The following is a 72,089-nucleotide window of genomic DNA, read 5'->3' as shown; positions in this document are numbered from 1 at the left end:
GATGCCTAAAAAACTAACCTACGGCTAGGATAAGGGCCTAGGGGTATGGCCAGCCCAACCTGCAGAGGTTGAGGCAAGCTCCCTGGGATGTGAGTTCATTGTGAGTGTCAGGCACTCGCTCAGGCTGGAGTTTGTGTCCATGAATTCTGTCAAATATAGGGGTAGCCTCATATTGCCCTGGAGGTTACTAAAGCCCTGGAGATTTTGAGCACCTCCAATTTGTAAGGTTTTATTCTGTGGGACAGGTGGAGTCCTCTTTAGGCTCAGGGGTCATATGGAGGGATTTGAGCCAAGGCTCTGGATATGGATTCCTGAAAACCCAACCTAGGTTTAGGATTAGGGCCTAGGTGCATGGCATGTCCAATCAGCTGTCTTTGGGAGGAGCTACGTGGGGGACTCAGTTGTAAATGGAGCACAGGCTGAGGGTCACAATGCAAGTTTGTGTTCAGTGAGTCCTCGGAAAGAAGGCACAGCCTAGGCCATGCTAATGTCTCCAACTCTCAGGGTATTACACAGCTCTAAATAGCTATAAATCCTTTTGGGAGGACTGAGGATTTCTGTTTTCTGGCTCAGGAATATCCCATATGGAGGGTTTTGATACCAGGCCACTGGGGACAGATGTCTGAAAACACATTCTAGGGTGAGAATGAGGGCCTAGGGCAGGGCAGGTTTGATCTTCTGGCTCTTGGGCTAACTACGTGGGTGGCAGAGTGGAGGTCGGGGCTCAGGATGAATGACAGAATGTGTATTAGTGTCCAAGACTGGCTTCTGTAAATGGAAGAGGCCTCAGAGACCATGCATGTTTCTCTAATAAAGGGGTTTTGTGCCACCTCCGTAGGGCACAGTTTCCTTCTGAAAGTCAGGGAGAGTCCTGTGGTAATAGCTCCTGAGTCCCCATTCCGGAAGTCTTGTGGGCCAGGACTCTGAAGAAAGAAGTCTGAAAACCTGAGTTAGGGTTAGAGTTAGGGCCCAGGGCACGGCAGGCCCAATCTGAAGATGCTGGGGCGAGCACCCCAGGATGTGAAGTTAGGGCGAGTGTCAGGCATTCGCTCAGACTACAATTTGTGACCACTAGGGTCACCATATGTTGAGGTGGCCTCCTGAGGACATGGAGGTCTCTGCCACTATGGGGGTTTTGTGCAGTTACAAATAGCAAGGATTCATTCTGGAGAAAAGTTGGAGTGCTGCTGTTTGGCTCTAGAGTATCCCATATGGAGGAATTCAAGAGCAGGCCTCTAGGCATGGATGCCTGAAAACTAAACCTAGGGTTAGGGTTAGGGTTAGGTCCTAGGGGCAAGGCACGTCCAATCTGCTGTCTCTGGTGCCAGCTATGTGGGTGTCTCTCTGGATGTAGGACTCAGGTTGAGGGACAGAATTGTATTAGTGTCCAGCACTAGCTTTTGTAAATGGGGGTGGCTTGGGGTCTCTTGCAGCTGCCTTATAATCTGGAGATTTGATGCAGCCCCATAGGGCATGTTTTCCTTCTGGAGGGCGGCAGAGTCCTGTGGTGTGACTCCAGTGTTTCCTATCTGGAGGGCTTGTGGACCAGGACTCTGAGGACAGACTTGTGAAATACCAAGCTAAGGCTAGGGTTAGGGCGTAGGGCATGGTAGGCCCAATCTGCAGATGCTGAGGCAAGCTCCCTGGGATGTAAATTCAGGCGTTCCTCAAGTCCTCCAGATAGAGAACTCAAGAACCACACCATATGATTCAGCCTGCCCTCCAGTAGGAAACTGCCCTATGGAGTTGCACAAAATCCCAAGATTACAGATACATGCATGGCCCCTGATGCCACCCCAGGTTGGTACACCACTGTGGACACTAATTCGCAGTCTGACACAACCTGGATCCCGTTTTCCAATCAGCCACTGGGAAAGCTGGTCCCAGAGCCAGCAGATGGAACCTGCCATGCCCCTAGGCCCTAAACCTAACCCTAAGTTGGTTTGTCATTATGGTTGTATTATGGCTCAGGGGTCATTCATATGCAGGGATTCGAGCCAAGTCTCTGGGTATGGGTTCCTGAAAACCAAATATCGGGTTAGGATTAGGGCCTAGGGGCATGGCATGCCCTATCAGCTGTCTCCGGGGCAGGCTACCTTGGGGACTGAGTTGTAAACGCAGCTCAGCCTGAGGTTCACAAATCAGCTTGTGTCCACTGAGTCCTCCAAAATTCGTGGTGGCCTAGGCCATGCAGATTTCTCTTACTCTGAGAATTTTACACAGCTCCAAACTGCAAGAATTCCTTTAGGAGGGCAGGAAAAGTCCTGTTTTCTGGTTCAGGGATCTCCCATATGGAAGGATTAGAAAATAGACCACAGGGGACAGATATCTGAAAACACAGCTAGGATTAGAATGGAGGACTAGGGGCAGGGTAGGTCTGATCTGCTGGCTCTTGGGCTAGATACATGGGTAGCAGAGTGGAGGCCCTGTCTCAGGATAAGTGACAGAATGTGTATTAGATTCCAGGGACGGCTTCTTAAATGGGGGTGACCTTAGAGGCCATGCATGTTTCTCCTAATCTGGAGGGTTTTGTACAGCGCCATAGGGCATGGTTTCCTTCTTGAGGGCAGGGAGAGTCCTGTGGTATGGCTCCTGAGTCCCCAGTCTGGAAGGCTTTTGAGCCAGTACTCTGGGGAAAGAAGTTTGTAAACCCAAAAGAGGGTTTGGGAAAGGTCCTAGGGCATGGCAGGCCAGATCTGCAGATGCTATGTTGAGCTCCTCATTATCTGAGTTTAGGGCAAATGTCAGGCATTCGCTCAGACTAAAATTTGTGACCACTAGGGCTACCAGAATTTGAGGTGTCCTCTTGTGGACATGGCGGTTTCTCCCATGTTGGGGGTTTTGCGCAATGCCGAAAAGCAAGGTTTCCTTCTGTAGGATGCATGGAGTCTTCTTGTATGGCTCTAAGGTACCGCATTTGAAGGGATTCATGAGCAGGGCTCTGGGGATGCATGCCTAAAAACACAACATACTGTTAGAGATCGGGCCTAGGGACATACCAGGTCCAATCTGCCAACTCCTGCTTGTGGAAAAAGACTCTGAGGACAGAAGTATGAAATCCCAAGCTAAGGCTAGGAATAGGGCCTAGGGCATGGCAGGCCCAATGTACAGACATTGAGGCAAGCTTTCCGAGAATTGAGGTTAAGGCGAGGGGCAGGAGGTCGCTCAGGCTGGAGTTTGTATCCACGTGATCCACCAAATGTGGGAGTGGCCTCGCAGGGCGATGGATTTTACTCCCGTTCTGGGGTTTTTGCACAGTTCCAAATAGTTTGGTATGTTCTGGGGGATAGGTGATGTTCTGTTTTATGGCTAATGGGTCCCCCATATGGAGGGATTGGAGAGCAGGGTTCTGAGTATGGATACCTGAAGACCCAACCTATGTTTAGGGTTAGGTCCTAGTGGTATGGCAAGCCTTAGATCCTGTCTCTGGGCCTAGCTACCCATGCAGCTGTATTGAAAATGGGGCTCAAGCTAAGGGTCACAATGGGTGTTTGTGTCCTGGGTGGCCTGTAAAATTGGGTGTGGCCTCAGCAGCAATGCAGCTTTCTTCCAACTCTGAGGGTTATGCAGAGCTGCAGAAAGCAAGAATACCTTCTGTGGGGCAACAGAAGTTCTGTTTTGTTTCTCAGCGTTCCCCCATGTAGTGGGATTTGAAAGGAGGGCTCTGGGTATGGATGCCTGCTAACCCTCCCTAGGTTTAGCATAAGGGCCTAGGGGCATGGCAGGTCCGATCTCCTGGCTCTGGGGTCAGATGTCTTGGTGGCTGCTTGGAGGACAGGAATCAGGTGTGTCACACTGCACAGTAGTATCCAGGGTGACATATGCATATGGGTGGCATTGTGGCGGTGCATATATCCCCTAATCTATACATCATGTGGATCTTGATAAATGTATAATCATTTAGGTCTGAGATCCATTTTGAGTTAATTTTCATGAAGGGTATATGGTCTCTGTCTTTTTTTTTTTTCCATGTGAATGTCTAGTTGCAGCATTATTGGTTGAAAAGACCTTCATTGATCTAGTGTACTGACTTTCTCCTTTGTCAAATTCAGTTGATGTACTTCTGTGGGTCTATCTATGGGCTCTCTACCCATTCTATTACTCTGTCTATTCTTTTACCCATAATGACACTATCTTGATTACATAGTTTTATAGTAAGTCTTGAAAAAGAGTTTGACCTGTGGTCTAACTTTGTTCTTCTTCTTCATTATTATGTTGGCTGTTCTTGAACTTCAGCCCTTTCAAGTAAATTTAGAATCATTTTGCTGATATCCATAAATTAATTTGATGAGATTTTGATAGGGATTGTAATCTATAGACCAATTTTGAGGAATTGACATCTTGACCATATTTAATCTTTTTATCCATGAATATGGAGTCTCTCTCAATTTCCTTTGTTCAGTGATACTTTCCATCAGTGTTTTGAATTGTTATTATATAGATAAAAAGCGTATTTTTCAAAATATATCTTTTTCCCTTTCTCCTGTGGGCCCAGCTGTCTTAGTCAAGGGCTGTTCTGGAACAGCAACCTGACCAGGGGCTTCCAGGACTGGGTACCATTGGCCAGGACTTTTCATTAACCAGGACATATACCTCCCTGGCATTTTGGGTACTCCAGGATCCCTTTGAGGGTACTGCCAGGACCCCTCTTCCAGTTCTAGAAACTACTAGAAAAAAGTCTGTCTTCAGAGTTCCCTACTGGTGTTATAGGGCAGTCCTCCCCCCCCCCGAGAAAACCCCTCTTTCAGTCCCAGGACCCCTCTTTCCTGTACCTTCTCCTCTCTGCTTTCAGGGGGTTTATCAGTCCCTTTAGAGAAGGCCACTCATTTTGGAAATAGAATCTCATCCTTGTGGCTGAGAAAAGTCCAGCCACCTTGAGTAGCAAACTTAACCTCTTGTAGCTTCAAGGCTGGTACCAGGTCTCCCAGCTGATACTCAACCAGCACTAAAAATGTGTGGAGATTCTCAAGGATCCTGTGATTGTATGGTGTATAAAATTGTATTTTATATTGAAATTTTCCACAACTTTGAGAGAATAATATATCATCAACAACTATCTGCTGATCATAGGTAATAAAGTTATTATCTTGCAAAAAAAAACCAGTATATTATGGAAATAACAACTATAACAAAACTCCAGGAAGCAGAAGATTCATCTATGACCTCCAGCTTCCTAAATGTGGACGGGTTCTCCACAAATCACAAAAACACCCTTATTTAATCTTTCCAGATGTAAAAAAAATATATATCATATTTTGTTAACTTCACACTTCACAGGTACTCTGTATTTTCCAGGTACTGGGTATTCAACAGCAAATTAACAAATCAGATCTTAGCTCTTTCCATTTTGAAGCTTTGAATTTGTGGCCCACACCTAAGAGGAAGGCAGTTCTTCTGGTTATCATTCATCTGCCTCCTCTTCATTCAGTTCTTCGTAAAATATATCTCTTTAGGCCCCCTGTGATCATCCTGCTGAATGGCACACTACTGTATCCCCATCATTTTCTTTTTTTTTTTAAAGATTTTTTTTTTTTTATTTGACAGAGAGAGATCACAAGTAGATGGAGAGGCAGGCAGAGAGAGAGAGAGAGAGAGCGAAGCAGGATCTCCGCCGAGCAGAGAACCCGATGCGGGACTCGATCCCAGGACCCTGAGATCATGACCTGAGCCGAAGGCAGCGGCTTAACCCACTGAGCCACCCAGGCGCCCCTCCCCATCATTTTCTATCACAAAACTGGCTGGTTTGCTTAAATAGTTTTTGAAATTAATTTATTCATTTTTTTAATTTTTCATGCTTTTCTACTACAGGATAATGAAATCCCATGGAGTAGACTATTGAAGCACCTCCAGCAAAGTGACCAATACCTTCTACATAGATTTGTCAATATCCATTCCTCTGTTGATCGACATCTAAGCTCCTTCCATTGTCTATTGTGGACATTGCTTCCATATGCATTCAGGTGCATGTGCCCCTTCAAATCACTATGTGTGTATCTTATCAGTAGTAGAATTCCTGTGCCATAGAGTAGCTCTATTTTCAACTTTTTGAGGAACTTCATACTGTTTCCCAGAGTGGCTTCACCAGCTTGCATTCCCACCAATAGTGTAGGAGGGTTCGCCTTTCTCCACATCCTCGCAAATGCCTGTTTTTCCCTGACTGGTTAATTTTAGCCAATCTGACTGGTGTGCTGTGGTATCTCACTGTGGATTTGATTTGGATTTCCCTGATGCTGAATGATGATGAGCACTTTTCCATGTGTCTGTTAGACATTTGTATGTCTGCTTTGCAGATATGTCTGCTCATGTCTTCCGCTCATTTCTTGCATCTGTTCTTTTAGGTGTTGAATTTTATAAGCTCTTTATAGATTTTGGACACTAGGCCTGTATCTGATATGTCACTTGCAAATATCTTCTCCGATTCTGTCAGTTGTCTTTTGGTTTTCTTGAATGTTTCCTTTGCTGTCTGAAAGCCTTTTATACTGATGATGTCCCAATAGCTCATTTCTGCCCTTGCCTTTGGAAATGTGTCTAGCAAGAAGTTGCTAGGGCCAAAGTCAAAGAGGTTGCTGCCTATGTTCTCCTGAAGGATTTTGATGGATTCGTTTCCCGTGTTGAGGTATTTCATCCATTTTGAATCTACTTTTGTTAATGGTGTAAGGAAATGGTCCCATTTCATGTGGCTGTCCAATTTTCCCAACACCATTTGTTGAAGAAACTTTTTTTCCAGTGAATACTCTTTCCTGATTTGTCAAAGATTAGTTTACCATAGAACTGAGGGTCCATTTTGAGCTCTTTATTCTGTTCCATTGACATATATCTCTGCTTTTGTGCCACTACCATACTGTCTTGAAGATTACAGCCTTGTAATAGAGCTTGAAGTCCAGAATCGTGATGCCACCAGCTTTGGTTTTCTTTTCCAACATTCTTTTCCCTATCTGGAGCCTTTTCTGGTTCCATACAAATTTTAGGATCATTTATTCCAGTTTTGTGATAACAGTTGATGGTATATTGATAGGGACTGCATTGATTGTGTATATTGCTCTAGGTGGCATAGACATTTTCACAATATATTTTCCTCCAATACGTGAGCATGGAATGTGTTTCCATTTCTTTGTGTCTTCCTCAATTTCTTTCATGAGTATTCTATAGTTTTCTGAATACAGATCCTTTGCCTCTTTGGTTAGGTTTATTCCTAGGTATCTTTTTTTTTTTAAATTTAGTTTTATTTTTTCAGTGTTCCAAGATTCATTGCTTATGCACGACACCCAGTGTCCCATGAAATACCTGCCCACCACGAGGCTCTCCCAAACCCCTACCCCCTTCCCTCCAAAACCCTCAGTTTGTTTCCCAGAGTCCAGTCTCTCATGGTTCGTCTCCCCCTCCAATTTCCCCCAACACCCTTCTCCTCTCCAACTCCCAATGTCCTCCGTGTTATTCCTTATTCTCCACAAGTGAGACCATATGATGATTGTTCATCACATATTATCATTATTAATTAGTAATTAATAATTGTTATGAGTTATTAATTGTTTATATAATTGTTTATTATTATATGATGATTTTTTGACCAGATTATCTTTTTTTTTAAATGTTGAGTTTGAGCAGTTCTTTATAGATCTTGGATATCAGCCCTTTCTCTGTAGTGTCCTTTATGAATATCTTCTCCCATTCTGTGGGTTGCCTCTTTGTTTTGTTGACTGTTTGGTGTGCAGTAAATTTTGATCTTGATGAAGTCCCAGAAGTTCATTTTTGCTTTGGTTTCCTTTGCCTTTGGTGACATGTCTTTTTTTTTTTTTTTTAAAGATTTTATTTATTTATTTGACATTCAGAGATCACAAGTAGGCAGAGAGGCAGGCTTTCCAAAGACATGGATGGAACTGGAGGGTATTATGCTAAGCAGAATGAGTCCTTCATTGAAAGACAATTGTCATACAATCTCACTGCCAAGGGGAATTTTAGAAAAAAGGCTGAAGGTCATACAGGAAGAGAGAAAAAAATGACACAAGATGAAACCAGAGAGGAAGACAAACCATAAAAGACTCCTAATCTCTAGAAACAAACTGAGGGTTGCTGGAGTGAAAGGGCGGGAAGGACTGGCTGCGTGATGGATGTTGGGGAGGATATATATAGTGGTGAGCACTGTGTGTTGTGTAAGACTGATGAATCACGTATTTGTACCCCTGAAACAAATAATATATGATATATTAATAATAAAAAAGAATAAATAAAGGCACCCATTAGGAGTGTCCCTAATATCAAGGGCTCTCCACTAAGGCATGCATCTAATACTTTCTTAGTAAATTTCTTTCTAGAAAAATAAAGAGAGTTTTGTACCAAAAGAATTTGGATATCTACTAAACACAGATTTGCCATTGACTTATAATAGTAACTATTCACTTTTTAAAAAAGAATGTTCAAAATATTGATTTTTTTAAACTAAGTCACACTTAACACCTTTCAAATTAAACTTCTCCTATGGAAAACTCATTTGAAATATAATATTCAGAACTTATATATGCCAGAGACTTTGGTTATTTAGTTATTTGGATACTGAAGATTGATAGACTGATGTACCAAGCATAGGTTGAAGTTACAAAACAAACACAAGATAAAGTATAGAAAAATAAGATTGGACAGACATCACAATCTTTCTTTCCACTTTCAGTAACTTTCAATTTTCCAAAAATGAAATTTTAAGAAATAAATCTATTTGCTTCTTTTCAACTCTTTATCACCCACCTGCTTCTTAACAAGATAAAAAAAAACATATTTTTTCCTTAAATATAACCACCATTACTTTTAAAATGTCATTAAATAAAAAAACCATGAGAGACTATGGACTCTGAAAAACAATCTGAGGGTTTTGAAGGGGTGGGGGTGGGAGGTTGGGGTAACCAGGTGGTGGATATTGGAGAGGGCACGGATTGCATGGAGCACTGGGTGTGGTGCAAAAACAATGAATACTGTTACACTGAAAATAAAATTAAAAAATTAAAAAAAATAGCTGTCTTCACTGAGTGTAAAATATTAAATTTATTCAACTGCTCCAAGAGTCTGCTGCATTTCTGTCCAGCAGCAGGATAACATTGATAATTCCTGTTAAACTTACATGCTGAGAAGGAGTTAAATGAAGATGAGAAGAGAGTTATGATAGAAGTAGAAGAGAAAATTGGCATTAGGATTTCCTAGAAAGTAAGTCATCAGTCATGTCAGTTAATCCATGCTATACCAGTCCCCAGCCAGAGGACAGTCAACCCTAGATGAAGGTAACAGGGGTAATGATTGTATAACATCAGGGTTATTAGACACAACATTGGGCAGAATGGTCCACTTCAGGATGTGGTCATAATGTACAAATAATGATAACCAATGATAACCAATGCCAAAATGAAGTATGACTACCATAAATATACCAGTGTTTGAAATTCACTATACAGGTAGAAAAAAATCTGAATAACAGTCCAGGAGATGGAAAATGATCCAAAAGCTGAAGGATGGCAGCTAAAGGATAAAGGTGGACATGTCAAAGGACAGAATGAGAATTCTGATTTCTTGCCACTTTTCATTAATTGTATTTGCTCACATTTATTTTGCCCCTCCTCTCTATGTAGGACATTGGCATGTGGATGAACAAAGAAATGAAATGTTGTCTAAAAGCACTTAAGATACATTGCATGCATTTAATTCACACTTTGGCAGAATAAATGAGGTGTTTTTGTATCTTTTGCCTCTTCCCTAAGCCTCACATCCTCTCCCAAACCCTTGCTTTTGGTTTTAGTTAGAATTTCGAAGACTGGTCAACTATATGGTTCTCTTCCTTTTCTCACACCCCTGCTCTTTATTCAAGATGTGGCTGAAAGAGTATTGAAATGCATACTCCTTCCAGAATTATGAACACTGGAATAGACATAGGAGCCATTGTTTGAGATGGTGGCTAGAATGATATTCTGCCAAGATCAAACATTAACATCCAATCCAAACTGCTGGTGGTCTTGCTGGATCCCTCATGACATATTCTGAATAGGACCAGTGGCTAGTGGAGTGACCTAGTTCAGATTAACAAAGAACTATTAAACAAAAAACATCTCTTATTCCAGTACTTCCCTATACCCTACTCTGTCCCTAACCCAAGATCAAAAAAAATTACCTCTAGAGATTCTTCCAATACTTGTATAGCTTTACCTGTTCAATTTACATCCTTGATCCACTTCAAGGTTATTTATTTTGTATATTTGTATGGTGTGATGTATCATTTTTTTTGTTTTTGCATATTGATATATTGATATCCAACTTTTCTAGCACTAACTGCTGAAAAGACTCTCCTACAATGCATTCACAACAAAAATCAGCTCTGTTCCATTGATCTCTATGTCTGTCTTTATATCAACACCACAATGGTTTAACTTATATAGCTTTAAGGAAGTTTTGAAATAAGGAAGGCTAAGTCCTTCAATTTTGTTCTACATCAAATTGTTTTGACACTTCTGGGTTCATTTCCATTTAAATGTTCAGGTCAGGTTAACAAATTTTAAATTATATTTCAAAGTTTAGAATAGTTGTGGGTTTCTGGAAAAATTACAAGGAGAAAACGGAGCATTCCCTTGTTCCTCAGACTCAGTTTTCCTGTTATTAACATCTAACATTATTATGGCATATTTGTCACAATTATGAGCCAAGATTGACATATTGTAAACGGAAGTTCATACTTCATTTGGATTTCTTCCAGATTTACCCTCAAGTATTTTTCCATTCTGGATTTCATCCAGGTACCACATTATGAACATTTAGTTGTCTGCTTAGGCATTTCTTGCTGTGGCAGTTTCTTAGCTTTCCCTTGCTGATGACCTTGACAATTTTGAGGACTATTCAGGAGTTTTGAGGAGTACTCAAGAATTTTGTAAATTTGTAAAATGCCCCTAAACTCTGATTTGTCTGACTTTTTTCTCTGGGGTATGGGTTTTGGGGAATAAGATCACTAGGGTGAAGTGCTGTTTTTGTCATGTGAGTAAAGATGCATACTATCAGCCAGATATGTCTGTCCATTTTAACCGTGATGACCTGGCCAAGGTACTATTTGTTAGATTTCTTTATTTTTATTTTAAACTTTCCCCTTCTCCCATCTTGTATCCTGTACTCTTTGGAAGGAAGTTACTATGGGTAGATTACATTTAAGGAATAGCATACAGGGACGTCTGGGTGGCTCAGTGGATTAAGATTCTGCCTTTAGCTCAGGTTATGATCTCAGGGTACTGGGGTCCAGCCCAGCATCAGGCTCTCTGCTCATCAGGGAGCCTGTTTCCCCTCTTTCTTCCTGTCTTTCTGCCTACTTGTGATCTCTTCCTCTGTCAAATAAATTTTAAAAATCTTAAAAAAAATAGATGTGGCATATAGGCATACCTCATTTTATTGCACTTTATAGAGCTTTGCAGGTACAGTATTTTTAACAAATTGGTTTTTGGGAACCCTGAGTTGAGCAAGTCTACTGGACACCATTTTTCCAACAGCATTTGCTCACTTCATATTTCTATGTCACATTTTGGGAATTCTCACCATATATAAAACTTTTTAATTATTATTTGTTTATGGTTATCTGTGATCAGTGATTATGATTTGCTGAAAGATCAGATGATGGTTAGCAGTTTTAGCAATAAAGTATTTTTAATTTTTTTGATAAATTATTTTTAGTTAAGGTATGTGCATTGTTTTTTAGGCATAATGTTATTACAAACTTGATGCAATGTAGTACAGTCTGAACATAAATACAGAACCTATTTTATGCATTGGAAACTGAAAAATTTTCGCTTGCTTTATTGCAGTGATCTAGAAACAAGGCAGAATATCTACGAGTTATGCCTGTATCAAGGTAAGTTATTTGGAACTTTTCTACATAGTAGATATTTCTGCTCCCTCCCTCATATATATTAATTTAGTGAATAATTTCTTTATATTAGTATGGATTCATGAATATTATCTTATATTTTGGAGTTATAATCCATTACCATTTTATTTTATTGCTCAAATTGCTGAAGTTTTGGCTTTTAGGAACTCTTCCAGTTTGTTTCTGAATCCCTTTGACATATGCCCATCATTGTGATTTTCATTTTTATTTTTGTTTTGAGCACTTCCTTACCATCTAGCACCATAAGTTTGTATAAGAAAGCATATAGGGGCACCTGGCTGGCTCAGTTGGTACAACATGAGACATTTATCTTGGGGTTGTGAGTTCAAACCCCACATTGTGTGTAAAGCCTACTTAAAAAATAAAGAATGGCTTTGATAAGGTAGAAAAATTAGTAATTAAAAAAAGCATGTGGTGAGATCTTGTATTTTGTATTTTGTTTTGTTTTGTTTTCTAGTCCAATATAACAATCTCTTTTTCTTTAGATTTTATGTAGGTATTTATGTATGTATGTATTTTAGAAATAGATATAGAGCATTTGTGAGTGGGGGGGCAGAGGGAGAGGGACAAGCAGACTCCAAGCTGAGGTCAGAGAATGATGTGGGACTCAGTCCCACAACTCTGCAGTCATGAGCGGTGCCAAAATCAAGAGTCAGACCCTGAACCAGCTAAGCCACCCAGGCACCCTGACAATCTCTGACTTGTGATTATAGTGTTTAGTTCACTCAGATTTAATGTAATTAGTGATAAATTTCAGTTTTCATCTGTGATTTTAGTATTTAATTTTTATGTCTCATCATTTTATGTCCCTATGATCATTCTTTAAATCCTCTTTCTTTTGCAAACAAGTATTTTTATAACACTTTAATTATTCTACTGTTTTTTACCAATATTATCAAGCTTTTCATAGTGGTTGCTTTAATTATAATATCCACATTTAACATCACAATCTACCTCTGGTTAATAGTGATTTAATTCTGGTAAAATCACTTAACTTCAAATCATATCAGCTTCATTGATCCAATCTGCTTCATATTATATATTCAGAATGTATCAACTTTTTGCTATGATTGCAATATACAATTTTCTTTTTACCCTAAGGTTTTGTTTTTTGTTTGTTTTCTTGGTAGTGAATGCTAGTAAAACATCTGTTTTTGCTTATCCGACAGTGTATTTTGCCATTTTTGAGGGATTGTTTTGCAGAAATAGAATCTCAATAGACAAATATTTTCTTTTAGCTCTTTGAACATATCATCCTATTGCCTTCTTGACCTTCCTTGTATCTGAAGGGGAATCGTGATAACATGTGCCCATGTGTGATGGGTTGTTTTACACTTTTAACTTAAGTCATATTTCCTTTGCCTTAGCACTTTGATTTGATACACAAAAGGAGTGCTCAAACACCTCAAATTTAGAAGGCTTCCAATCCCTTCCAATGGAGCAGTATGTGGGTTGAGAGATGCATTCAAAGTTGTAGTCTTTGAAAAGACTATGCTTTGAAAACTCCCTTGCCTTTTGCATTTTGCCAGATTTCTAGAGTCTGTTTCTGATGACAAAGGTCAGGATTTTCACTCCTTTTCTGTTTTTTGTTCTTTTTTTTTTTTAAATGTGTAAGTTCTCCCTCATAAACTTTTAGCCTGCTGATTGCCACAAAGCAGAATGCAAACTTAGGTTAACATATTTGCAGATTTTCTCTGTGATTCTAAACCAAGTTTTCCAGTTAAGGTGAGCAAGCTGCAGGTTTTCACTCTCCATCCAGAACTGTGGCTGACTCTCCCAGAAGAAGTGTATATTCTTTTTGAGGTAAAATTACAGTTCTTCCAGATTGATCTGGGTGTGTGTTAAGGGGAAATAGAAAAGGAAGAAGTTCTAGGCAAGAAAATCATTGTCTTCCACCATTCTCACTGGAGCTCTTGTCATTTTTTTAAGTAAACACTTCTTAATTTGTTATATGCTTGTAGTCAGTATCCAATGCCTTTAAATGGTTGCATTTTTCATTTCCTTAATCATTTTACCCTAAAGGCTACATAATAAAGATGTTTCCTACACTTATTTATATGTGTTTTCTACAGAAGGGAATCACCTAGCCTTCTGGAACCATTGTTGGAATTCCCATAATTATTAAATTACTGAGAGGGGTTCAGTGAAACTGCTGAGAAAAGCAAAGTGCTACATTGAGTCATAGGGAGAAGGGGAAGAGATTCAGGTGTTTAAACTCTAAGTGAAAATTGAATATGCTAGACACATGCTGAAGACATATTCTTATTCTCTAAAGACTCCTGCTTAACACTTACAGATTCATAGAAGGTTGTGGCTTCTCTATGATCCTGATTATATCTGAAGTTAAGCATGAATTTGTTTCTAATTATTAGTTGCAGATAAAATCATCACGTTTGAACATAGCTTGTGTATTTGCATAAATTGCTCAGATGTCTCACAAATGAGTGTTCACCCTGTTTGTTCTCCACAACCTCCTGGCATTTAATATGTGTGGCAGCCTGAGTTGTGCTTACAAGCCACCTTCCCTCTCTGGGAGCACTGCTGTGTTGGCTCTAAAGAGCACTGCATGGCCATCCATGCCTGTTCCTGTGCTGTTCCAGTGCTGTCCTCATTTTAGAGCTGAGGAGAGGGTGTGGCGTGGTGTAGGGAAATCACTGGAGATTTAGTCTTTAACCTCCCTGCCAGGCTTAACTCTGCTTAGCAGCTTGTCTACTTCAGTGTGCTCACTGAAAGGACACTAAAGGGCACTGTTTGAAAAAACACTTTTAAACCCAGCCATTTGGGCATAGTGAACTTAGGAATCATTTATAAAATATTGACAATATTAATGACCAACATATAATCATTGTAAATATAATATATGCCATCATAAAATAAACACAAAATAATTATAATATAATATAAAAATACTAAGCCTTATGAATCACAATGAATGTAACTTTTCTAAGTAATCAGTCAACCCAGGTTCTCATTTCTCTGTCTCCTGGCACAGCTAGATCTCTATGCATTGATAGGCACAAAGGAGCAATGCCTGGGTGCATGGACTATGTGCACAGGATGCCAATCCACTTACCTTAGCTGCCGGTATCTGCTGTAGGAGACAGTGCAAGGCTGCAAAGACACACTTGCAAAGGTGGCATGCCATCACTCATCCATGCCCTGCCCGCCTGTCCTCCCCACACTAGCTGTCTGCTTCCCACCCTACTCTGGGGACCTTGCCCACCCCCCTTCCCCTATGCAAGGTCAAGCAATCCTTCTCCCCATAACTGATCCCATGCCCCAACCCAATGGGCAGCCTGCTCCTCCTCAGGCCCACCTCTGCCATTGGTTCTGCTCAAAATATGGACTGGTGAAGTGGGCAGGGCCTATGCAGAACCTGCACAGCACACAGGCGCTGCCATTCCTGCAGCAGCACAGCCATGGGGACGCCCCTATAGGCAAGAGGGCTGGCTGTTAGCATCTGCTGGCCTCTTTGCCCTTTGTATTAGACTATCATCAAAGGACTTTATGAAATTGCCTGGGGAGGCAATAAAATTGAACTCCCTGCCAAGTGTGTTTTTCTCAGGTAAGCCCTCACTACTTGTTAATTTAAGGATTAAAAACAAATTGCCAGGGGTAAATTCTGGCCCCTGCCAGTAGCATTTTCTCTCTTCCTTCCTTTCATATGTTAAAGTCAGGCTGTGATTTCCCTGGACATGGATTAAAAACAGGCCTTCAGGGTGGGGACCACCTACAGGTGGAATGACTACAGAACACCCTGCAGACCCCTTACCCCCACCGACCTCCATGGACATGCCCCTGCCTCCTCCAGAGACTTGGGGTCTGGAGCCTGAGAGTGAGCAGTAAGCCAAGGAAGGATTTGCTTTTAACTTGGGTTGTAATGGCTGATTTGAATATACTTAAATCACACTCCTCTAGACCTGAGCAAATGAAACATTGTACTAATCAAGGACTAAAACTTGTTTTCAGAGTAAATGAGCACCTCACTAGGATATATTTTTTCACTTTATAGTATATCATCATGAGAGGATGATAAAATGTGGTTTAATTATGCTGGGATTTCCATTTTATTCTTAATCTATTCCAGGTTATTCTCAGATCCTAACCTGGGAAGCCAATGATGACCCCAAAGTTAATTGGGGGATAACACGACTTATGACTTTGGAAAGCCCTGAAGTAGGGACTTGAATCCTGGGGCTGCCAGCCAGCCATGCTTCCATTCCCCTCACCAAAATTATTCAGGTCCCAGTTCAGTGTCTTTTGCTTCAGCTTCTGGGCTGTGGCATTGCTGATTTCTTTTCTGTTACTGTTGTGTTGCTCTCTCTCATAACCTTTTGAAAACATTGAAAATAAGGAACATGATTAAGAAATAAATATGCAATCAAAAGAGACTATAAATAAAATGCTTCTTACTATTGCCTCGCAAGGGGATGATGTGTAAGGCCAAGCCAATAAAAAACAGATGCATAGAATTTTTAAAGAAAATAGTTGAAGTTTAAAATATTAAAAGTAGAAATGTACATATGCTTAAAATGCAATCATATATAAACAAAAGTATGCACAGATTTAACATATAATAAATATTATGCCATCATTCTGTAACCTGTAGAGGTAAGTTAATTAATGTTGTCATAACTTCCAAAGATTTTGAGACCACGGACGTGTACATGCCCCTTAATGAGAAGGAACAACTGTGCATGCAGTGCAATTTTTTGTGGAGGCTTTTAAATGCTCCTCTCGACCCTCAGTTGTGGGTGATGTGTGTCCTTACCTAACAGGGTGTCTCTGGGTAATTTCCCACTGACACATCTGGTGTGAGACTCTCCTTCTATCAATACACTGAAGATTAATTTCCAAGGAAATGGAGATCAGGCTCCAAGGAAGTTGCATCTTAACAGGTTTTGTATTTGAAGGTATCTTTACTCCAAGTCCTGGAATAGCTGCATTAAGTTATAAGATGGGCAAGGAAAGAAGATACAAATCTTTATACCCTTCTCTGGGCTGTGAGAAACAACAGTGAAGTCTCCGAGTTCTGCTCTGGAAGCCCATTAGGCAGTGAGCTTCTGTGACAGGCAAGGCCCCATGCTGAGCTTCCAGGACCATCCCCTCACTGAGACCAGGTGGGTTAGGGGCTGGAGACTTGGGCTGCTTCTCTTCTCAGTAGCGTTAATAGTGCTGACAGCAGCAAGAATAGTCAACCCCTGATATAAACAGCGGTGGCTTAGGCAACAAGACTTATATCATCGAAAACAAAACAAAACAAACAAACAAATAACAACAACAACAAAACCCAAAAACTGAATCTCAACATGAAAAAAGTTTTCACAGGGAAATGGAAATTTTGTATTGTGTACTCTGGTATGGTGGTGAGGGCCCAGCTAGAAAAGGGAGCCATGTGGGACCTAGGCAACAGGCATGGGTCCCAAAAGTCTTCACTGGGGAGGAGGAATATAAAGGTAGACAGCTGACCACCTGCTTTCTGAGGATGTATGGATCCTTACACAGACTGAGCCTTTTCTCTGTACCAAGCACTCTGGTGACTATGTCATGTGTATTACCCATTTAATGCAGTGTGCCTGGGGCAGCATTTTTATTAACTCCCATGGAAAAGAAGAGGCAACAGAGGCTTAGTCTAAGTTGGATCTTCAACTTAAGCAGTTGGATCCAACTTTAGCAGTTGGATCTTCAAACAACATGTAATATACAGATTTTGTACATTACAATGTACCAATGTAGAATGTACAGAGAAGAAGTGTACAATGTGCTCAGCTTGTGAAGACCATGGAGTGTAGAGGAGACTGCCCAGTCATTGTCCGACAGTAAGCTCTGGATTCAAGATGGGAGTGATCACCAAAATAAGGACAGGGGCCCTTTTATCATCCCTGAGGAGGGGTCTTTGCAACCCTGGGCCAAATCCTTCTGTGATTTTAATATAAAAAGGGCTTCTGCCTCATTCACTGTTCTCATAATCTTCATTTGGACTGAATCTCTGTAATAACATTTTTAATTTGTATCTGTCTAGTTTTTGTTCTTTTATTTATACAGTGAGGGATTCTCTAGTGTCTTCTATGCTTTTATTAGCCTATCTAGTATCTTTTGAATTATTGTTTTAAATACTAGCTCAGATATTTTAATTATATCCATAGTGATTCGATCCCTGGTAATGAATACTACCTCCAGGTCTTTCTTTTCAGGTGAATTTCTCCATCTCATAATTGTGTTAAGAAAAGAAAAGGAAGGGGTGCCTGGGTGGCTCAGTGGGTTAAGCCTCTGCCTTTGGCTCAGGTCATGATCTCAGGGTCTGGGGATCGAGCCCCACATCGGGCTTTTTATTTTTTAAGATTTTATTTTTTTGTCAGAGAGAGAGAGGGAGAGAGTGAGAGCACAGGCAGGCAGAATGGCAGGCAGAGGCAGAGGGAGAAGCAGGCTCCCTGATGAGCAAGGAGCCCGATGCAGGACTCGATCCCAGGATGCTGGGATCATGACCTGAGCCGAAGGCAGTTGCTTAACCAACTGAGCCACCCAGGCGTCCCCACATCGGGCTTTCTGCTCGGCAGGAAGCCTGCTTCCCCACCTCTCTCTGTCTGCCTCTCTCCCTACTTGTGATCTCTCTGCATCAAATAAGTAAATAAATCTTTTAAAAAAAGGAAAAAAGAAAATACAATGAAAGGGATAAAACTAAATAATATGAATTCAAAAAGAAATACAAATTATTTAAAAAAGAGATGAAAAATTAAAAAAAAACTAAAAAAATAAATAAAAATGAATGAATGAATGAATAAATAAATAAATTGCTGAGGGAGTTGAGGGAAATTGGAAGGGGAGGTGGATCATGAGAGACTATGGACTCTGAAAAACAACCTGAGCATTTTGGAGGGGCGGAGTGTGGGAGGTTGGGGGAGCCAGGTGGTGGGTATTAAGGATGGCATGTATTACATGGAGCACTGGGTATGGTGCAAAAACAATGAATTCTGTTATGCTGAAAAGAAATTTAAAAAAGCATACCCTCCCAAAAATATTTAAATAAAAATAAAATACAAAGAATGCTACCTAGTGTTTTCCCTAAAAGTTGAAGCTTTGCAGCCTCGATGATCAGTAAACTTGACAGGAGTGAGGTGTTTGTGATGGTCTTCTTGGGGAGGGGTCTTTTGCACTGATTCTCAGGTGTACTTCATCTGGTGCAAATGCACCTCTTTTAAGAAGAAACAGACCTCCATGTAATCAACCCTGGATTCCAGTATGTGGCCCTGTATTACTCCCTGAAGGCTTACAGCACAAATGGGTGGGATGAATATAGCTTCACCCTGCTCTCTACCCAGGAGCTGAAAATTTGCACTCCAACTCTTCAGTGAACTCTCACAGAAAAGCATTCCATCAGTCTTATCTCCTTGGTTTCTGTCAGAATTCTGTGATCACCCAGCCAGTGCCAAAGCATTTTTATCTCAGGCACGTGAATGAGTTCCAAATCCAATTTCTATGGATTTATGTGGCACAGAGTCATGCTGTACCTCCTGGGGGCTGGAGGCCTTTCCATGCTTCTGATTTTTTGTTTGCTTGCTTGTTTGTTTGTTTGCTTGTTTGTTTTATTTTTGTTGGACTCCTCCCAGGAATGTGGTCACCCAACTGTGCTGTGATTTGAAATTTAGGACTACATAGAGCAAAAAGCAGCCAGGACCTAGCCTCATGGTTCTCAGCCAGCTTTCCCCAATTGATACCGGAGGACTCTGAAACATTCAGACCCCAACTGTTCTTCTTGTGACCCACAGGATCCTCATGTTGCCACACCTGCTTAATGATTCCACCCTGCTTCACCACATGAACACCTTTAATCTGGGGATATCCCCTACAGTAGTAAATTCTTAAAAGTTTCAATTGTGGGGGCACCTGGGTGGCTCAGTGGGTTAAGCCGCTGCCTTCGGCTCAGGTCATGATCTCGGGGTCCTGGGATTGAGCCCCGCATCGGGCTCTCTGCTCAGCAGGGAGCCTGCTTCCCTCTTTCTCTCTCTCTGCCTGCCTCTCTGTCTACTTGTGATCTCTCTCTGTCAAATAAATAAATAAAAATCTAAAAAAAAAAGTTTCAATTGTGTACTTCTTTGCTGAAAGAACTTTGCAGTAGCCTCCTTAGCCCAGTTTCCTCCCCTCTGCTATATCCACAGCTGTATCACTCACACAACTTATTCCCACCCATGCCACTCAAACTCCAAAGCTACAGCATGCACACAGTGGGCCGGAGGTAGCTGTTGAAGTAGTTCAGGACCTTGTTCTGGGGCAGTTGCTGGCGCTGTTGTTTCATGAAGAGGAAGTATCCACACCATGATTGACTTATCATGTCCTTCTAAATAAAGGAATCTTTTCCCATCATTCGATGTTGTCTGAGCCCATGAAGCAATCCCTGGGAGTTTTCTCCAGATGGCAGGTCATGGGCTCAGAAATCTAAGTTTACTCATTACTCCCAGCCTACTGCAGTTAGTGGAGACTTGCTATGTTTGACCCTAGCTGTTCCAGTCCCTATAAACCACCCCTGGTCCTCCTCACCTCAGCATCTCTCTGGTTCTCCTCCCTCTCCAACATCCTCCCCCTTGTTGAGTTATTTTCTCAAATAAATAAATAAATCCTAAAAAAATTAAATAAAAGATTGAGCATAAAGGTGTATATTTAGGCTCGAAACCTGAATGGAAAAAACCTCCTTTGCGTATTTGTCATCTTTCCCTAGTGTTGATGGTGTCAGAGGTGCATGACAACCCAGGGATTGAGAAGGTCCATGTTGGAGGAACTCTAGATTCCAAAAAGACCATATGAAGGAGCTCCATCTCCATACTGATGATGCACTCAGCCCTCTCATGTGGGGAAATTTATGGTGATATGCTACCAAAGTTTGTGTAGTTATTTGGTAATTCAACATAACATAATATACCTACAACATCTTGAAATCAACAAATAAATTTCAATCATTATCAACCTAGAACCTATGAGAAAATGACCAAGAAGCACCCGGCTTCCTCAGCCAGTAGGGGTGTCGTACTTGATCTCAGGGTCATGAGTTTGAGCCCAACATGGAACATAGAGTTTCCATAGAGGGGAAATAAAGGACTTACACATGACGAAAATCGAATAGGCTTCAGCAATAGAGCTGGTCAATGGTGGGCTGGATCCTCTAGCCTGTTATTCAGCCACTGGGCCCTGAGAACTCAGATGGTGCCGGTGTTTTTCAGGCAACCAGTTTCTCCCTCTAGGAGCTCAGGGTCTAGAAGGGAAGATGGACAAACATGAACCAAAAAGGTGAATGAAAAGGGCATTTGCCCTATAAGAAAAGAGCAAGGGACTATAACTGGACTGTGAGCTCCACCAGGTGACGGGTGTGAGAAGGCTGTGCTGAAATGAAATTGAGAATTCCTATGGCAGGAAAAGAATGAGACAGCCTTGCACAAATCAGTATATTTAGCCTGACTGAGGGCACCATGGTGCATAGGATTGGAAACAGAGTATGATATTCCTGCAGTGGAGGTTAGAAATGAAGTCAGGGTGATGGAGGAAACTGAATAGAAGAGCAAGGAGGAAGGAGAGGAGGGCCAAGGCCTGAGGCAGGTGTACAGTATCAGTACTCCACTCCTAGTTCTGTGTTACCACATTACAACACACTCAGTGGCTTAACAAGCAGACACTGTCTCATAGTCTCAGAGGATCAGGAATCCATGAGTGCTCGGCTAGGGTTTTCTGCCAGAGCCTCTCTATACTTTAGGGCTGTTGACAACACCAAGGCAGGACCTGCTTCACTGAGAACCTGAGCTCAATTAGGGGTGTTGGCAGGATTCAGTCCACCTCAAAGGTGAGAGTCCTGTCTGTTGTTGGCCCTTATTGGTAGGTAACATGCACATGTCTGGGTCATGGTTCAACATAGGGGCTTGTACTCCTGAGTGAAAGATCTGAGAGAGAATACAGGTCAGAGTCAGCATGGGACTGGGCAATGAGCTTTTATACCTGAATCTCAGAAGGGGCTTGTGGGTCATGTAGCCATGTTCTGTGTAATGGTAGGAATCATTAAGTCCAGACCACACTCCAGTGGATAGAGTTACACAAAGATGTGTAAATAGGATATGGGATTTCAGGAAACAACTGAGAGGAGAAGGAGAAGACCTCCGCAGGGTTAGGGCCTTGCGCAGAATGGTAAGAAGGCTGAACCAGGCATAAACCCAGCTTTTTGAGTGTCCTCAAAGTAGGGACCCTGGATGCACGTAGCCATTCACGGGAAGTCTCTGGAAAAAAAGTTGTGTTAAAAGAAGTGGCTACAGACATGGAGATGGTATAAGGGTGAGTGTGAACACTGATATCCTAGATAGGAGGCATTCCAGCAAGTTCCTGTCTGAGGGGCAGCCCAGGTCATGGCAACACACTAAGTGGAACCCTGTCCATATCACACGTATTGGAAAGGAGGTAATGGCTCTCAGTAAAGGATATGCAGTCTCTAGAGGTAAGGGTGAATTCTGACCATCAGAGACCAAGGCTCCAATTCCTTCTTCCTTTTAAAATTAGAAAGCATACGATCTTAGGAAGCTATTATACACCCCTCTGTAGGTGAGACTGCCATCATCTGGGACTCCAGAATTTGAGAATGATGAACACATGTGTAGACACACACACACACACACACACACACACACACACACACACACACACCAGCCTGGAGGGTTTGTGGGCCAGGGCTGTGGGGACAGAAATCTGAAAACACAAACCTGGCTTAGGTTTCGGGCGGAGAAGATGGCAAACCGGATCTACAGAGCGTGAGTGGAGCTCCTCTAGATAGGAAATAAGGTCCAGTGTGATGCGGTAGCTCAGGCTTTTTTCTCTGGATTTTCTGTCAAGGATAGCCGTGGAATGTAGAGGTAGCCTCATGGACCATGGATGATTCTCCCTTTCTGGGGATGTGGCCCAGCTTCCAGTCTTTTGGGGTCATTCTGTGGGAAGGGAGGAGTCTAGTTTTCTGTTTCTAGTGTCCCTCCAAAATGAGGGATTCCAGCACAGAGGCATGGGTAGGGGCGAATGGAAAATCTCACCTTGGGTAAAGATTGGGCCCTAGGGGCATGGCAAGGCCACAATATGCGAGCACTTTGTCCAGCCTCTGAGAGGCCTTATTGGAAAGTGGGGTTCACACTGGGGGTCCCAATGCATGTTTGTGCCCAACGCAGCCCTCAAGCATGGACATAGCCTCATGGGCCTTGCAAGATTCTCCTACTGTGAACGTTTGTCTTTCACATCTATCAGGATCCCGACAGCAAGGTTTCTTGCCATGGGGAAGGAGGAGTTCTGTTCTGAGTGCATCAGGTTCCCCCAGGTGCAGGGCTTTGAGAAGGTCTAGGGACAGATGCCTGAAAACCCAGGTTGGGAAGAGATGACAGCCTAGGGCCATGGCGGTTCCGATCTGCTGGATATGAGACCAGCTTTCTGGGGGCCTGACAGGAGGTCTGGGCTCAGGCTGTGTCAAATAGAGCAATAGTACACAGGGCAGGCTAGGAAATTGGGGTGTGGTCAAGGGCCATGCCGTTTGGTCCTCATTTGGCATTTATGGGCAGCCCCAAAGGGCACTTTTCTCTTCTGGTGCGCAGGTAGAGTGCTACGTTGTGGCTCCAGAATTCCCAGTCTGGAGGGCTTGTTGGCCAGGACTGTGAGGACGGAAGTCTGAAAACACATGCTGGGGTGTGGTTTCGGGCCGAGAGAAAAGCAGGCCCACTCTTCAGAGGCTGTAATGAGATCTCCAGCATCTGAAGTCAGGGCGAGTATCAGATGTTGGCTCCATGATGGCCACTTCATGAACGGAGAGCCCCATGAGGCCATGGAGGTTTTAACACTCTGGGGGTTGTGAGCTGCTCCAAAGAGCAAGGTTTCCCTCTGTGGAAGGGCAAGTCCTGTTGGATGGCTCAAGGATGCCCCATAGAGAGAGATTTGAAAGCAGGGCTCTATGGGTGGATGCCTGGAAACCCCATCATGCATTCCCATTGGTTCCTCCGGATGAGGCAGGTTCGAACTTCTGGCTCTTGGGTGAGGTACCTCAGGAGGCTGAGTTAAAATGGACTCTCATGAGGATGGGTCATAATGTGGGATTGTGTCCATGGAGACCTTGAAATGTGGAGTTGGCTCAAGGGCCCTGAAGTATTCTCCTTCCCGGAGTGTTTGACACAGGTCCAAAAGCATGCTTCCCATGTGGAGACGAGCAGTGTTTTGTTTGGTCCTCAGGAAACACCCAAAGTCTGGTTTTCGAAACCAGACCTCTGCGGAGCGATGACTGGAAACCTAATCTAGGGTTCAGATGAGGGCACAAGGGCATATCCGGTTCAATCTTCTGTGTCTGGGGACATCTGTCTGCATGTGTGAGTGGAGGTAGTTGCTCAGGTTGTGTCCAAATGCACCTCTTGGTCCAGGGCGAACTACAGTATTGAGATGGCCTCTGGGATCTTGTAGGTTTCTAATATGCTGAAGGGTTGTGGCCAATGGATTGGGCACAGTTTCCTTCTAGAGGACAGTCACAGTCTGCGCTGTGGCTCCAGAGGCCCCCTCCTGGAATGTGTGTGGGCCAGGGCTATAGGGACAGAAGTCTGATAACACAAACTCAGGTTAGGTTTGCACCAAGGGTATGGCAGGCCGGATCTACAGAGCATGAGGGCACCTCCTCTGGATAGGAAATAAGGGCGATTGTGAGGCAGTAGCTCAGGCTTTTGTCTCTGGATTTTCTGTCAAGGATGACTGTAGAATGCAGGGATGTCCTCATGAGGCATGGACGATTCTCCCATTCTGGGAATTTGGCCTGGCTCCCAATCATTTGGGGTCATTCTGTGGGAAGAGAGGAGTCTTGTTTTCTGTCTCAGGTGTCCCTCCAAAAAGAGGGATTACAGAGTAGAGCCCTGGGTACAAGTTCTTGGAAAATCTGAATTTGGATAATTGGATAATTTGGATAAAGATTGGCCCCTAGCGCAATGGCCCTAGGGGGATATGTGAGCTCTTGGTCCAGCCTCTGAGAGGTCTTATTGGAAAATGGGGCTAATGCTGAGGGCTCCAATGCATGTTTGTGCCCAAGGCGGCTTCCAAGCATGTGAGTTGCCTCATGAGCCATGCAGGTTTCTCCTGATCTGGAGGGTTTGGGCAACTGTGATTGGCAGATTTTACTTCAGGATGTCACGCACATTCTGGGGTGTGGCTGCAGAGGTCCCATCCTAGAGGGCATGTGGGCCAGGATGTGGAGACAGAAATATCAACCTGCATGTGGAGACCATGAGTATCAACCTGCATGGTCCTCAACCACACCCCAATTTCATAAGCTGCCCTGTGCACTAATGGTCTGTCTGACAAAGCCTGAGCCCAGACCTCCCATCAGACACCCAGACAGCTGTTCGCATATCCAGCACATCAGACCTGCCCTATCCTTAGGCCATCATCTCTTCCCAACCTGGGGTTTCAGGCCTCTGAACCTAGACCTTTTCTCAAATCCCTGCACTGGGGGAACCTGATGTACAAAGCAGAACTCCTCCTTGCCCATGGCAAGAAAGCTTGCTTTTGGGATGGTGTGAAACCTTCAGAGTAGGAGAAACTCACATGACCCATAAGGCCACGCCCATGCTTGAGGGCAGCCTTGGGCACAAACAGGCATTGTGACCCTCAGTGTGAGCCCCATTTGCAAACAAGGCCTCTTGGGGGCTGGACAAAGAGCCCGCATATCTGGCTTGCCACGCCCCTGGGCCCCTATCCTAAACAAAGTTCGAGTTTTCCAGTTGCCCATACCCAGGGTTCTGCTCCAGAATCCCTCTTATTCAGGCACACCTGAGCCAGAAAACAGGACTGCTCCCTTCCCAGAATATGACCCCAAGCTCTTAGGAGCTGGACCAAATCCCCAGAGAAAGTGAATTGTCCATGGCCCATCAGGCCACCCCAACATTTCACAGCCATCCTTTACACAAAATCCATAGAAAAAGCCTTAGTGACCACCTCACACTCGCCCTTATTTAATATCCAAAGGAGCTCCCCTCCCAGTCTTTGGATCTGGCTTGCCATACCCTCGGCCTCAAACCTACGGAGAGTTTGTGTTTTCAGACTTCTGTCTCCACAGACCTAGCCCACACACACTCTGATCTGCGGCCTCTGGAGCCACACTGCAGGACTGTGCCTACGCTCTTCAGGAAACTGCCCATTCCATTGGCCACAACCTTACAGATGAGGAGAAACCCACATGGCCCCTGAGGCCATCCCAATAGTGTACACCGCCCTGGATAAAATGGCACATTCTGACACCACCTGAGCAACTACCTCCACTCAAGACATGCAGACAAATGTCCCCAGAGAGAGAAGATTGAACAGGCCATGCCCTGAGGCCCTAATCCGAAGCCAACTTTGGTTTCTAGGCATCACTCCTCAGAAGCCTGATTTCAAGTACCAGCATATGGGGGTTTCCTGAGGCACAAAACAGAACACCTCTCGAATCCACATGGGATGCTTGCTATTTGGAGCTGTGTCAAACCCTCGGGGTAGGAGAATTTTGCAGGGATCCTTAGCCACTGCCACATTCCAAGGTCTCCATGGACACAAACCCACATTATGACCCATCCTCATGAGAGTCCTTTTCAACTCAGCCCCCTGGGTAGCTCGCCCCGCAGCCAAAAGATCTAACCTGCCTTGTGCCTGTGAGCCAATGGGAATGTGAGGTTGAGTTTCCAGGCACCTATACTTACAGCCCTGTTCTCCAATCTTTCCTTGTGAGACATCCCTGAGCCATCCAGCAGGACTCGCTTGTCCCAAAGAAGGAAACTGTGCTGTTTGGAGCAGCTCCTCACCCCCAGAGTGGGAAAATCTCCATGAATTCATGAGGCCCCCTTTCAGGAAGGGGCCATTTGCACACAAACTCCAGCCTGAGCCAACGTCTGACACTTGCCATACTTCAGATGAAGGAGATCTCAAATCATCCTCTGCAGAGTGTGCCTACCATGCCCTCGGCCCGAAACCTCACCCCAGCATGTGTTTTCAGACTTTTGCCCTCACACTCCTGGCCCACGAGCCCTCCAGATTGGGAATTCTGGAGCCACAATGCAATACTCTGCCTGCCCACCTGAAAGAAAAAAGTGCCCTATGGGACTGCCCAGAAACCCCAAATCAGGACCAACCTGCACGGCCCTTAAGAGCACCCCAATTTCATAGGTTGCCTTGTGCACTAATGCCCTGTCTGACACAGCCAGAGCCCAGACCTCCAGTCAGACACCCAGGCACCTGGCCCCATATCCATCACATTGGACCCACCCTATCCTTAGGCTGTCATCTCTTCCCAACCTGAGGTTTTATTCCTCTGAACCTAGACCCTTAATCAAATCCCTGTACTGGGGGGAACCTGATGGACAAAGAAGAACTCCTCCTTCCCCATGGAAAGAAACTTTGCTGTTGGGATGTCAAACCTTCAAAGTAGGAGAAACATGCATGGTGCATGAGGCCACGCCCATGCTTGAGGGGAGCTTTGGGCACAAACACGCATTGTGACCCTCAGTTTGATCCCCTTTTTAAAAATAAGTCCTCTCAGTGGCTGGACGAAGAGCCCACATATCGGGCTTGCCATGCCCCTAGGCCCCAATCCTAACCAAAGTTCGAGTTTCTCAGTAGCCCATACCCAGGTCTCTGCTCTGGAATCCCTCTATTGGAGGCACACCTGAGCCAGAAAACAGGACTCCTCCCTTCCCCCAGAATGACCTCAAGCTCTTGGGAGCCGGGCCAAATCCCCAGAGATAGAGAATCATCCATGGCCCACGAGACTGCCCTTAAATTCTACAGCCATCCTTGACACAAAATCCAGAGACAAAAGCCTTAGTGAACGTTAATGGCCTACATAATCAGAGAGCTCCATTTTGCTGTTCATACAGTAAAGTTAGATTGACCCTGTGCAGTAAACTTAGATTGACCCTGCCCCTCCCAGAGGAATTTACTTGCAAAGCATAGATACAAGGGCAGGATAGGTCAGGTGAAGACATCCAATCAGTGGGGCGCACATATATCTACTAGGATAAATTGAAATTTAACTGGCTGACCTTGTGTAACCTAGCAGATTTTTGTGTGTGTGGCAGACCTAGCATGACTGTACACTTTTCTCTGTGTATTGCAAAGTTATTGGCCACCTGTATATAGCCCCCTAAACTACCTCTATAAAAGTAAGTCTGTGAGACTGGGAGGGGTCGCCTCTTTGCAAGAGACAGCCCTGACCATTCAGTCTGATTCTCGATGCTTGGCGCGAAATAAAGCTTACTTGACCTTCGTTTTGTATCAGTCTCGCTCCTTTGATTACGGACCCTATCACTGGGGGCTCATCTGGGATCAAATGGCGATAACTGAGCCAGCATCAGAATTTCTGGGAAAGCCTCTGGAGGTAAGATCTTGGAATCTTGTCTGTCTGGTTGTGGATCATCTACCATCTGTAGGGCAGTGAGCTTTGGTACAGGTAGCAGCTATTCCTCCTTGCCACCTATTTTGTCCAGCGGAACCTGGAACGTGGAACCTGTATGAAGACTGGGCCCATTTCTGCAGGACTCATATTGCTCTCTTCATACTTTGGGGCTCATGGGCCCCTAGCACACTTCTCCATATGGTTTTCTCCCACCTGCCAGGGAACAAAAGAGCCATGCAAACAGGACAAAGCCTGATTTGATTTCCATACTGTTTTCTTTTCTGAAATCACAGGTGTCCCTGCTAGAAGGGGATGGTGGTAAGTATTCTGTACACTAGAGTCACTCACTTGTTTGCAACAACCTGGAAAAGGGGAAAGGTGGGGCTTCCTCGCAGGATCCATGATGAGAACCACCCTGATTCCCGGTCATGCAGGATTGAGAATAAATGTCAGAGTAACAGAAAGGTATTTTTTAGGCAAAGACCCGTGGCCTCATGGCCCTGTCCGGGAAACTACTCCGCTGCCCTTAGGTGGTGTAGTTTTGGGTGCAGGGAGTAGGTGTGCCTTTGAGGTGGACTCTTTTACAGCTACTCCATACCCTGTAGCTCCAATAGGAGCCACAGTTTTTATTCATTCCCCTGCAGGACCTTTCTTCCTCCATCCAGGAAGGGCCAACTGCAGCTCAGTCCATACTGATTAGCTCCCCACTTCCACACACTTGTCCACACGTGCACGCCAAGCAAAGCTCCCTGGGCGATTCTTGAAGAGCCCCATCGGGGTCCCGACACTCTCTGTGTGTATCTACCTAGATCCCCTGGCTGGCCGGTGCAATGGCCTTGACATGGACAGCATAGAGGGAGAGGCCCCATTTTTCACCAAAGTGGTAAGTTAGCCTTTCTTCATGTAAGGTAAAGCATCCTTTGTTTCTCTTATACTCGAAATCAGATCCCAACACCTCAACATGTACAATATACTTGGTGGGGAGATCATTGAGGGAGAGTCTGTTACCTATGGATACCCGATTCCAAAGACCCTCAGGAAACAGCAGGTTCAGTTACAGTCCACAGGGTAGTGAGCTTTTCCACGGGTACTACCGACACAGCCTTGCCACCCGTTTTGTCCAATGGATGTAGGGCATGCAACCTCCAGGTAGATTCCATATCACTGCCCATGACCCTGCCCATCACCAAGAGAACAAAAGAGGTGTGCATGCAGGACGAGGAATGACTTGATGTTCATCACGTTTTCTTTTCTGAAATCACAGGTGACCCTGCTGGAAAGGTTGAGTGGTAGTATGCTGTACACTAGAGTCACTCATTGGTTTGGAGCAACCTGGACAATGGGCAAGGTGGGGCTTCCCTGCAGGCTCCATCTTGAGAGCCACCCAGAATGCAGATCCTGCTACAAGGAGAATTAGGGTCATGTTCCGGACTGAGACCCGAGGCCCCAAGACCCTGCCCCTGGAAGCTACCGTGCTGGTCATATGTGCTGTAGAGTTGGGTGCTGGGCAGGAGGTGTGTTTACATGGGAACGCATGTGCTGTGATTCTCAGGGTTGGTGTGTGTGTGTCTGTTAGCTGAATGGTATGTTCTCGTACATGTCTGTTCCCTTCCACATGGTGATTTTTAGTGTCCACTTTCTCAGGGAAGTTTCCCATCACCATCACGTCATGAACGTCCATTCATGTGAAAACTCTTCAACACCTACAATTATAATAGGTGTTCTTTCCTTGAAAATACACATCAATTCCCCTAGAAAACAAATCCCGTCTCTAACTAGGGAGGGGGAAACTGTGCCCCAAAGACACAAGTGTGTCTTTTCTAATTCCTGTTAATGATTCAGTGTCCATGGGTCTCTCATGTCATGGTACGTCTCGGGCATGAATGGTCACAGTACCTCCCTCTTGCCACTTCACTCACAAACATGTCTCTGCATCAGAGGCCCCATGATGCATCTTCCCAACCTCATCAGAAGCACTGAGTGCTGGGACAGACTCCTTCCTTCTGCAGGCGGCTTGTGGGGCAGCCTCATGTAACAGCCCATTTGGGGAGGACCCTGACAAAGGAGCAGTGGCTGGAAATAGATGGGGCCAATTCACTCTGTATTTCTCCCAGGAAATCTACCATTTCACTTCAGATACTGTGTTTAAGAATTAAATTGGCCTTCTCCCATGGGAAATCACATACCCACCACTGGTCCTAGCTGGGGCTCTTGGAGGTGGGCCCAAAAGTTGTCCTATGAAGGGGGGAATGAGGTCGTCTTCAGGAACTGAGCATCACTGGAGGGACCTGGGCCTCCTCCATGCAGGAACGAAGGGTGCTCTGTGCATTGCAAGGTGGCGAAAGAGAACCTCAAACCTCAACAGGTGTGACAGGACAATCACCACACATTTCCCTGGGCTCCACCCAACTGAGGGCAGAGCCCATCATCCCCAGAGCATCAGGCCAGAGTTCGTCAGCTCCACTAACTCCCCCTTGTCCTCTCTCATGGCCAGCCCAGCATCATCACTGCTCCCTAACCTGGAGGATGATTCCATGGAAGATGACGATTCCAACAGAAGGAGAGACACTGCGCCTGTAATTCATTTCCACCCCCATCCCTTGGGCTTCCTCTCATCTGTCCTTTAGCCCCTCCTCCATGCTCTTCCCCTTTCCCTTCTTTGATGACACCCACCCTGGAGGCCCTAGTCTCAGGCAGTCACTCAGGCTTTGCATCTGAACTGCTGCATGAAATCCATATGCAGCCCCCCTCAGCCTTTTCCTAGCATCACCCTGACCCCTCACCACTGAGTCTGGGAAGCAGCCCTAGACCGCAGAGCAGGGAGTAGGGCTGGGAGCCAGCAGAGAACAGCTCACCCTGCTGGAGGGGGCTCAGGAGGGGTGACTAAGCCTGGGTGTCCCCACTTGGTTCTCCACTGCCTGGGAGTCTGTGCTTATGCCCCATTCTGCTCTTGCTTTCAGCTCTCAAGAAGCTTCCCTTCTATGGACTTGACAGAAACAACAAGGGAAGCAGAAGAAAAGGACTTGGGAACCAGGTGAATTGGACAGGAAAAGGGGCAGGCAAACAAGGACACATGCTCTCCCTCGTTTCCCTGACTTTGTTGTGGGCATCTCGGGAAACCAACCAAAACCCGGAGTGCTGTCCTAACCTCTGTCCACAAAAAGGGGATGAGAGGAAGGTCACAGTCCCTGCAGGCAGTAGGAAGCCTGAAAACATCCCACGGGGAACTTCCACCTGATCCGTGCAATTCCCTGTCGTGGTTTGGCAGTGTCATCCAGGAGCTGCTGATCTTGGAGGGAGGGTGCTGGCTGCCTGGAGGGACTGCACTCCAGGAAGGCCATGCACTGTGCTCTTCTGGAAAAGGGCTCCACGCCCCATTGAGCCCCTCACTCTGCACAACCCAAGCCTTGCCCTACCACCCTGCAAAAGTCAGCAGATGGCTTGCTCCCGAACACTAGTTGGAAGAGACTGTGGTGGGGTTGCCTCATCTCCCACATCAGGCACCTGAGAAATGAGCACACAAGACAGGTCCCCGGGCTCATAGAAGCAGAACAGCTCAACCCTCCCAGCACTGCATCCCTGTGCACATGGTGTAGGCCTGGTCTCCAGCTGAGTCATGTATGCTGGCCACTCCCGTAGGACCTGACCAACACCTCCAGTCCCCCGAGCCTCCAAAACACCACGTGGCAGGTAGCGGGTCCCCTCATGGCACAATTTTGCTATGTGAGCTTGATACTCTAGAGACTCTCCTCAATCCCTCAATCCACAGGGTAGACCCATCAGGCAAAGGCCACCCTGTCTGGTCCCACCCCACCCACCACCTGCCCACAGCATGGGGACTGTGCACCCTCCCTTCCCATGTGAGTCAGGAGCACACCTTCTCTGCTGTGCTACCTGCAACACTCGTGTGGGCAAAGGCTCCACCCACAGAGAAGGGCATGTCGAGGGCTCTCAGAGAGGCTGGGGAAGGGACAGCCCAGCAGGAGGAGGACCCAGCAGTCATGGAGGAGGACGGTCAGGGCAGGGGCCTGAGTTACCCTGGGAGTGTAGCCTTCATTCAGCCCCAGGGGGCCCATGGGAAACTTCCCTTTCTTCATGTCACACATTGGTCCTGCAGGGAAACCTCTACCTCAACACATCAGAAGACACATCCCACAAAACCCCACATCCCTCTGGTAAGACCTGTCCCAAGCCACACGCCACTTGCTATCTCATAGCACTCCAACTGCTGTCTCCACAGCTGCACCACAGGACAGTCTGCCTATGACCCCGAGGCATCAGAGTCTCTAGAAGGGCTCAGACAAAGGGAGTCAGGATGGTCCTGAGGCCCCACTTGCAGCTTTGATTTGGGCCCAGAGGAAGACTTAGTGTGAAAACACAAGGAAACACACCTGCAGGAATGGCTCTCTTGCACCTGACCTCTGCAGGCCAAACAAAGACAACACTTCTGTGCAGCCTACCAGAAGACGGCACTGGAACACCAAGGATGAGACAAGAGGACCCCCTGAGTCGGCCACCACACCCAGAGTTTGCTGCACAGGCCCTGCTGATGACTGACAGTTGGAGCAGGAGGAAACAATCTAGACCTATAACATTCCACAGTCTGGTGAGACTGGGACCACCTGGGAATTGGGGGGGGGGCTCAGTATCCTTCCTGTCTTTTCCCCTATCTGCTGCAGGGGCTGGTCCTCCTCCCGCTGTCCCTCCAGTCCCCAGTAACCATGAAGAACATGATAGATGCAGGAAGAAGCGGACTTCCAGGGGCCATTAACCACCCTGGAATTGACTTGAGGGGCAGCAGCCACCCTAGCTGTATTCCCCTAGGGTGTCACCCGTGAAACGCCCCTATCACTTCCATGCATAGGGCCGTGGCAATGCTGGGCTCAACGCTGGCAGTGGCCCCAAAAAACAGGCCCCCCTCAGCCTGTGTGTTTTCTCAGCAGCAACAGGTGTAGGGAGGAGAGCCTGTCCCTAATCTGAGCTCGACCTCTGGAGCACCAAGACACCATGGCAGAGGAACTGGGACCCCAAACACAACGCTGCACCTCAGGGAAAGCTTTAGCCTTGAAGACAGCAATGCTAGACACAGCAATGCTAGGGCATACAGAAATGGGATCCAACATTCCTTTGGTGGGAATGCAAGTTGGTGCAGCCAATTTGGAGGACAGTGTGGAGATTCCTTAAGAAATTAAAAATAGAGCTTCCCTATAACCCTGCAATTGCACTACTGGGTATTTACCCCAAAGATACAGAGGTAGTGAAAAGAAGGGCCATTTGTACCCCAATGTTCATAGCGGCAATGGCCAACATTCCATTGGAAGCAAGTTAGAGCCCTCCAAGACTAAAGGTCTCAGGAAGCATTTCTTCTCCCATGTCAACCCTCATCATCTCCTTATATTCAATAAGAATCTCTTATTGGAGATTGGAAATATTGGTAACATGGGTGATTTGACCAAGGCTTGGATGGGATTATCCTATGCAGAGAGCTAGGCAGAGACTCAGATGGGACCAAAGGGCTTTAAGGAACTAAGGCGGACTTTCGGGAAACCTGCAGCCATCAAACCCCTTGGGAAAGTTGGCCTGGCCCCTTGCTTCCAAACTTCCCCTCCGCCTCACCAGGAGCATAAAGAATGTCACTTCCTGGCAGGTGTAGGAACCTCAGAATATATCAGGTAGCTTAGGAAGAGGAATTTGCCCAAATCCACAGGTATCACAAGCAGGTCTGATGGCAAGCACTTCCCTTGGCCTCTGGCCTAGAGAGACAATGATTAGACATTACTCAGAAAAGTTCCAGTGATGCAGATTCTAAGCGATCACCATGATTGATCACTAGGCTTGCTTAGCTTAAGTCAATAATTGGGTCACGTGGGTTAAAGTGGGACTTGCTTTACAAGGACATGAGCCCCAGATTGGCTGTCTCTGGAAAGGAGCGTTCTTTTGAAGAGGAAAATTAGGGTTCATGTAGACGTTCAACTCTAACACTGGTGACCTTTCCATATGTGTTGTTTACCTAAGCTAGACAACTTGAGGTTATCTTCAGAAACATTTCCACGTTAGCTCACGGATAGGTGATCCACTTGCTTCTTATTCTGTGGGGATAAGAGCAGGACAGCATGGGTTCAGGGTTAATTCAACAACTGGAACATGTGATTGATTCCTCCATGACTGGAGAACTCAACTAGCACCTTGACCAATTGGATGGGGCTGGGATGAGGAACTCATTCCCTCAAAGCCAGAGAACATACACTACTCCACAGTGTTCTCTGGGGACCTATGGAGACAATGAAGGACCCCACTCTCTCTGTAACTGGGGCAGAGGGTGCACTTGGGAAGGCTCTTATTTCCTGGACAAGCGACTTACCAGCGACTCCTACTAATGAGGATATTCAGGTGATATCTCTAATAAAAAGGGTTCCTTGGAATGGTTTCTTCCCTCACAGTCCATGAAGCCACACTATTCAGGTACAATGGCAAACAAAGGCTTTAGCTAAGCATCCAACTGCCCTCCTGGGAAAAGGAACCTCCCAATTCATACGGGGATGGCACCTGACTCTAAGGACTTGGCATCAGCTCCAGAGCGTCACAGAGAACAAAGGCCACCAAATGATGCTGGGAGTCCAATTTATCAAGTAGCAGCTTATGCTTCAAGATACGCCTGAACTAACACCTGAAACCAGCCCAACTTTAAACGCAGCAACCCTTAGGCCTGGACCCAACCACTTTACGCCCATGGCTCATAACTCTTGAAAAGTTCTTAAGTCAACCAGACTTAAGATGCCACTACAAGAATGCAGAGGACAGATGGTTTAGCAATGGCAACAGTTTCAAGGAAAAGGGGTAAGAAAAACCAGGTATGTTGTCATTAGTCAAACTCAGACTGCTGAGGACAAAGCCTGACAGCAAACATGTCTGCCCCCAAAGCAAAGATATTAGTGCCCACCTGTTGGCTGTAATTGGCAAAAATCTTACAAGTATTTATCCTGACTCCAACAGGCCTTCCTTGTCCTCTATATCCATGAAACAATTTAGAGAAAAGGTTCTTCTTCCCAAACCATAACCCACCAACTCAACATGGGCCTGAAATGATTGCACATTCCAAGAATGGCCCTCCAAACCCGAATAGCCCTTGAAAGCCTGACTGCAGTTCAAAGAGACTCAGGATGAGATAAGGGTCCCTAGCTGGGACACCATGTCCATGAAGCTCTAACCTGTGCCCATGAATTCACCAAGATCTAGAGGCCACTGGACACTTAGGGTGGGCCTAGATGCATGGGTGCATTATTAAAACCATCACCGGCCCAGCCGACCTTCCCCATTTCAAGCAATGATGCACATGTGCTCTGTTTCATTGACATGGCTACCTAGCATCCATCTTTGTCCCTCTTTGGGAATGGAGGATGTCTTGTGGCATGGGAAAATCCTTACTGAGTACACAGTCAAGGTCCTACATGTCACCCTGAACAGGATTTCTCAATGAAATACGGGAATGATCCCAATGCATACAGCAGTTCTACAAAACACAAAGGCTTTAGATGTTGTAACTGCTGCACAAGGTGGAGCTTGTGCCAATCTAAGGACAGAATGCTGTGGGTACGTTCCCCACTATCACAAAGAGATTTCTGGTTTCCTAACAGACACCACTGCTCAAATCCGCACTTCCAAGGATCCCTCTCTTTAAGGACTGGCTCAACTCTTGGCCTGGGGGAGGGTTCTCACCTACTATCAAAGGACTCTTCATGGGGATTCTCCTTCTCTTTCTTCTTCTAACCCTGTTGTGTTGTTTCCCCCCACCCCCACCCCATCTCTGCAGCTGGTGCCAGGAACCCTTCACTGCACTAACTTTCAGAGGACAGATGGTCCTTTCCACTCAGAAAGATCCATTCACACATTCTCCCCTGCACTCAGCAGCCTCTTCATTTCACAACTCTGACATAGAGAGGCCCCCCAGCTGACCAGGAATGACCCACAGGTAGGGATAGCTTTATACCTCTATTTAGCAGGAAGAAGTTACAGAAGATGAGACCATGCTCCTTCAACAACCTTAACAACAGAAGGGTATAAAATGCTCAGGGGCACATGAGGAGGGAGGAGAAGGCTAGCCCAGCACAAAGCAGGAGCTGGGACACCACATCGCCCCCCAACATGTGATATGGGTGACATTCCTCAGGCACTCTGAGTGCCCTAAAACCAAGGGAAGGAAAAAAACAGATTCTCCACAAATAGAGATAAAATCCCTGCAAGACCGGAGTCTCCCTCAGTTTATAAAAGTCCTTGTGATTCTCCAGGAAGAGGCTTGCTTAACAAGAGGCTAGCTAACTTCCAGAGACCTGTAACTCTGTTTCCTGAAACCCTTACATCACCCCTCCCCTTCATAACACTCAGGGAGGCTGAGGCCGAAGGAAATGTCAATAAAAGGGAATTTCTATTCAAACCCACAGTCCCTTGAGAAGGACTTGTGAGAAGAGGAAGGTAACATTCCTCCAGGAAGCTTCCAACCATCCTTCTATTAATGCCATCCTAGAAAAACTGCCTTCACTTGACAAGAGCAAAGCCTCCTGTATCCTGCGTGTCCTCTGTCCTACTGCAACATTCTTGCAAAACCTCCCTTTTGCCTGACCTCCCCCAATGCCATCCTAGAGAGTCAGCCTCCTGTCACGACCCCAGCATAGGAACCCTTTCTACCCAAGGATCGTATCCCTGTGCTTTAATAAAAATCACCTTTTGACAACAAAGCTATCTCAAGACTTCTTTCTTGACCATCCATCCACCTTGAACTCTAACGTCTTTCCTACATTAGTCCTGTCTCTTGTAAGGCTCCTTTGGAAATAAACCTGCAACATGGTCCCATTTCTGTCAGCTCTTCTGTCTCCATCCACCTAACACACTGCACATTCTGTGTCCTCAGAGGACAGGACACTTCTGTGATTCTTGGACTGAAACCATCACGTGGTATCTCTTTCTCTCCTCAACTTTGTTGAGTTTGCCATTCTTAATCTCCCCAGCAGTCCATCCTCACTTTCTTTTCCTCACCTGTTTATCTGGTCAATAGGTTCTAATCACCAATATCTGTGACAGGTTTCTGCTCCTTAGTAGATGACTCCATTTCTTTCCTTTGTCATCAAGCTCAAATCTTAACTCTTAGATGTTTGTCTCACAACTTTCAAAATTTTTCTTTCCCCTAATACCTCTCTACCAGTTTCTTTTCTCCCTTTTTTCAAACCCTCCCTCCCTTTGCTTCCTTCCTTCCTTCCCTTCATTATCTTTTTCTTCTTTGTATTACTTCCTCCCTCCCCCTCTTTCTTTCTTTGGTTCTATTATGTTAGTCCCCATACAGTACTTCAGTACTTTTTCATGTACCGTTTCATGTCTCATTCTCTGTGTAGAACCCCCAAGATCTCAAGGCAATACACTCCCTATTATAAAGGATGAAGTGATACCCATACGGGTGCATCTCAAAGGTCTGTTATTCTGCAAGTCAAGGGGAAGCTTCATGGTAATGGACCCTGGCCTTCCACACTACGGCTTGACATTGGATACGCTAAACATTGACTCCAAACTCCTGTCTTCCAAGACATTGAGCATACAGGCTGTCCCCACAGAAATCTGAATAATTTCATTTATCGACTGAAAGGTGCCTCAATTGAAGCCATAGCTTGAGTGTCTGTAAAAGTCACTGGCTTCAACACGACTCACCAGTATAGTCTTTGAAAATTAAATATCTAAAATTTAATTAGCAGGTAATGTGGCTGTCAGGCTACCATGTAAAAAGATCATCTAAATTCTGGAAAGTAACATTGCACCTGACTACAAGTGGCATACAGAGGTTGACACAGAGATGATTCCTGAAGGAAGGGGCTGGAATTCGTAGGTTGCATCAGGAAGGGAGGAACATGAGTAAGCAATCCTTCCACAGCCCCTCCTGTTCCGGCCATTAGCAGATGGTTCACACTGCACAGGAACCCGGCCAATGCTGGGGCACAGGAGGAAGATTTCTCATGTACCTCACCTCACTCCATGTGTGTTATGTCCTGGAAAGAGGAACCTTGTATTTACAGACAATGTGGAAGCCTTCAGTCATGTGTCCCTGGTGCAAGTGACATCAGAGCTCATTCATCTTGGATCACACCACACTCATCTTCCCAGTGTGGGAGACCCTTTGGTCAGGGCTCTAACCTTGGGAGACATGACAGAACTCACCCTTCTGAGGAAAGTAGACATGATAAGCATGGGGGAAACAATTCTAGGGCATTGCTCACCTCTGTACACAGCAAAATCACTGGAGTGGCACCTTAGGGATGGAAGAAAGGTGGGAGACGCTTCATTCAGAGGGTTCTGCTATTATTCACTCCCAGGACCTCACACGGGGTAGAGGCCATGTGGTGGGGTTGCTGTGCAAAAGCTCGCAGCAACATGCATCCCTTCAAGGCCATGGGCATGTTCCCACAGACAGAAAGTGGTCGAATGCCATCTTCAAGGGAAAGCATTTACTAGAGCCACATGATTAGACAACATCTGAGGATCCCCACTGGAAGGAACTCCAATAAATGCAGTCAATGCGGAAGAGCCATTAGAAACAGTTCTCAATATTTATTCTTCCAATCCAGGAGCATGGAACATTTTTCCATTTCTTTGTGTCTTCCTCAATTTCTTTCATGAGTACTTTATAGTTTTCTGAGTATAGATTCTTAGTCTCTTTGGTTAGGTTTATTCCTAGGTATCTTATAGTTTTGGGTGCAATTGTCAATGGGATGGACTCCTTAATTTCTCTTTCTTCTGTCTTGTTGTTGGTGTAGAGAAATGCAACTGATTTCTGTGCGTTGATTTTATATCCTGACACTTTACTGAATTCCTGTACAAGTTCTAGCAGTTTTGGAGTGGAGTCTTTTGGGTTTTCCACATAGAGTATCATATCATCTGCGAAGAGTGATAGTTTGACTTCTTCTTTGCCTATTTGGATGCCTTTAATTTCCTTTTGTTGTCTGATTGCTGAGGCTAGGACTTCTAGTACTATTTTGAATAGCAGTGGTGATAACGGACATCCCTGCCGTGTTCCTGACCTTAGCGGAAAAGCTTTCAGTTTTTCTCCATGATATTTGCGGTGGGTTTTTCATAGATGGCCTTGATAATATTGAGGTATGGGCCGTCTATCCCTACACTTTGAAGAGTTTTGATCAGGAAGGGATGCTGTACTTTGTCAAATGCTTTTTCAGCATCTATGGAGAGTATCATATGTTTCTTGTTCTTTCTATTATTAATGTGTTGTATCACATTGATTGATTTGCGGATGTTGAATCAACCTTACAGCCCTGGAATAAATCCCACTTGGGCGTGGTGAATAATCCTTTTAATGTACTGTTGAATCCTATTGGCTAGTAATTTGGCGAGAATTTTTGCATCTGTGTTCATCAACGATATTGGTCTGTAGTTCTCTTTTTTGTTGGGATCCTTGTCTGGTTTGGGGATCAAGGTGATGCTGGCCTCATAAAATGAGTTTGGAAGTTTTCCTTCTATTTCTATTTTTTGGAACAGTTTCAGGAGAATAGGAATTAGTTCTTCTTTAAATGTTTGGTAGAATTCCCCGGGAAGCCGTCTGGCCCTGGGCTTTTGTTTGTTTGGAGATTTTTTTTTTTAAAGATTTTATTTATTTATTTGATAGACAGAGATCACAAGTAGACAGAGAGGCAGGCAGAGAGAGAGAGGGAAGCAGGCTCCCCGCTGAGCAGAGAGTCCGATGTGGGACTCGATCCCAGGACCCTGAGATCATGACCTGAGACGAAGGCAGCGGCTTAACCCACTGAGCCACCCAGGCGTCCCTGTTTGGAGATTTTTGATGACGGTTTCAATCTCCTTACTGGTTATGGGTCTGTTCAGGCTATCTATTTCTTCCTGGTTCAGTTGTGGTAGTTTATATGTCTCTAGGAATGCATCCATTTCTTCCAGATTGTCAAATTTGTTGGCGTAGAGTTGCTCATAGTATGTTCTTATAATTGTCTGTATTTCTATGCTACCTAAAGCAATCTACACATTTAATGCAATTCCTATCAAAGTACCATCCATTTTTTTCAAAGAAATGGAACAAATAAACCTAAAATTCATATGGAACCACAAAAGACCTCGAATAGCCAAAGGGATATTGAAAAAGAAAGCCAAAGTTGGTGGCATCACAATTCCGGACTTCAAGCTCTATTACAAAGCTGTCATCATCAAGACAGCATGGTACTGGCACAAAAACAGACACATAGATCAATGGAACAGAATAGAGAGCCCAGAAATGGACGCTCAACTCTATGGTCAACTCACCTTCGACAAAGCAGGAAAGAATGTCCAATGGAAAAAAGACAGCCTCTTCAATAAATGGTGTTGGGAAAATTGGACAGCCACATGCAGAAAAATGAAATTGGATCATTTCCTTACACCACACACGAAAATAGACTCAAAATGGATGAAGGATCTCAATGTGAGAAAGGAATCCATCAAAATCCTTGAGGAGAACACAGGCAGCAACCTCTTCGACCTCAGCCGCAGCAACATCTTTCTAGGAACATCACCAAAGGCAAGGGAAGCAAGGGCAAAAATGAACTTTTGGGATTTTATCAAGATCAAAAGCTTTTGCACAGCAAAGGAAACAGTGAACAAAACCAAAAGACAACTGACAGAATGGGAGAAGATATTTGCAAATGACATATCAGATAAAGGGCTAGTGTCCAAAATCTATAAAGAACTTAGCAAACTCAACACCCAAAGAACAAATAATCCAATCAAGAAATGGGCAGAGGACATGAACAGACATTTCTGCAAAGAAGACATCCAGATGGCCAACAGACACATGAAAAAGTGCTCCATATCACTCGGCATCTGGGAAATACAAATCAAAACCACCATGAGATATCACTTCACACAGTCAGAATGGCTAAAATTAACAAGTCAGGAAATGACAGATGCTGGCGAGGATGCGGAGAAAGGGGAACCCTCCTACACTGTTGGTGGGAATGCAAGCTGGTGCAACCACTCTGGAAAACAGCATGGAGGTTCCTCAAAATGTTGAAAATAGAACTACCCTATGACCCTGCAATTGCACTGCTGGGTATTTACCCTAAAGATACAAATGTAGTGATACGAAGGGGCACGTGCACCCGAATGTTTATAGCAGCAATGTCTTCAATAGCCAAACTATGGAAAGAACCTAGATGTCCATCTACAGACGAATGGATAAAGAAGATGTGGTATATATACACAATGGAATACCATGCAGCCATCAAAAGAAATGAAATCTTGCCATTTGCCACGACGTGGATGGAACTAGAGGGTATCATGCTTAGCGAAATCAGTCAATCGGAGAAAGACAACTATCATATGATCTCCCTGATATGAGGGAGAGGAGATGCAACATGGGGGGTTGAGGGGGTAGGAGAAGAATAAATGAAACAAGATGGGATTGGGAGGGAGACAAACCATAAGTGACTCTTAATCTCACAAAACAAACTGAGGGTTGAGGGGGGAGGGGGTTGGGAGAGGGGGTGGGGTTATGGATATTGGGGAGGGTATGTGCTATGGTGAGTGCTGTGAAGTGTGTAAACCTGGCGATTCGCAGACCTGTACCCCTGGGGATAAAAATATATGTTTATAAAGCTGTAAAAAAAAAAAAAAAAAGAAACAGTTCTCATATTTGGAGATACCAGACAACTCAGAGCAGAGAAACCTGTGTCTGTCATCACTGGGTCCCCACCTTTACTCAGAGCGCCCACCTTTCTCACCACCACAGAAATCACACAGTACAAACCCTGTGTCTCCAATCACTGAGGCAGAGCCTTCTGCCAGAAGTGATCCCTTTCTCAACACCAGAGAACTCACACGGGGAGAACCACTAGTGCTGTATCTTGGTTGGAGAAGCTTCAGCTGGGACTCTGGGCTGAGCTCCCACTACCATCTGAGAGTGTGCATCATCCCTCACTTGGGAGCGAAGGTGCAGGGACCTCTGGGGACCCCCTGCATCATCACTGCTGCTGAATGCCATTGAAATCCATGTGGGAATCCCATTACTCATGGAGCCAACATGTGAAGGACCTGGGAGGATTCCCACAGAAGAAAATCCTCCCGGTGTGATGATGAAAAGAATGTGCTCAGTTATCTCTTCTTCCATAGCTAGCAATGACATCCTCACACTGAGGAAACACTGATCCTCACCACAAAGGGGCGAACTTCTTCCCCTGATACTCACAATAGAGGATCAATGGACAAATACCTACCAAGGAATTTCTTAGGGTGAAATTGAGATACAAACTCAGACACTGACAATTTTTCACTGCAAACATATAAAATTGCATCACTTTCTGAGGGATGCTGAATGCAGTATTTCAGTAACCAATAGCTAGAAATAAAGCAAATATGCTCCCATCCATCAGTACTTGCATAAAGGCCAGTATCATCAAACAGGCAGTGTCCCACAACCGTGCACACTGTGCCAAGTTAAGAACAAGGACTTTCCTTTACTAGCTCTCATAATTGACACAGGTACTGTCTCATGGTAGGAAGTTTGAAACATAAATACACTGCCTGTCATCCATGAGAACATCAATTGGAGGGTTAACTCAGAATCTTAGAACACAATGTGATTGACATATGTTCACGAAAACATTAATCTAAAGATGAATGTAGATTGCAAGGATGAATGGCAACAAGACTCAACAAACACATGGTTTGTGTTCTACCTCTCATGTGTCCTTCATCCTACTAATATTGTCCTCATAATTTGGAAAGGATTTACAAATTAATTAGATACTTAGAAATATATCTATTTTCTTTACTTATTTGAGAGCAAGAGAGCTAGAGAGGGAGAAAGAACAGTCGGTTCGCAGCAGGGAAGAGGGAGAGGAAGCAGGCTTCACATTGAGAAGGGTACCCAATGCAGGGCTTGACACCCCAGGATCCAGGGATCCTGGCCTCAGCCAAGGGCAGATGCTTACCCAACTGCACCACCCAGGGGCTGACAAATTAATTTCATCTTTTACAAAGGTACTCTTCTGGAAGAAATGTCAGTACCAGGGCAGGAAAACTTCTACAGTTCAGCATCAGGCAGTGAGGGCTTTCTCCCCATCTATGAGAACTTGGGAACCAAGTGGTTTTCTCCACCACAAAGAACAGCTATGTAGCTCTGGGACTGAGATGGTGTAAGACCACTGCAGACACGGAAATACTCCCCGATATGGAAGATATTAGGACACAATGGGGTATTTACTTTCCCTTGTCTGCAGACAAAGCATGTCCAGGAATGTCTGCATGTTTTTGTTTTTTTTTTTTTTTTTCAGTTAAGGGACCAATTCTTGTTTTGGCTCAGGTTATGATGTCAGGGTTATGGGACTGAGCCACTTTTCATGCTATGCAAATATTGTGGAGCCTGCTTAAGGGTCTCTCTTATCCTCTGCAACTCCAACTCGCCCCCCCCCCCCAAAAAAAGGAGAGAGAGAGAAAAAAAGTGCATGGAAGTCCATTCAGACATCCATTTGTGAAGATGCCCAATATTCTTTGCTCTAGATGAATGGACTAATAAAGCAAGTGTGGACAGAAAGTCGATCATAGAGAGAAGGTCTACCAGAGGCAACCTGTAATTCAGAAGATTTGTGTGGGGCAGGGACTTGCAGAACCGTCTCCATATGTGCCACTATGTAATTTTCCCCAAGCAACAAACTCTAGATATTCTGTAAAGGGTTCATCTCGAATTTGATCAACAAGAAGAGGGTATATTTTCCTCTGGAATGAAGACAGAAGCCAGCACATAAGACACCCAAGTCAAGGCCTGAACCTCAACCCAGGCAGAAGGTTCAGAACCAAGACTACTTACTACTGTGATGCACAACCAGCAGGGAGATGACAGGGGTCATACTCCTATACGTCTTGCAACTGAATCTGCCCTGAAGAGACAGAGGCCAGACTTATTGGTTGCTGCCAATGAGGCCAAGTCACCCAAGCCTCGAAGCACCACCTGTAAAAACAGGGAGAGCATTTCATTGAGGTCTCAGGACCCAAACGTGGGAAGACACAATGTCACACAAAACTGAAAGCATGCTCTTCCCTTCCAGGAGAGAGCACGAACTCAAAGAGGCCAAAACCACTGGATCCCGAAATTTGTGAAAGACTTATCTTTGCTGTTGGCAGACCTTCAAATAATACATACATGGTCAATTGGCTACCGGGAGTTCCATGACATCTATGCCATACCTAAGCAGGAGGATGTGGGCCAGGAGGTGACCCTGAGGTCAATCGCCATTTACAACTAGTGACGAGAGTCTAAATAAAGTTCCTGCTCATCCCAGAATCAAAACAGAAAATCTGAAGAAACCCTATTTCAACTGCATTTTGCATGACCATCCTAGGAATGTTTACTTCTCCTTGAATCGTTTTTCACCTTTGACATGGTTCTCATTCATCTACCCCATAACTTCAATGACATGAACTCCCATAGGAGATGTGCATATACTCTACCTCTTCAGTGTCTTTTCTACTCTACGTGAGTGACTCTGTTAGTCTTGCTTCCTTTCTTTTTTCACAGTTCTATTTGGCTGAAATGAGCCTCCGGTCTTTCCTTTCTAAGACATGCCTCTCATGGACCCTGGAACTCAAAAAAAGAAATAAAAAAACCAACAACTAATAACCACCAATACAAATATAACCTATACCTTGGAGACTGAAGTTGTTTCACTCCTAACCGGAGACTATGCTACTGACCCAAAGGTCAAGCCCTCCAAAAAGCAGCTTCTAGAGGATTCTGGGATGATTTGGGGTATAGTTCTTATAGGATTTTCCCAATCAGGAAACACTGCCAGCCTCCAAAGTGAGGTCCCCAAACCTGATTACGAACTAAATAGATTCAGAACTTCTCAGGACCCCTTGTGAGGTACAGAAATGTTTGGCGGTGGTGGCAGCAGGTGCCAGTCCACGTGGGTGATGGATTTCAGTTCAACGGATTTGGGATGGTTTCTTAAATGCAAGAAGGCAGCCACAATCTCACTTGGTTTCTTAGCATCTATTTTAACTAAGCCTGGCAGGCTTTGTGACAGACCGTTCCATACAGATTTTGAAACCCTGCTGTGCTGGAACTTTTCATGAGAAATCTCTAGAGTGAACTTTCAGTAGTGTGTCCAGGCCAAAGCCAAGTGCAATACTTGATCAGACTTGACTGCGATACCTGTCAATTTGGGTGGATTCCTCTTCTCAAGGTCCCCCAAATATCCTGAGTTTCATATACCTGCCAACAAATAATATTCCCTACTCATCTGGCAAGGCTCCTGGGCACTGTGTCATCAAGGTGTCAAGCCGTATGGCCAAGAGGCTCCACAAAATCGCCCTTAATTCCTGAAAATTGGTCATTATCTGAGTCTATACACGTTACTCTCAAATTGGAGATTTCACTCAACCCCTTGGTTCCCAACTGTGTCCTGTTACAATAAAAAGGCACTTGTGCAGAGCTTACACCAATAATCCTAAGTACCTTGGAAGAAAGAATTCTCCCTGAGAGTTTCTGAATGATGGGGGGTTCAGGGAGGGAGAGAAGTTAAATGCTCCCATTTGCTCACACAGAAATATTTAATCACGTTTCTGTAGATCATCAATATTTTCAGATACAGTTTCCCTCAATCTGGAAAGAGAAACATTAAAGAATCAGCAATGATTCAAACAAGAGTCACAAAGGTAGACTCATGTTCCTCAACTCACTCAGTCCCCACTTATTAATTCTTGTTCACCTTCAATGCAACTTTTCCATGAGTTCTGCAAATCCATACCCAGTAGAGTTTGAGGATTTTCATGATTAGACACTAAGACCCCACAAGACACATCACCGTGTACAGTTACAGGCATTTAATGGCAGAGTAGGAATGAAAGGCCTGTGGACATATGCTTAATGAGATATATTTTCACCAAACATAGAAGGCAAGATGTTAACATGGAAGCAGAGAGGCCACAAGACCTGCCTCCTGGTCCCTAGGGCATGGCGGGTCCATGAGTCTCCGTATCTCCAAGCCAAACACGCTCATGTATTCTGAGCTAAGGGTTCTGCTTCTAGAATTTTCTCCCAAGGAGAAAACCAGAGGGGTTGTAAAGGACTTGCAATAGTGTTTATCTAGTGTTTCTAGTGTATCTAGGCTTCCTGGATGATGGCGAAGCCCTGCAGCTCACCGCCTTGCCCAAGGCCTACAAACCTGTTCAGTGCCCCCTTTGCATCCACCATCGTCAGGCAGGTCTAGCCCTTTCTCCCCCAGTTGCACAGCACACCCTCTCCTTGTGTCCAACAGGCCGCTCGGCCTCTGTGACATTTTCTCGATGGATTTCTTTGGAAGAAGGTAACCCGCAAAGGGGTGGAAGGAGCAAATATACTCCTTCCCACCCTTTCTCCCTCCTTGCACCCATCCAAGGTTTGTGCAGGGGGAGCACAGCTGCAGGGACATGCAGATGGGGTTCTTCTTCTGTGGTGCTTCCAAGAATCCCCCTGCACAAAGCCTGAAACTTAGCGCTTAGCAAGCTATTTTGGTCTCCACTCCCACTGTCGACCCCAGCCATGGGGCAGCATTCCAACTGTCAGCTTCCTCAGAAAGAACTCCAGCACCCTAGATAGCTGCCCTCTGTCCAACACCCACGTGCTGATCTAGGCATTTGAAAGGAGACTGGAAGAAGAGACACACCCACCACACTCAGGTGCCAGAGTGCTCTCCACACCACAGCATCTACTTCAGGGTTGTGGTGATGGCAGACTTCATGCTGTGTGCTTCTTGCCCTCAGACATGCCAACCCTCCAATGCGACACAGAGCACAGAGCCGGGCTTCAGCCCCCTGGCGACCTGGCTGACTGATTCAGTTGCCTGGGCCTGCCTGCCTCCCTTCCTTCTTCAGTACTTTCCTATGAGCATGTGACTGGGCCTTGTGACTCTGGATCTGCACCGGAGCCCCAGGCCCTGGGTTCAAGCCATCAACAGGTATTTGGGGAGCCACAGACTGCAGCTGGCCGGCCCTGTACTACCCTCAATCCAAACACCATGGTGACCATTGTGGGCCCAGGTGCCAGATAGGACTGTAGCCCCCGTCTTCCTGCTCAACCTCAAGTGGTACCTCTGAAGCAAGGCACGTCACCCCAAATACCTGTCTCCCAAACCCCCCCCCCACTGCCTGAAGAACCCCTAGGGATAGATGTATAGAGAGGCCAAAACAATCTATACTCCAGGCATTGCATTTCCCTCAGCCTCTCATGGTACACAGGGGGGTCAGAGGAGGATTCAGCACAACAGCACAAATAACACTTAAGTAGCGATTAAATGTGTTTCTCCCAAGGTAGCATCATTTCCAGATACCTGGCAGCAGGCCTGGTTGTCAGCCTACCTGTGCTCCAGAAAGCCCTGCTCTGACATTGATGACCAAGCCACAAACCAAGAGTAACTCTGCAGGTAAATGGGCCCAATGTATGCTGGATCCTTTCATTTTGTTGTTTTGATTTTGCTCCAAAGTCCAGGGAGGCACCTCTGGGGCATGTATGGGGCTCTCTGTTCAAGAGCACAGGAGGTAAATGAGCCATATGTTCCCCTCAACACCACTTCTGGGATAGGCTGTGTCAAGCTACTACCCGTGTGCTACCCTGTGACCTCAGCAGAGACAAAGCACAGCCTGCTCCCTAGATGTGGAGAGAACAGGGATGCAGCCCCTGAGCCACACATTCTGAAGCCAAAACTTTAAGGGAACTATGCATGTGGGCTGGTTCTAGCACAGAAACTGGCAAACACCATGCTGCACTGAAAGCCACCCAAGTACCTGGAAGCCTCAGAGTGGGGGTTCAGTTGCTGCTCTGCTTTCCAGATCGCCCCTGTTCTGTCCTGAATCAGACCCAGGCTGGAGCCCCTGTGGTCCCTCCAAGGTCGGGTGGCATAAAAAGGGCCTAGAGGAGTTGGGGTGGCCCTGAGAAGGCAGCCCACTGAGGCAGATCCCAGGAGGAGTCTGGAGGGCATATGGGGCTCACTGAGAAGGGAACCCAAGCAGATTGCTGTGGAAACAGGGAACCCAGTGTCTGTGGAGGGTGAACACATCACTGCCTCAACAGCTCTTTCCCTGGAAAATGACTGAATCTGTCCATGCCCATGTCTTCTGTAGAACTGGGCCTCACAGCACTTTGTCCCCCAGGATTTGGTGAGGAGAAACCAAGACAATGAACAATAAGCACCTCACCATTGCTTGGAACAGAAGCGGCATCCATGAAGACACATCTCCCTAGGACTGCTTGGTAGGAAACGTGTTTTGGAACCCCTGGCTCAGCTGGTCATGGGGTTTTGAATATCAGAAAAAAAGCACCTGTATTCAGGGAGCCTCCCTCCAATGCGGTGACTCAGAGATACCCTGATCCAGTTACACAACCTCCACTCCAGGGATATTCCTGCTTGTCTGGTAAATATAAGGCTGTGTAGACACACTACCTGGCAAGCTCTGCCCCAGTAAGGGGTGGACCCAGCAAATTTATGGCTCCCCATTCGGCCCAGTTGTCCTACCCGTGTCACCAGGACAGTGTCCCTGGGCCTCTGGCCTTACCTCACTTCTCAGTGGTGATGCTGGTGGCCTCTAGGGGCTCCCCCAGCCCTGCCTCATCTTGGTCATCAGCCTGAAGTTGTATGCTGACTCTGGGGCCAGCTCAGTGGCCGTGAATCTCCTCACCATGGCCCCATCTCCACTGTGGTGAACATGCTGGAGTTGCTGTTGGCCAGGCAGTAAGCGATCTGATACCCTGTGGGTGGCACAGGAAGGCCACGCATCAGTCTCATCACCCCGCTCGACCCCACATTCTTGCCAGCCCACCACCACCACTCTGCCCTGTTTCCACCACGTCCTTCATCCTCTGTCAGCATCTGCGAGGAATGGCCCAGCCGCAGTGGCAGATGGAGCCTCTGAGTTCTGGGCCCCCATAACTCTCATTCCCCTTCATCCATCCCACTACCAAGACATGGAAACAGTTTCATCTTTAGTGATTCAATACTTACATAAAACACTAGTACTCATCATATCAGCAATTTAAAATCTCCCAAAAAGCCAAGTTCCAGAACAAGATGCCTTTTGTGGTACTTTCTACCATTCAGAGAAGGATTCATACAAGTCATTGCCCACTTTTCCAAAAAAAAAAACAGAAGAGAAAGCTTCTAAACTTATTTGCTGAGGCCAAAATTACTCTAATACAAGAATAAAGGAGGACACCCCAAGAAAAAATATCTTATAGTCCAATATTCCTGATGACCATAGATGCAAAAATGTTTAACAAAATACTAGCAACCCAAGTTCTCCAATATGCTGAGAGGAACATATACTATGATCAAGTGGGATCTTGCAGGAATGCAATGATGGCTTACAGGTGCACATCGATCAAAGTGATACAGCACATTATCAAAATAAAGAATACAAATGATGTGATCATTTTGAGATGCATGGAAGCATTTGACAAACTTTAATATCAGTTTGCAATAAAAATTCTCAACAGAGTGCATAGATCAGGAACATACATCAACACCAAAAAGGCCATATATGGGGCACCTGGGTGGCTCAGTGGGTTAAAACCTCTGCCTTAAACTCAGGTCTTTATCTCAGGGTCCTGGGATCGAGCCCCGCATCAGGCTCTCTGCTCAGAAGGGAGCCTGCTTCCCCCTCTCTCTGCCTACTTGTGATCTCTCTCTCTGTAAAATACATTAAAAAAATCTTAAGAAAAAAAGGATATGACAACCACACAGACTACATCACATCCCAAAGTGAAGTTTTAGCTGTTACTATTTACTCTAAGATCTCATAGGTTAGGAATATTGCCGATCTTTCCTTGCCAATTTGCTGAACACAATATTGAAAACCCAAGGAAGAACAATTATGCAAGAAGATAATCAGAAGGCATCAAAACTGGAAAGAAAGAAGTAAAATGGTCACTATTTGCAGATGATATAGAATATAAGGAAAACCTCAAAAAAGCCAGTGAAAAAATTGTTCAAACTGTGACTAAATCCAGTAAAGGGACAGGATACAATATCACTACCCCAAACCTGTGCATTTCTATACACTAATAATGAATCATCAGGAAAAAATTAGGAAGATCATCCCACCTGAAGTTGCATCAAAAAGAATAAAATACCCAGGAATAAACTTCACCAAGAGGTAAAATCTTGTATAATGAAAACTACAAGAATGTAAGGAAATAAACTTGAGGCAACACACAGAAACTGAAGGACACTGTATATTCTTGGGTGAGAAGAATTAGTAGTGGTAAAATGTCCATACTTCCCTAAACCATCTACAGTTTCATTGCAATTCCTACCAAAATTCTAAGGACATTTTTCACAGAAAGAGAACAAAGGATCTAAAAATTTGTATGATACCACAAAAGACTCTGAATACCAGAGCAATCTAGAGAAAGAAGAACCAAACTAAAGGCATCGTGCTTGCTCATTTCAGACTAATGACAAAGCTAGAGTAATCAAAACAATCTAGCATTGTCATAACAACAGGCACACACATCACCAGAAGACAGGAGAGAGTCCAGAATTAAACACACACATCTATGGTCTGGGACCTTATGACAAAGAAGCCAAGAATAAAGAAGGGGGAAAAAACAGTTTTTTTCATCAGTGGTGCTGGGAACACTGGAAAGGCACATGCAAAAGAACAAAACTGCACCATTCTCTTACACCATACACAAAAATTAACTCAAAATGGGTCAAAAAATTGAATATAAGTCCTGGAACTATAAAACTTGTAACAGAAAACACAGGGTTTGGAAAGGTCCTTGACATAGGTCTTGGTAGTGGTGCTTTTAAGCTGATAACAAAGTAAAAACAAATAAAGAAACAAAGTGTGAGCCTGCATCAAACTATAAAACGTCCAAACAACAAGGGAAACCAGCAACAAAATAAAACGGTAACCTAAGGTAAAACATTTGTAAATTATATATCCAGTAAGGGGTTATTAGTCAAAATACAAAGAACTCATGCAACTCAACAGCAAATCAAAACAAAACAAAACACATAAAAGCACCAAAACCAACAAAAACTCCACAAGTAATCTAATGTAATAGGAGCAGATCCAAATAGACATTTTCCTAAAGAAGATATACAGATGGTCTACATGAACATGAAAAGTTGATCAACATCGTTAATCATCAGGGGAATGCAAATAAAACCAGAATGAGGCACCACTTCACACCTTTCGGAAGGGTCATTATCAAAAACACAAGTAATAGCAAATTTTTGTGAAGATGTGGAGTAGAGGAAAACTCTAGTGCACCATTACTAGGAGTATAAATGCGTGCAGCCACTATGGAAAACAGTACAGAAGATCCTCAAAAAAAAAAAAGGAGAAATAGAGCAACCAAAGGAGCCAGAAATTCCCTTTCTGAGTATTTATCTGAAGGGAATGAAAACACTAACTCACAAAAATATATTCACCTGTGTACACTGCAGGATTATTTACAACATTGAACATAAAAATTTGGTTTGGAAAGGTCCTTGACATAGGTCTTGGTAGTGGTGCTTTTAAGCTGATAACAAAGTAAAATGCCATCAGTGAATGAATGAATAAAGAAATTGTGGTCCATAAACACAGTGGGATCCTACTCAGCCATAATAAAGGATGAAATCTTTTGATTTACAACATGGTGGCCCTTGAAGGCATTATGCTAAGTAAAACAGGTCAGACAGAAAGACAAATACTAAAAATCACTTACATGTAGAACCTTAAAGAAAACAAAACAAAAAAAAAAAAAAAAAAAAAACAAGCTCACAGACAGAACAGATGGTGGGTGGCAGAAATTTGGGGTTGGAGGTGGGAGAAATGGGTGAAGGGGTCAAAAGGAAAAAAGAAAACAAGCCCAATTACAACATCTTTTTTTTTCCTAATTAAGTAATCTGTACCCCAACACAGCTCAAACTCATAATCCAGAGATCAAGAGTCACACACTCCACCGACCAAGGCAGCCAGGGTCCTGGAATTGTAGCATCTTCCTATATGCAATGTATGGAGAAAGGGGAAACTAATTTAATCTATAGTATTTTGAGGTCCAGGTGTTTTTGGTAAATGTAAAAATGAAAGAACACATTCTTCAGGGTCACACACACAGGACTGTATCTAGATCTAATATTTATTATGACACTGAGCAAGTAACTTACCTTTTAAATTTAATTATTTATTTGAGAGACAGAGAAAGGGGGGACATAAGCAGGGGGCAGGACATAGGGAGAGAGAGAGAAGAAGACTCCCCACTAAGCAGGGAGCCTGACCTGGGGATCGATCCCAGGAGCCTGGGATTGTGTGCTGAGCCAAAGCTAGAAGCTTCAATGACTGAACCACCCTGGTGCCCCTATTTAACCTCTTTTCTGCCTTTTACCCAACCTCTGAGGATATTATGAGCATTTGCTTTTAGAATAGCTTCTATTTTTAATTTAAGGGTAGTTTTTAGAATTGAATGAAAGAGAGGTCACATAGAATAATAACTATGAGAATAAGCCCTCAAAAATGTTTTAAAAAATCTTATTCTGGGGGTACCTGGGTGGCACAGTCAGTTAAACAGCTGACTTTTGACTTTGGCTCAAATCAAGATCTCAAGCTGCTGGGAGAGAGCCCCACACCAGACTCCACACTCAGTGGAGACACTGCTGGAGGATTCCCTCCCTCCTTCTGACCCTCCCCTCTCTAGCATATGCTTGCGCATGCACTCACTTTCAGTCTCTTGAAACAGGATTCTTATAATTAATAAATATGTCTTTAAAAATCTTATCCTAGACATTTGGTGGTAGCATAACCATTTTCACAATTGGGCAGTATCTCCTAGGTTACAAAGCACTTTTATACACATTCTCTTAGTGCAGTCAGGATGTGGTCCTGGGAGAAGAACTTATTGTGTTTATTTATAGAGGGAAAAAAAATAAAACCAGAGCTAACAGATGATATTCTGATTTTCAGTCCAATGGAGGAGAAAAAGAAAAATTCCAAATCCAGTCCAAAAAATCCATAACAAGAGCCACTGATAATGGAATCAATGAAGTAGGGCAATGGAACATTTATAAATATTTACCCACACAACAGTGGAGCAACTAAATATGTAGAGCATATATGAACAAACCTAAGAGAAGCAATCAGCACCAATACCACAGGGAACTTTAATACCTCACACTTCTCTCAATGATACATCCAGACAGAAGACCACAAAGGAAACATCAGCCGCAGAGAAGACGTTACTTAGATGGACTTGACAGACACACACAGAACCTTCCATCCAAAAGCAGCACATGGAATACATTCCTCTCAAGTGCACCTAGAATATTCTCTACCATAGATCATATGTGAGGCCACAAGACAAGTCAATAAACTCCAGAAGCCTAGAATTTTCCTAAATGATGACTGAAATCAAATCGACCATCTTTTCAACCACAGTGGTATAGAACTAGAAATCAATTACAAGAAGAAAACGGGAAATTCATAGACACAGAGACTAAACAACATGCTACTGAACAACCAATTGGGTTAATGGGCAAACTGAAATAGGAACACAGAAATACTTTGAGGCAAATGAAAAAATAATACAATCAAACAAAAGTTATGGAATACAGTAAAACAGGTTCTAAAATGGGGCACCCGAATAGTCAGTGGAGGGCTGTGACTCTTGATCTTGGGGTTTTGAGTTTCAACCCCACGCTGGGCATAGAGATTGCTTTAACTTTTTGAAGATGTCATTTATTTATTTGACAGAGAGGGAGAGAGAGAGAGAGACTGAGCAAAGTGGAAGGAGCAGCAGGCAGTAGAAGAGGGAAAAAGTGGTTCCCTGTGCTGACCAGAGAGCTGACGCAGCACTCAATTCCAGGAACCTAAATTCATGACCTGAGCCAAAGTCCAATGCCTAACAGAGTGAGTCACGCAGTCACCCCTTAGAGCTAACTTAAAAAAAAAAAAAAAAGTAGTTTTAAGAAGGAAGTTTATAGTGATACAGGCCTAACTCAAGAAACAAAAAACATCTCAAATAAACAACCTAACTTGATACCTCAAGGAGACAGAACAAGAACAAATGAAGTCTAAAGTTAGTAGAACAAAGGAACACATCAGAACTGAAATAAGTGAAGTACAGACTAAAAAGACAACAGAAAGATAAAAAAAAAAAAAAAACATAAAACAACAAGAACAACAACAGATCAACAAAGAGTGGTTCTTTGAAAAGAATAAATCTGACAGAGTCTCAGCCAGACTCAAGCTAACAACAAAGAAAGAGGACTCATCATCAGAAATGAAAGAGATATTCCCTGATACCATAAATATGCAAAGGCTCATAAAATGTACTATGATCAATTACACCCCAAGAAGCTGGATAATCCAAAAGAAAAGGATACATTCCCAGAAAAATACAGCCTGCCAAGACTGAATCCTGAAGAAACAGAAATTCTGAACAGACCAATGACCAGTAGGGAGATTAAATAAGAAATCAAAAACTTCCAACAAGCAAAAGTCCAGGACCCCATGGTTTCACCAGTGAATTCTACGAATCACCCACAGAAAAAAATGAATACCAATCATTCTCAAACATCCAGAAAAACAAGAGGAAGGAATACTCCCCACCTCATTTTTTGAGGCCAGCGTGGCCCTTATCGAACCCTCCCAATGTGCCCCAAGAAAATGACAGACTAGTATCTGTGATGAACATAGACATAAAAATCGTCACACAAATCAAACTAATGTGCTGCATTCACAAAACGAAGGATCAGCCCCATAGAACCATCTCAACATATGCAGAAAAAGCATTTGATAGCGCTGCTACCAAATCACTGCCCCCCAACCTGTGCTTCTGCTGCCTGGCTGGTCCGACACCCCATACCAAGGCTATCCTGCTTTGCCCCAAACACCCGCCGCTGTCCCTTCCACCCCCTATTGCTGACAGCCCACTGCCACCAGTGCTGCCACCCTCCACCCTGCTACTCAACAGCAGTGCCCCTTTGTCCCACAACAGCTTACCCTCCCCATAGCTGCCCTGCTGCCCTGCATGTTGCAACTGATGCCCTGCTCTGTCACCCTCAGTGCCCCTACCACTCCCTTGTGCACCCCCAGGACTCTGCCACACTGCTGCACCACTCCAGTGCTTCTACTGGCCTGGTGTCTGTGTTTCCAACAACACCACCACTGCTACCCTGGTCGCCCTGCTGCTCTTGCCCATCTCCACAGCCCCGCCCTGCCCCCAAGCCATCCAATCCCATTGCCAGACAGCTGCTGCCCCACTGGCCCCTCCCAACCACATCCGGGCCAACCTCTCCACGCTTCACCTCTACATCTGCTGCCATCCAACTGCACTTCCTTAAGTCACTGCCTTCCTCAAGTCACTGCTGTCTCACTGCCCCCCACTGCCATTTATTCACTGCATACTGTCCCTTTGCTGCCGCAGCTGTGCAGAGTCCCTGTCCTGCCCACACAGCTATTAACCTGATGCTCTTGCCCTTTGGTCCCACCAAACACCCCCAAAATGCTACCGCCTGTCGGGCCCCCATCCCTGCTCCAGTGCCTCCAGATTCCCTCCCCGTTGGCCTATTGCTGCTGCCCCACTCATCCCAGCCTTCTCCCAATGCTGCTACTTCCTGGCTGCCCCCATCTCGGGACCCTGCTGTCTGCAGCACACCACTCATACTGTCCACCTTACCACTGTTGCTGTAGCTAAGCTTCTGCCCTGTGCCCCAGGCCACTGCTGACCTTCACTGTCCAGTCCCCACTGACATGCATTAAGACCCTACCCCGCCCTTCATGCCCTTCTTGTGCAGTTGCTGTGCCACTGCCTCCCAATTGGTTCCATCCCCCCTTCTCCTACGCCACCACCAACCTGCCACCCCACATGCACCTCTGCAACCACGCTGTCCCACCCCGCCCACCACTATGCTCATTACTGTCCTGCTGCCCCACCGCATTGCTGCTACCATCCCTCTGTGCTCTCCCCGCACCTCTACCTTGCTGTGTGCCCCACACCCCCAATACCAATCCCCTGCCCTCACTGTCATTGCCCCCTTACCGTTACACTGTTTCTTTTTTTTTTTTTTAAGATTTTATTTATTTATTTGACAAAGATCACAAGTAGGCAGAGAAGCAGGCAGAGAGAGAGAGAGAGGAGGAAGCAGGCTCTCCACTGAGCAGAGAGCCCGACGTGGGGCTCGATCCCAGGACTCTAGGATCACGACCTGAGCCGAAAGCAGAGGCTTAACCCACCGAGCCACCCAGGTGCCCCCGCTACCCTGTTTCTGATCTGCTGCTGCCCTGTGTCCCACTCTTGCCCTATGTCATGCTGCTGCCCCGTGTCCCATTGCTGCTGGTCTTCATAGCCCAGCCCTATTCAGCTCTGCCCTGTTGACTTGCATGCCTGCCCCAACTGCCATGCTGCCCCTGTGCTGTTCCAGCCCCCCCACAGCTACCACCTAGTGCTACCCCTGCCCCCCACTCTGGAGCCTTCCTGATTCCCTACCCCTGTTGCCACGCTGCTGCCAACCCACGAGTCCTACTCCACCTTCCCCGCACTGGTACCACCAGGCTGCCCCCACAACATGAGCCGCTCCCACCGTGCTGCACCCCCGTCCACAGTGCCCCCACTTACAACCACCATTGCCTCTCCGCTGCTACCCTGGGTCCCCGCTGCTTCTGCTATCAGTGGTCCCACCCTGTAGACATGCACCAAGCCCAGCAAAGCCGGGCCCTTGCTTCGCTGCCTGACCCACCATGCCATGATAGTGACATCACACTTATACCCCGTTAGTCCTGCCCAGGTCCAAGCGACACTACCACCTAGCTACTCCCCACCCCCCACTCCGATGCCTCCTGTCTGCCCAGCATGTGGCTGCCCAGTAAGTCCACCACACCCTGTGCTGCTACCAGCTTGCTGACCCCCCAAAATGCACACCTGCCACCCTTCTGTGCCCCCCCAGACCCCCTTACTGCTGTGCCACCTCTGTCCTGTGCCCACGGCCTCTGCTGTGCTTCACTGCCCCACCTTGTTGGCATGCACTGTGAGCAGGCCCAGTAAGCCAGCCAAGCTGTCGCTGTGCTGCTGCCTCAGGGCTGGTCCCACAACCCCTATGCTGCCCTGCCGCCTATATTCCACCCCCCCACAGATGTCACACGGCTGTCCCACTCGGGTGTCACGCAGCTTCCCCTTACCACAGGAAGCTCCCCTCCCTGTACCAGTGCTGCCTGGTGACACCCCCACTCTTTCATGCCCTGGCCCCGCCCCCTGAGTATTCTAACCTCTCTGCCACCTCCTTGGCAGCCTTGCCCGCCACACCATGAAACTGACGCCCCACTGATGCCAGGCTGGTCCCTCCCCTCCACCCGCCAAGACCGAGTAGCTGCTTCCCCCAACCCCTGCTCCATTGCCTCACCGCTGCCACATATATTAGTGATTCCATGCCTGCCCCCCTGCCCCCCTCACACTGCCTCCATCTTGCTGCCCCCCACATGTTCCGTTACCACCCTGCTGTACCCCCCACACAACCCCCTTTACCACTGCTGCCACCGCTCCACTGTTGCCCTGTGTCCCAGCCTCTACTGTGCTTCGGTGCCCCGCCCCCTTGACATGCACAAAGGGCCCGCCCTCCAAGCCTGTGCCACTGATGCTACTCTGCCTCCTTGACGTGCACCAGTGGTCCGCCCACCACACCTGCCCCACTGATGCTGCCCGTCCCCTTGATATGTATGATGGACCCGCACACCCTGCCCTCCTAACTACTGCTACCCTGACCCATTGACTTGCATGATGGGCCCGCCCACCACAGGCTCCTAAATGTTGCTGCCCTGCCCCCTTGACCTGCACAATGGGCCCACCCACCACGCCCTCCTAACTGTTGCTGCCCCGCCCCCTTGACCTGCAGGATGGGCCCGCCTACCAACACCTCCACACTGTTGCTGCCCCACCCCCTTGACCCAAACGATGGGCCCTCCCACCACGCCCACCCCGCCACTGTTGCCCCACCCCTTGACGTGCACGATGGGCCCGCCCACCACGCCATGCTAACTGTTGCTGCACTGCTGCCTGGGGTTGCTCCCACCCTCTCATCTGCTGACCCCGAGAATCCACCCATCCTCCACAGGTGCTACACAGCTCACACTCCTCCCAGTGGCACTACTGCCTGCCCCCAATCCCTGCCTCTGATGACCCCTGCTCCCTCCCCTGTGAACCCATCCCCCTTCCTCAGTGTTATCTCCTGGCTGCCAACTCCTCAGGCCCATGCAGCTCCGCCCACAGAGCCATGACGTTTACACCCCGCTGACACCTGGCTGGTCCCGCCTCCCCCCACACGCCACGACTGGTTAACGGCTTCCCCCTCCCCCTGCTCCGTTGCCTCCCCACTGCCTGGTGCATTACCAGGCTACTTCCACTCTGAATATCTGCCCCCCTCCCCGCAAAGCTCACATTGCTACCACCACAAGCACCCCTGCCACCCGGCTGTGCCCCTCACACTGCCCGCCTTACCTCAGCTGCCAGCTATGCAGCTGCCCTGTGCCCCTGGCCTCTGCCCTGCATTGGCGCCCCGCCCCCTTGACTTGCACAATTGGGCCGCCCACCACGCTGGCCTAACTGTTGCAGCCCCGCCCCCATGACATGCACAATTTGCCCGCCCACCATGCCCTATTAACCATTGCTGCCCCACCCCTTTGATGTGTGCTGTGGGCCCGCCCACCACGCCCGCCCTGCTGCTACTGCTGCAGAGCCCCTGCCTCCGGGCTGGTCTCACCCCCACTCACGGTTGCTGCCTAGATTCCACCCACCCCTCACAGTCGCTGCAGGGCTGCCCCACTTGGCTGTCACACAGCTCCCCCACCATGGGCCGTCCACTGCTCCCTGTGCCACTACCACCTGGTTGTCCCCTCACCTGCCTCTGGTGACCCCTGCTCTCTCCCCCATGGTCCCGCACCCCTACCATAGGGTCATCACCTGGCTACCACCTCCTCCCGCTTGGGCAGCCCCACGGCCCCACCTACTACCGCATGCCATTATAGCCCCATTGCCCCACTGATTTGCCCTTAATTCCCACTGCCACAGCCCGCCCCCCTCAGCTACCGCACCCCAGGGTCTTGCTGTCCTGCTGCACATCCCCCCATCACCTCTGCAGCTCTCCCTATCTACTCTCCATGTTGCCCCTTCTTGCCACCCTGAACCCTCACCGCTCCCTGCCCCACCACCAGCTGGCCTGGTGCTGCTGCCAGTTATTACAAGGCAAATGCCCCTTCCTTGGGTGCCCTGCTGCCGCTGCCTTGCCCCACTACCATGAGACTGCTGCCCTGCTGGTCCTGACCGCCCCCCACCATTAATCCCCACTCCAGTATTGTCCTGCTTCACCCCCCCCACTCTACTGCTGACCCACTGTGCCTGCCAAAGCCACTGCCACCCCACTGCACCTCCCCAATGCCGCTGTGACTGTGACCCACTGACATTGCTTCCCCGCTGCTCCCCCTGTTGCCCCTGCTGCCTCACTGTGCCCCTCTGGTATCTACCTCCCCTCCCCGCTGCTGCTTCCCAACCTGCCACTATAGCATCCCCCATGCAGGCCCTCCATACCACCCTACTGCTGCCCAGGGGCTTCCTGCCTCTTCCGACGTCACTGGTGTGCCCTGGAAATCATCAGTGGGATACCGCCCCTAAGAGAATTTCTGCATAGGGACTGGCAGCAGTTGTGTTCTGGAAGTGGGTTTGAGGTATAGGCATGGGGGTAAATCGCAAGAAGGAAAATGTTAGCATAATTATGTTAAGTGTTAAAATAGCCTAAAGAGAGTCAAGATGGCGGAGAAGTAGCAGGCTGAGACTACTTCGGGTAGCGGGAGATCAGCTAAATAGCTTATCTAAAGATTGCAAACACCTACAAATCCAACGGGAGATTGAAGAGAAGAAGAACAGCAATTCCAGAAACAGAAAATCAACCACTTTCTGCAAGGTAGGACTGGCGGAGAAGTGAATCCAAAGCGACGGGAAGATAGATCGCGGGGGGAGGGGCCAGCTCCCAGCGAGCGGCGGAGCAACGGAGCAAAATCAGGACTTTTAAAAGTCTGTTCCGCTGAGGGACATCGCTCCAGAGGCTTAACTGGAAGCCCAGGCGGGGTCAGCGCGGCCTCAGCTCCCGCAGGGTCGCAGAAGGATCGGGGGTGTCTGAGTGTCACAGAGCTTACCGGTATTAGAACGGGGAAGCCGGCTGCAGAGACAGAGCCGAGGAGTGACTCTCAGCTCGGGGTTGCCTTGAACCGGTCGCAGGCTTGGTCAGCTCGGAGCGTGGCCGGAGGCCAGGGTGGCGGGAGACATTGGGCGCTGTTCTCTGAGGGCACACTGAGGAGTGGGGCCCCGGGCTCTCGGCTCCTCCGGGCCGGAGACCGGGAGGCCACCATCTTCATTCCCGTCCTCCGGAACTCTATGGAAAGCGCCCAGGGAACAAAAGCTCCCCAAAGCGAACCCCAGCAGATTACTCAGCACGGCCCCAGGTAAGGGTGGTGCAACTCCGCCTGGGGCAAAGACGCTTGAGAATCACTACAACAGGCTCCTCCCCCAGAAGATCAATGGGAAACCCAGCCAGGACCAAGTTCACCTACCAAGGAGAGCGGCGGAATTCCAGAGGAGAAGAAAGCAAAGCACGGAACTCATGGCTTTCTCCCCATGATTTTTTAGCCTTGCAGTTAATTTAATTTTTTTTCTTTTTCAATTTTTTTTTCTTTTTCTCTTCTTCTGCTGAATTTTTTTTAACTCTTACCGTTTAATTTTTTAACGTTTTTTAAATAGTTTATCTAATATATATATTTTTTCCTCTTTTATATTTTTTCTTTATTGGCTTTCTTTTTTTTAATAGTTTCTTTTTTTTTTTTTCTTTCTTTCTGAACTCCTTTTTATCCCCTTTCTCCCCCCTCACAATTCAGGATCTCTTCTGATTTGGCTAAAGCATATTTTCCTAGGGTTGTTGCCACCCCTTTAGTATTTTACTTGCTCCTTCATAAACTCTTATCTGGACAAAATGACAAGGCGGAAAAATTCACAAAAAAAAAAAGAACAAGAGGCAGTACCAAAGGCTAGGGACCAAATCAATACAGACATTGGTAATATGTCAGATATAGAGTTCAGAATGATGATTCTCAAGGTTCTAGCCGGGCTTGAAAAAGGCATGGAAGATATTAAAGCAACCCTCTCGGGAGATATAAAAGCCCTTTCTGGAGAAATAAAAGAACTAAAATCTAACCAAGTTGAAATCAAAAAAGCTATTAATGAGGTGCAATCAAAAATGGAGGCTCTCACTGCTGGATAAATGAGGCAGAAGAAAGAATTAGCGATATAGAAGACCGAATGACAGAGAATAAAGAAGCTGAGCAAAAGAGGGACAAACAGCTACTGGACCACAAGGGGAGAATTCGAGAGATAAGTGACACCATAAGACAAAACAACATTAGAATAATTGGGATTCCAGAAGAAGAGGAAACAGAGAGGGGAGCAGAAGGTATATTGGAGAGAATTATTGGAGAGAATTTCCCCAATATGGCAAAAGGAACAAGCATCAAAATCCAGGAGGTTCAGAGAACCCCCCTCAAAATCAATAAGAATAGGTCCACAACCCGAAATCTAATAGTAAAATTGACAAGTCTTAGTGACAAAGAAAAGATTCTGAAAGAAGCCCGGGAAAAGAAGTCTGTAACGTACAATGGTAAAAATATTAGATTGGCAGCAGACTTATCTACAGAGACCTGGCAGGCCAGAAAGAGCTGGCATGATATATTCAGAGTACTAAATGAGAAAAACATGCAGCCAAGAATACTATATCCAGCTAGGCTATCATTGAAAATAGAAGGAGAGATTAAAAGCTTCCAGGACAAACAAAAACTGAAAGAATTTGCAAATACCAAACCAGCTCTACAGGAAATATTGAAAGGGGTCCTCTAAGCAAAGAGAGACCCTCAAAGTAGTAGATCAGAAAGAAACAGAGACAATATACAATAACACCTTACAGGCAATACAATGGCACTAAATTCATATCTCTCAATACTTACCCTGAATGTTAATGGGCTAAATGCCCCAATCAAAAGACACAGGGTATCAGAATGGATCAAAAAACAAAAACCATCTATATGTTGCCTACAAGAAACTCATCTTAAACCCGAAGACACCTCCAGGTTTAAAGTGAGGGGGTGGAAAAGAATTTACCATGCTAATGGATATCAGAAGAAAGCAGGAGTGGCAATCCTTATATCAGATCAATTAGATTTTAAGTCAAAGACTATAATAAGAGATGAGGAAGGGCACTATATCATACTCAAAGGAACTGTCCAACAAGAAGATCTAGCAATTTTAAATATCTATGCCCCTAACGTGGGAGCAGCCAACTATATAAACCAATTAGTAACAAAATCAAAGAAACACATCGACAAGAATACAATAATAGTAGGGGATTTTAACACTCCCCTCACTGAAATGGACAGATCATCCAAGCAAAAGATCAACAAGGAAATCAAGGCCTTAAATGACACACTGGACCAGATGGACATCACAGATATATTCAGAACATTTCATCCCAAAGCAACAGAATACACATTCTTCTCTAGTGCACATGGAACATTCTCCAGAATAGATCACATTCTTGGTCCTAAATCAAGTCTCAACCGGTATCAAAAGATTGGGAACATTCCCTGCATATTTTCAGACCACAATGCTCTAAAGCTAGAACTCAATCACAAGAGGAAATTTGGAAAGAACCCAAATACATGGAGACTAAACAGCATCCTTCTAAAGAATGAATGGGTCAACCAGGAAATTAAAGAAGAATTGAAAAAATTTATGGAAACAAATGATAATGAAAACACAACGGTTCAGAATTTGTGGGACATAACAAAGGCAGTCCTGAGGGGAAAATATATAGCGGTACAAGCCTTTCTCAAGAAACAAGAAAGATCTCAGGTACACAACCTAACCCTACACCTAAAGGAGCTGGAGAAAGAACAAAAAAGAAACCCTAAACCCAGCAGGAGAAGAGAAATCATAAAGATCAGAGCAGAAATCAATGAAATAGAAACCAAAAAAACAATAGAACAAATCAACGAAACTAGGAGCTGGTTCTTTGTAAGAATTAATAAGATTGATAAACCCCTGGCCAGACTTATCAAAAAGAAGAGAGAGGACCCAAATAAATAAAATCATGAATGAAAGAGGAGAGATCACAACGAACACCAAAGAAATACAGACAATTATAAGAACATACTATGAGCAACTCTACGCCAACAAATTTGACAATCTGGAAGAAATGGATGCATTCCTAGAGACATATAAACTACCACAACTGAACCAGGAAGAAATAGAAAGCCTGAACAGACCCATAACCAGTAAGGAGATTGAAACAGTCATCAAAAATCTCCAAACAAACAAAAGCCCAGGGCCAGACGGCTTCCCGGGGGAATTCTACCAAACATTTAAAGAAGAACTAATTCCTATTCTCCTGAAACTGTTCCCAAAAATAGCAATAGAAGGAAAACTTCCAAACTCATTTTATGAGGCCAGCATCACCTTGATCCCCAAACCAGACAAGGATCCCAACAAAAAAGAGAACTACAGACCAATATCCTTGATGAACACAGATGCAAAAATTCTCGCCAAAATACTAGCCAATAGGATTCAACAGTACATTAAAAGGATTATTCACCACGACCAAGTGGGATTTATTCCAGGGCTGCAAGCCTGGTTCAACATCCGCAAATCAATCAATGTGATACAACACATTAATAATAGAAAGAACAGGAACCATATGATACTCTCCATAGATGCTGAAAAAGCATTTGACAAAGTACAGCATCCCTTCCTGATCAAAACTCTTCAAAGTGTAGGGATAGAGGGCACATACCTCAATATTATCAAAGCCATCTATGAAAAACCCACCGAAATATCATTCTCAATGGAGAAAAACTGAAAGCTTTTCCGCTAAGGTCAGGAACACGGCAGGGATGTCCGTTATCACCACTGCTATTCAACATAGTACTAGAAGTCCTAGCCTCAGCAATCAGACAACAAAAGGAAATTAAAGGCATCCAAATTGGCAAAGAGGAAGTCAAACTATCACTCTTCGCAGATGATATGATACTCTATGTGGAAAACCCAAAAGACTCCACTCCAAAACTGCTAGAACTTGTACAGGAATTCAGTAAGGTGTCAGGATATAAAATCAATGCACAGAAATCAGTTGCATTTCTCTACACCAACAACAAGACAGAAGAAAGAGAAATTAAGGAGTCCATCCCATTTACAATTGCACCCAAAACTATAAGATACCTAGGAATAAACCTAACCAAAGAGACTAAGAATCTATACTCAGAAAACTATAAAGTACTCATGAAAGAAATGGAGGAAGACACAAAGAAATGGAAAAATGTTCCATGCTCCTGGATTGGAAGAATAAATATTGTGAAAATGTCTATGCTACTAAAGCAATCTACACATTTAATGCAATTCCTATCAAAGTAACATCCATTTTTTTCAAAGAAATGGAACAAATAATCCTAAAATTTATATGGAACCAGAAAAGACCTCGAATAGCCAAAGGAATATTGAAAAAGAAAGCCAAAGTTGGTGGCATCACAATTCCGGACTTCAAGCTCTATTACAAAGCTGTCATCATCAAGACAGCATGGTACTGGCACAAAAACAGACACATAGATCAATGGAACAGAATAGAGAGCCCAGAAATGGACCCTCAACTCTATGGTCAACTCATCTTCGACAAAGCAGGAAAGAATGTCCAATGGAACAAAGACAGCCTCTTCAATAAATGGTGTTGGGAAAATTTGACAGCCACATGCAGAAAAATGAAATTGGATCATTTCCTTACACCACACACGAAAATAGACTCAAAATGGATGAAGGATCTCAATGTGAGAAAGGAATCCATCAAAATCCTCGAGGAGAACACAGGCAGCAACCTCTTCGACGTCAGCCGCAGCAACATCTTCCTAGGAACATCACCAAAGGCAAGGGAAGCAAGGGCAAAAATGAACTTTTGGGATTTTATCAAGATCAAAAGCTTTTGCACAGCAAAGGAAACAGTGAACAAAACCAAAAGACAACTGACAGAATGGGAGAAGATATTTGCAAATGACATATCAGATAAAGGGCTAGTGTCCAAAATCTATAAAGAACTTAGCAAACTCAACACCCAAAGAACAAATAATCCAATCAAGAAATGGGCAGAGGACATGAACAGACATTTCTGCAAAGAAGACATCCAGATGGCCAACAGACACATGAAAAAGTGCTCCATATCACTCGGCATCAGGGAAATACAAATCAAAACCACCATGAGATATCACCTCACACCAGTCAGAATGGCTAAAATTAACAAGTCAGGAAATGACAGATGCTGGCGAGGATGCGGAGAAAGGGGAACCCTCCTACACTGTTGGTGGGAATGCAAGCTGGTGCAACCACTCTGGAAAACAGCATGGAGGTTCCTCAAAATGTTGAAAATAGAACTACCCTATGACCCTGCAATTGCACTGCTGGGTATTTACCCTAAAGATACAAACATAGTGATCCGAAGGGGTACATGCACCCGAATGTTTATAGCAGCAATGTCTACAATAGCCAAACTATGGAAAGAACCTAGATGTCCATCTACAGACGAATGGATAAAGAAGATGTGGTATATATACACAATGGAATACTATGCAGCCATCAAAAGAAATGAAATCTTGCCATTTGCGACGACGTGGATGGAACTAGAGGGTATCATGCTTAGCGAAATAAGTCAATCGGAGAAAGACAACTATCATATGATCTCCCTGATATGAGGGAGAGGAGATGCAACATGGGGGGTCGAGGGGGTAGGAGAAGAGTAAATGAAACAAGATGGGATTGGGAGGGAGACAAACCATAAGTGACTCTTAATCTCACAAAACAAACTGAGGGTTGATGGGGGGAGGGGGTTGGGAGAGGGCGTGGGGTTATGGATATCGGGGAGGGTATGTGCTATGGTTGTGAAGTGTGTAAACCTGGCGATTCGCATACCTGTACCCCTGGGGATAAAAATATATGTTTATAAAGCTGTAAAAAAAAAAAAAAAAAAAAAAAAAAGAAAGAAAGAAAGAAAGGATGAATACCCAAGTTTTGTAGCAACATGGACGGGACTGGAAGAGATTATGCTGAGTGAAATAAGTCAAGCAGAGAGAGTCAATTATCATATGGTTTCACTTATTTGTGGAGCATAACAAATAGCATGGAGGACAAGGGGAGATGGAGAGGGGAGTTGAGGGAAATTGGAAGGGGAGGTGAACCATGAGAGACTATGGACTCTGAAAAACGATCTGGGAATTTTGAAGGGGTGGGGGGTGGGAGGTTGGGGCACCAGGTGGTGGGTATTGTGGAGGGCACAGATTGCATGGAGCACTGGGTGCTGTTATGCTGAAAAAAATAAAAAAATTTAAAAAAAAAAAAAAAAAAAAAAGACACAGGGTATCAGAATGGATAAAAAAACAAAAACCATCTATATGTTGCCTACAAGAAACTCATCTTAAACCCGAAGACACCTCCAGGTTTAAAGTGAGGGGGTGGAAAAGAATTTACCATGCTAATGGATATCAGAAGAAAGCAGGAGTGGCAATCCTTATATCAGATCAATTAGATTTTAAGTCAAAGACTATAATAAGAGATGAGGAAGGGCACTATATCATACTCAAAGGAACTGTCCAACAAGAAGATCTAACAATTTTAAATATCTATGCCCCTAACGTGGGAGCAGCCAACTATATAAACCAATTAGTAACAAAATCAAAGAAACACATCGACAAGAATACAATAATAGTAGGGGATTTTAACACTCCCCTCACTGAAATGGACAGATCATCCAAGCAAAAGATCAACAAGGAAATCAAGGCCTTAAATGACACACTGGACCAGATGGACATCACAGATATATTCAGAACATTTCATCCCAAAGCAACAGAATACACATTCTTCTCTAGTGCACATGGAACATTCTCCAGAATAGATCACATTCTTGGTCCTAAATCAAGTCTCAACCGGTATCAAAAGATTGGGAACATTCCCTGCATATTTTCAGACCACAATGCTCTAAAGCTAGAACTCAATCACAAGAGGAAATTTGGAAAGAACCCAAATACATGGAGACTAAACAGCATCCTTCTAAAGAATGAATGGGTCAACCAGGAAATTAAAGAAGAATTGAAAAAATTTATGGAAACAAATGATAATGAAAACACAACGGTTCAGAATTTGTGGGACATAACAAAGGCAGTCCTGAGAGGAAAATATATAGCGGTACAAGCCTTTCTCAAGAAACAAGAAAGATCTCAGGTACACAACCTAACCCTACACCTAAAGGAGCTGGAGAAAGAACAAAAAAGAAACCCTAAACCCAGCAGGAGAAGAGAAATCATAAAGATCAGAGCAGAAATCAATGAAATAGAAACCAAAAAAACAATAGAACAAATCAACGAAACTAGGAGCTGGTTCTTTGTAAGAATTAATAAGATTGATAAACCCCTGGCCAGACTTATCAAAAAGAAGAGAGAGGACCCAAATAAATAAAATCATGAATGAAAGAGGAGAGATCACAACGAACACCAAAGAAATACAGACAATTATAAGAACATACTATGAGCAACTCTACGCCAACAAATTTGACAATCTGGAAGAAATGGATGCATTCCTAGAGACATATAAACTACCACAACTGAACCAGGAAGAAATAGAAAGCCTGAACAGACCCATAACCAGTAAGGAGATTGAAACAGTCATCAAAAATCTCCAAACAAACAAAAGCCCAGGGCCAGACGGCTTCCCGGGGGAATTCTACCAAACATTTAAAGAAGAACTAATTCCTATTCTCCTGAAACTGTTCCCAAAAATAGCAATAGAAGGAAAACTTCCAAACTCATTTTATGAGGCCAGCATCACCTTGATCCCCAAACCAGACAAGGATCCCAACAAAAAAGAGAACTACAGACCAATATCCTTGATGAACACAGATGCAAAAATTCTCGCCAAAATACTAGCCAATAGGATTCAACAGTACATTAAAAGGATTATTCACCACGACCAAGTGGGATTTATTCCAGGGCTGCAAGCCTGGTTCAACATCCGCAAATCAATCAATGTGATACAACACATTAATAATAGAAAGAACAGGAACCATATGATACTCTCCATAGATGCTGAAAAAGCATTTGACAAAGTACAGCATCCCTTCCTGATCAAAACTCTTCAAAGTGTAGGGATAGAGGGCACATACCTCAATATTATCAAAGCCATCTATGAAAAACCCACCGAAATATCATTCTCAATGGAGAAAAACTGAAAGCTTTTCCGCTAAGGTCAGGAACACGGCAGGGATGTCCGTTATCACCACTGCTATTCAACATAGTACTAGAAGTCCTAGCCTCAGCAATCAGACAACAAAAGGAAATTAAAGGCATCCAAATTGGCAAAGAGGAAGTCAAACTATCACTCTTCGCAGATGATATGATACTCTATGTGGAAAACCCAAAAGACTCCACTCCAAAACTGCTAGAACTTGTACAGGAATTCAGTAAGGTGTCAGGATATAAAATCAATGCACAGAAATCAGTTGCATTTCTCTACACCAACAACAAGACAGAAGAAAGAGAAATTAAGGAGTCCATCCCATTTACAATTGCACCCAAAACTATAAGATACCTAGGAATAAACCTAACCAAAGAGACTAAGAATCTATACTCAGAAAACTATAAAGTACTCATGAAAGAAATGGAGGAAGACACAAAGAAATGGAAAAATGTTCCATGCTCCTGGATTGGAAGAATAAATATTGTGAAAATGTCTATGCTACTAAAGCAATCTACACATTTAATGCAATTCCTATCAAAGTAACATCCATTTTTTTCAAAGAAATGGAACAAATAATCCTAAAATTTATATGGAACCAGAAAAGACCTCGAATAGCCAAAGGAATATTGAAAAAGAAAGCCAAAGTTGGTGGCATCACAATTCCGGACTTCAAGCTCTATTACAAAGCTGTCATCATCAAGACAGCATGGTACTGGCACAAAAACAGACACATAGATCAATGGAACAGAATAGAGAGCCCAGAAATGGACCCTCAACTCTATGGTCAACTCATCTTCGACAAAGCAGGAAAGAATGTCCAATGGAACAAAGACAGCCTCTTCAATAAATGGTGTTGGGAAAATTTGACAGCCACATGCAGAAAAATGAAATTGGATCATTTCCTTACACCACACACGAAAATAGACTCAAAATGGATGAAGGATCTCAATGTGAGAAAGGAATCCATCAAAATCCTCGAGGAGAACACAGGCAGCAACCTCTTCGACGTCAGCCGCAGCAACATCTTCCTAGGAACATCACCAAAGGCAAGGGAAGCAAGGGCAAAAATGAACTTTTGGGATTTTATCAAGATCAAAAGCTTTTGCACAGCAAAGGAAACAGTGAACAAAACCAAAAGACAACTGACAGAATGGGAGAAGATATTTGCAAATGACATATCAGATAAAGGGCTAGTGTCCAAAATCTATAAAGAACTTAGCAAACTCAACACCCAAAGAACAAATAATCCAATCAAGAAATGGGCAGAGGACATGAACAGACATTTCTGCAAAGAAGACATCCAGATGGCCAACAGACACATGAAAAAGTGCTCCATATCACTCGGCATCAGGGAAATACAAATCAAAACCACCATGAGATATCACCTCACACCAGTCAGAATGGCTAAAATTAACAAGTCAGGAAATGACAGATGCTGGCGAGGATGCGGAGAAAGGGGAACCCTCCTACACTGTTGGTGGGAATGCAAGCTGGTGCAACCACTCTGGAAAACAGCATGGAGGTTCCTCAAAATGTTGAAAATAGAACTACCCTATGACCCTGCAATTGCACTGCTGGGTATTTACCCTAAAGATACAAACATAGTGATCCGAAGGGGTACATGCACCCGAATGTTTATAGCAGCAATGTCTACAATAGCCAAACTATGGAAAGAACCTAGATGTCCATCTACAGACGAATGGATAAAGAAGATGTGGTATATATACACAATGGAATACTATGCAGCCATCAAAAGAAATGAAATCTTGCCATTTGCGACGACGTGGATGGAACTAGAGGGTATCATGCTTAGCGAAATAAGTCAATCGGAGAAAGACAACTATCATATGATCTCCCTGATATGAGGGAGAGGAGATGCAACATGGGGGGTCGAGGGGGTAGGAGAAGAGTAAATGAAACAAGATGGGATTGGGAGGGAGACAAACCATAAGTGACTCTTAATCTCACAAAACAAACTGAGGGTTGATGGGGGGAGGGGGTTGGGAGAGGGCGTGGGGTTATGGATATCGGGGAGGGTATGTGCTATGGTTGTGAAGTGTGTAAACCTGGCGATTCGCATACCTGTACCCCTGGGGATAAAAATATATGTTTATAAAGCTGTAAAAAAAAAAAAAAAAAAAAAAAAAAGAAAGAAAGAAAGAAAGGATGAATACCCAAGTTTTGTAGCAACATGGACGGGACTGGAAGAGATTATGCTGAGTGAAATAAGTCAAGCAGAGAGAGTCAATTATCATATGGTTTCACTTATTTGTGGAGCATAACAAATAGCATGGAGGACAAGGGGAGATGGAGAGGGGAGTTGAGGGAAATTGGAAGGGGAGGTGAACCATGAGAGACTATGGACTCTGAAAAACGATCTGGGAATTTTGAAGGGGTGGGGGGTGGGAGGTTGGGGCACCAGGTGGTGGGTATTGTGGAGGGCACAGATTGCATGGAGCACTGGGTGCTGTTATGCTGAAAAAAATAAAAAAATTTAAAAAAAAAAAAAAAAAAAAAGACACAGGGTATCAGAATGGATAAAAAAACAAAAACCATCTATATGTTGCCTACAAGAAACTCATCTTAAACCCGAAGACACCTCCAGGTTTAAAGTGAGGGGGTGGAAAAGAATTTACCATGCTAATGGATATCAGAAGAAAGCAGGAGTGGCAATCCTTATATCAGATCAATTAGATTTTAAGTCAAAGACTATAATAAGAGATGAGGAAGGGCACTATATCATACTCAAAGGAACTGTCCAACAAGAAGATCTAACAATTTTAAATATCTATGCCCCTAACGTGGGAGCAGCCAACTATATAAACCAATTAGTAACAAAATCAAAGAAACACATCGACAAGAATACAATAATAGTAGGGGATTTTAACACTCCCCTCACTGAAATGGACAGATCATCCAAGCAAAAGATCAACAAGGAAATCAAGGCCTTAAATGACACACTGGACCAGATGGACATCACAGATATATTCAGAACATTTCATCCCAAAGCAACAGAATACACATTCTTCTCTAGTGCACATGGAACATTCTCCAGAATAGATCACATTCTTGGTCCTAAATCAAGTCTCAACCGGTATCAAAAGATTGGGAACATTCCCTGCATATTTTCAGACCACAATGCTCTAAAGCTAGAACTCAATCACAAGAGGAAATTTGGAAAGAACCCAAATACATGGAGACTAAACAGCATCCTTCTAAAGAATGAATGGGTCAACCAGGAAATTAAAGAAGAATTGAAAAAATTTATGGAAACAAATGATAATGAAAACACAACGGTTCAGAATTTGTGGGACATAACAAAGGCAGTCCTGAGAGGAAAATATATAGCGGTACAAGCCTTTCTCAAGAAACAAGAAAGATCTCAGGTACACAACCTAACCCTACACCTAAAGGAGCTGGAGAAAGAACAAAAAAGAAACCCTAAACCCAGC

General features: G+C 44.9%; 1 pseudogene; it reads left to right on the top strand.

Moving 5' to 3' along the window:
• The first annotated feature begins 31,235 nt into the window (after window positions 1-31,235).
• On the top strand, window positions 31,236-33,139 carry LOC125092712 (uncharacterized; annotated as a pseudogene).
• The last annotated feature ends 38,950 nt before the right edge of the window (window positions 33,140-72,089 follow it).

The sequence above is a fragment of the Lutra lutra genome, unplaced genomic scaffold (genome assembly GCF_902655055.1).
Source record: "Lutra lutra unplaced genomic scaffold, mLutLut1.2, whole genome shotgun sequence".
NCBI classification, from domain to species: domain Eukaryota; kingdom Metazoa; phylum Chordata; class Mammalia; order Carnivora; family Mustelidae; genus Lutra; species Lutra lutra.
Note: the sequence above shows the minus strand (reverse complement) of the source record. Positions and strands in the feature narration are given on the sequence as shown.